Raw genomic sequence first — 72,089 nt, 5'->3', positions numbered from 1 at the left:
CAGGTAACTGTTGGTCCAGAGAAAGATCTCAAGATAGAAGCCATTTAATACCTTTATTAAGACCAACCAAAATGTCAAAAGACAGTGAGTGGGAGCTTAAAAATTCGTATTTTGTTTTGTCTTGTCTTGGTATTACATAGTTTTTGTTTTTGCATTTACACAGTTAACTCACATTTTAAATGTAGAACGTGTAATACTTGAACAAAACATAAATACATTGTTGTATCTGATAGCCAATAGAAGCTTTAAAATAATACAAAGTCCATGGTGTGTTATAATAATTTGTGGTACTGAAATAAAAATTAATTTACATTATAAAATATAAGGATTATTAATTCTAAGCTCTCTGTATTTAGTGGAAGTACAATATAATTGTCAATTTCATTGTATCTTACATGCTTATTTTTCTGGTTATTATAGTAATCATAATTTTGGGCTGTGAAACATGTATTAGAAAAATACACTTGAGTTTTAGAAAAGTAATTTTACCTGTCATAAACCATAAGTTACGGATTAAAAAAAAAAGATTAATAAGCAACTTGCAGAAACTTTAGACTCTAGTAATGATTACCAATATTATATCAATGTCTATAAACTAGGAAAGAGCCTGAATATGTATTGTCAATTAATTTAATTCACATTACGTTTTAAAGTTGTCTCTCCTGGTTTTCTCTGGAGGAAAGAATGCTTCGTTCTCTACTGAAATGTGATGTGATGTTGGTGTATGGTTAGTTCCATGCTTCACATTTTGATCCTGCAACGGGTCACATTTCGTTGCAGGAGGAAGTTAACAATCATATCTGGGATCAATTTTTATGGACGTTCACAATTAGATTTAATAGGAAGCTGAATTCACACACAGAAATTACTGATAGGCAGCTGAGAAAGCAATTATAGGGTTTATGGTCCTTCTGTCTAAAAGATCAGAAATTCAGTTGTAAAAATATATCTTACTCAGTCCTCTCATTTATAAACTCCTTTTTAAGGAAAAGAGGGGGAAAGGGATTTGACAGATGCATACCATACACTGCAAGGAATGGCCTTTACAACATTTTAAAAATCCATTCTTGTAAAATGATTACTTTGATTATATAATAATGATCAATTAAGGTCAAACATTGAGCAACTAAAATAATTACATTACCAAAATATTAAAGCAAAATGTAAAACAATCTGGATTTCATGGTGAAACGCATCTGAAAAATGAGTAAGGCAGAAACCTTTCTTAAAAACATCTGATTCATGAATGAAAACAGACCAGACGAATGCAAAATATATAGAAGTCATGTCAAGTAGCAAGTTTTGGCAATGTAGCCTAGTTTTCTATTTTTTCCATGTTCTTTGTATTACTGTTTTTACAGAAATCTACATTTGGAGATAACATACTCTTTAGTATGCTATAATATGGTTGTTGCTTTTTAGCTAAGAGAATAGGTTGATGATCTGTAAAGATTAAGAGGCAAGGAAAAGGATGCTGCTGTTAAACAGATGGCATGCTGTATGAATTATGTCATTTCTATAGTTATAAAATAACTTGAGAAAATGTACTGTAACAGTATGGTCTATGCTAAGATTCATTACCCCCAAAATGCTTTCGGGAGGAAATGGGTGTGGGGAGGATAGGTTGTTTCTTTGCAAGCTTTCCATCATAAAAATATTCAGTTTTCAAGGAGAAAAATCTAGCTTTGTCTGTTATGTGAGTGGTCACTCTTTTTGTATAAGCATTAAATAGCCAAACAGATTTATGCAAATGACTACAGGGTGTTTAATTTGTTCTACTGAAGTAGAGACAACTACAAGAAACAGCGATAAAAGTCACGTTATGAAATAAGAATACTAGGAAACACAAGAATTTTAGTAGAGCCCGTTATTCATTCAATTCCTGGCAGCCTTTATGATTACAAATCACTTGATTGACTAACTAGACATTCTCAAAGTGAATTATGAATCAGATTCATTTTTCCTGGGTGATAGTTGGTACATGTTGTAACTCTTCCTCTTTGTGATATATCAAGTTCTTGTAACAGTAATAAGAGATATAATCAACTCTTTATTTCAGGACAAATAAATTGCCTTTTCAAAAAATGAAATGTGGTTGCTAACATTTTAACAGGGCTGCAATGTAATTCCTGCCTGCTATTCCTAGGTGGAGGCTGATGTGATGGAATAGTTTTTAAGTATTTGACTTTGTTGAAATTATTTGAAGAGTGATATACCTTCAGTCTATACTTGGCACTACCATAGATTTCAGTGAAAATTCTCAACATAGATATGGAGAGATATATGTGGACTTTTTCTTGTTTGAAAACATCAACCTTGAGGCAGTACAATCCAAAATAATCTGTGACTTTTTGTATCTGTGTATGAAAAATATACTTGAGTTGCAATCTGAATTGTGGAAAACATTGGTAGGGCGGGGTGTGTGTGCAACATTTCAAAGCGAACCATCTACCAGTTTATTTACTACATATTTCTCTATCTGTTGGCAGTCCACCATATAGTTTTATCACCTCTTTTAAGATGAACCATATGGTGCCAGAAAATAACTCGTAAGGGTTAATGCATAAGGTATATTTTGAATATGATAAACAACTCTTGCAGCAAATTTCAAGGCTTATCTTACTTTGCCACATGGATGGGTGGGTTGGTCAGCAGCACACACTAAATGCCTACATCAGAAAGCTGGGGGGGGGGCATTTAAGAAGGATCTCCAGCCCAGCCAATTATGTCTTGCACTTCATTTGAAATGAAAGGGCAAGCACAAGAGCAGCCATGGCCAGAACTCCGTAACTGGGTTTCTTGTTTTAAACTTGACATAGAAATGCTCTGAATATTGCATTGTTAATGTGAGATGTGTACGGACCTTGAAACAAACAACAGTTCTGAAGGTGGCTGAAAGTTTTTTGAGAGAGGCTTCACTTTTCAAGGTCCTTTGTGTTTGGACAAGTAGGCTTTTGAAAGTACACAGAAATCTGGAAAAAAGAAACGCGTGTATATACTGTGAACTGTGATCTGTTTCTCAGACTGGCTGAACTTTCAAAATATTCTATCATCTATATGCAATCTCACTTTAGAATGGCCATAAAAACAGCTAGAGTTGCTATTAACCACTTTTTATGAGATTAAAAAAGTACACAATGGATAACCTAGGTTTATATCAATCGCATCCTAGGCCAACAGCACTCTTCTTCATCAGAAGCTTTCATTAAAAATGTGATTAATTTATATATTTATATTTCTACACAATTCAAGGTGTTTTGGGATATCTCTGCACTATTGGGGTAAACGTGATAGAATTGGTATAAAACAGATTATAAAAAGAATGCCAGAGCCTTCAGTTTCATTTTTGTCACCTCTGTATCTAGTTTCTGGTCTTTTATTAACTCAAGTAAACTATTAAGCAGTTAAATTATTAATCATATCTGAAGGGATTTTATATTTCCTAATTATACTGATTCTAGATTATCATGCACAATTTTAAATTCAGAGAAAAATGATATTTAGAATTAAGAGTAATAGTATTATCTGTATAAATGTTTTACAAACATTTTCAGTGAGTTTAATTTTAATTTTAACTGGAGTCTTGTGATAGTTTATGGACATATTAATTGAAGTATAGTGGTTAAAGTGTTGGGCTAGGCTCTGTGAGACTGAGTTCAAATTCCCACTCTGCCACAGAAGCTTGGGCCAGTCACACTCTCTTGGCCTAACCTACCTCACAGGGTTGTTGTGAAGATGAAATGGAGAAGAAAACAACGTAAGCCACTTTGGTTCTCCATTGAGGAGAAAGATGAGGTATAAATGAAGTAATTAATTAACTAAACTTTAAATTTATGCTTCAGTAATATCTGTTAGTCTTGCAAAGTGTCACAAACTACTCTTTGTTTTTACTACAACTGACTCACACCTATATTTTAATTCAGGGAACTAGCTATGAAAATAAATGACATCACACAGGCCATTTTTTCCCCTCAAGGCTGTTGGCAACTTTGGTTCACATATGCAGGGGAATGAGGAGACAGAATGCTGAGATGGCAGAACGGACTTCAGAATGGAGGCAGAGGATTATGAATGGTCATATTTTGGAATGCTCCCTTATGTTTAACAGCCTTCTGCAAGTAGAAAAGCAGCACAGGAAGCAAAGAAGGGATGAAGAATCTTCCTCCCTGCTATGTATTAGGTTTTTTATTTGTGTGGAGATTTTATATGCAAAAAAATAAAAAATAAAAGCTGGACTCCATTTCCTGCAGTCTGAAATAGTGCAGAGTAGTTACCACTTCATTGCTACTTTATTCTCCTGTGGGGGGTGATCCAGGCCTTAGTTGTAAAATGAAACTGATTGTGAGGCTGGTCAGAATAACATAAGAGACAGATGAAAGTTCAGGAAGAAGATTTGTGTGGGTTTTATTGGCTTGGAACTTATGGTGGCATGAACAGAAAGAGTGTGTGGAGACAGATCTCCCCACGCTTTCCTTAGCAACTGGCTGCCAGTTCAGTCCTAAGAAGAGTTACTTCAGTCTAAGCCCAATGAAATCCATCTTCATAGGAGAGCGCCATGCATATCCTGAGAAATCTTATGCTGAGGGTTGGGAGGGGATAAAATCTCCTTTTCTTTGGGTTTAGTAAGCTTTTGGGTTTGCAGAATGTTGGGGAAGATTCACCTCTGTGAGATCTTATGTTAGATAGCTTGGGTCCACTGAAGTTTTTCCACAGATAGAAGGATTTTCACCTGTGGAGGGTGACTTTCTTGTCTCTCCATTCCTACTACAGCCCTCAAAGCACTGCAGAATGTTGTTCCTGGGGGGGAGGGGCAAGGTGCAGTGGGAAGGGAGAGACAAGAAAGCCACACTCTGCAGGCAGAGATCCTTCCATTTGTGGAAACACTCTGGTGGCTCCAAGCGATTATGTCTTGGCTACTTGACTGTATGGCGAGAAAGTCCGTATACAGTGCAAAAACAATATCTGGGTGAACATAAAGTGAAACTGTAAAGCCTCTTTGAAATTTAATAAGAGCAAGTTTCACATTTGGTCCTAAAGAGACCTTTGAAGTCCAAAGTCAGATAACTCAAGAAGAAATTGGTTATCTTACGGATAAGTGTATGGCAATACAAAGTCAGATGCGTCTGTTACTCATCTTGCTATAGATGAAATATAGTCCTCTAAAGGCCAAGAGAAGGAGCATAATGTGGGCGACTTCAAATCTGAAGGAGGAACTTGGCTGTTATTGACCTCCAAATCTCTATCAATGGAACAAACTGACGGCCAAATAGCCTCACAGAGTATGTTCTGCTGATTGTGTGACAATGAAGGTTGCCAACTTCCAGATGGGGTGATTTTATGTGAATTAGGGTTGCCAACCTCCAGGTGTGTGTGTGTGTGTGTGATTGCATGAGATTTAGGGTTGCCAACTTCCAGGTGGGGCCTGGAGGTCTCCTGGAGTTACAACTAATCTCTTGATGACGTAAATCAGTTCCCCTAGAGAAAATGGCAACTTTGGAGGGCGGACTACAACATTGCATCCCTGCTGTGGTTCCTCCCCTCCCAAATCCTGTCCTCCCTAGGCTCTATTCCCAAATCTTCAGAATTTCTCAGTCAGGAGTTGGCAACCCTAGTGAGAATGTACAGGGAAAACAATGTGTCTCAGAATCAAGAAATTAGCCCTTGGGGAATGGATCGCTTTCCTTCCTGGCAACTTTCTGTTTCTTTCTATGGACTATAGCATAACAGATACAATAGCTCTGGTTAGCAGCTATAAAAAGACTGGCATGAGAATGAACAGATCTACACATATCATTATTGCTGTATCAAATCCCATCTCTTTTTGTTATATGATAAGTTTGCAGCAATCAATATTCCGTATTTCCTCTATTATTTTGGTGTCTTTTGTCTATGGGCATGGCTTCAACTACACACCAGTGTGTTAACTCTTGTTGCGTTGAGTGGGACAGCAGCTATATACATTTATTATGCCTATTACTTCCACATGTTTCTTTGGGAATTCATTTAGTGCAATGGCTTTTGTGGAGAAACTCTGGTCCTCAGATAGTTTCCTATTCTGGCATTCTATAGAGCTTTGTATATTTTGTGCTGCTGGCTTATGATGCTTGTGCAAACAAAGCAATGATAATAAACACTTGCATAAAATGTTAGCAACATGTAGTTCTCAGCAAATAAGAGGCCCAGAGTAGGTGAGTTTTATCTCTGAAATTGGCTAGTGGGAGGATGCCTGAAGCTTTTGTGCTTCAGGAAAATCTTCAGGCAATATCTATGTTGGTGGGTTGCGGTGTCTTTTTCTAAGGAGAAAAACAGATGTGGCGAAGTGGGATCTTTCAGAGGAAAAAAAAAAAGGTTGTTTGATAAAATTCCATACTTTGGAATTTCATGCTATGTTTCATTTTATGATACTTAAGTGGAACCAGAGATGAGCTTCTACCCATCCTGACACTTAATTTATCTTTTTTTTTCTTTGCCATTTTGTTCATCAAAATTCTTAAAAGAAAAGAAAAAAAGAGGATCTCATACAATTCAAAAGTTTACATCACTTTTGAATGCTCAGTGAAGGTAATCAACCATCTATTCTGCTGAAACCAACACAAGTACCTTGTATTCAGTCCAGGTAACTGTTATTGAATTCCCATTGACATTAGTGGGACACTGAAGCTTTGTTTATTTATTGGGTTTATCCTGCCCTTCCTACCAATAGCTCAGAGCAGCATACATAGTAATTTTCTTCATTTTACTGGGTTACAGGGCAATCCTAAACAGAATTACCCCCTTCTAAAAGCATTAAATTTAATGGGCTTAGAAGGGTATAACTCTGCTTAGGATGACACTGTGAGGCTGAGAGGGACTGGCAGGACAAAGGTCACCCATTGAGCTTCATGGCAGAGAGGCGATTTGAACCCAGATACGTATTTTGGTCATAGGCACATTCTAACTACCACACTGACTGAAATCTGTTCAGCTGTTAAAGTTTGGCTGTATTGTGCTCCTTTATCTTTTTCTGATAAAAATAAGAGGCCCAAGGATACCAAGGATCATACAATGCATTGATTATCATAATTCATATTAATCCCTTCTTGCGTACTTATAAGTTACATACAAAGTGTTTTCTTTGGTCAAGTTCTTATTTCTTTAGCAAATATTCTATGCCAATTCCTGCCCTGAAAGAGATCTTCTATGTCTTTAACAAGTATGTGGTATTTTGAAAATTTCAGCTGCCTGATCTTTAGGCATCATCAAAACTGTGCTGAATGTGTGAATAGGATATACAGGAACAACATCTGATTAGATGGCAAAAAAAATGAACAGATCATTGTAGCTTTGACACTGTACAAAAGAGAACAGAGCACAGGAATCTGTGATACAAATTTGCAAACACCTGCTTTATGTAATGTAGAAAACCTTTATTAGTAATATTCACTGACTGGATTTCAACATGCTTGTAGAGTGGGTGTCAAGTAGAGGCAGGTACGAACCGAAATACGAACCAAAGTTCATCATGAACCAGGCTGGTTTGTGGTTCTCAAACTGGCGGTTCATGGGAGATCATTTCTCATGAACCATGATCAACTTTAGCCCGGTTCATTTGGTTTGTATTCTGGTTTGTCACTGCAGACAGCCTGACACCGATCAATCAGTTTCCTAGGCAATGGGAGGGGGATGGGCTCTCTGCAGACCTGCTGACCTGGAAGTGACGTTTTCATGAACTGAACAAACCAGTTCACGAACTGGGGAAAGTTCATGAAAGTTTGTGATTCATGGTTTGTGAAATGCGATGAACCACGAACCGCATGGTTCGGAATTTTCCCAGTTCATGCCCATCTCTATATTGTGATGTAGTTGAGTGGAGACTGGAGTCATGCTTTTTGGCACCATTCTTGATCTATATTAAGGATGTTAGGTTGTCACTGGACAAATATGGAATGGAGATAGCAAAAAATAGGTTATTTGCCTAGGCTGGGTCTTAAGAAGAAATGACATTCAGGGCTCAGGCCACAGAGAAGGGGATAAAGGAAAAGGGTTGCATATTTTTATTTAAAACTAGGATAGACATGCAGTAGAAAGGACACAATAAATCCTAAAGCATCTAAAGCTACTAGATATCATGTCTAATCCTCTCTGTACCTCTTTAAATGGCTTGATCGGAATAATCACTTTTACTTAGCCAGTATGATACAGTAGCTAGAGTGTTGGACAAGGATTTGGGAGATCCAGGTTTGAAACCTCACTCTGCCATGGAAGCTTGCTGAATGACCTTGGACCAATTACACACTCTTAGCCTATGCTACTTCACAGGGTTTTTGTGAAGATAAAATAGAGGAGAGGAGAACAATGTAAACTGCTTTGGTCCCCCCTGGGGAGAAAGTAGGGTATAAAGGAAGTAAAAAAAAAATTTAGAAGTCTTATTTTCCGTATTATAAAACCATGGCTATAATTCAGACTTGTGATACATCAACGGTACTTAAATATGCTTGCTTTGGCTTAATCACGCTGATTGTTTCTTTTTGATCTAAGGATTGTCGCATAATCAATCCTTATAAATGTCCCCAAAAGTCTCAAAGTTCCCGAACCCACAAAAACAGTATGGGAGAAAGCCATTGGCTGAATGAATTTTATGAACCATTTGTGTAAGGTAGTATTGAGCAGATTTCACCCTCCGTATTTCTATAAAGACCTTTTAAATAGCATCAGTAGAAATTCATATGTGTGACTATGAGCAAAAGGAATTTATAGATCAGATGTAATTCACACAAGCAGATTGTTAACTCTACTAAGCTTGCCTAGCCAAATGTTTTTTAGACACAACACGATTAAAAATAAAAAATGATACTTTTCTATAACTGTTGTGTGTCTGACAGATGAACTTTGCCAGGCGTGGCTTATCTCAGAGATAAGAATTCCATTCAGAGATGTTAACTATGGTTTCTGAACAAAGTTTCTAAACAGCTATAAACAGCACAAAGCTCTAACCACACCAAAATTTGGTTAGTATCGAGAAAAAAAATGTGCAACTTCATCATGACAACACTTGGATCTAATGGGAAATGTATATACAGATGCTTATTTATTTTCCAGGACAGGAAAGATAAGTCAGGTTCTTGTGAAGTAATGTGTTTAATTATTGTGATTACCTCCACAGTTGCAGCCCATATTGTATTTGAAATTAATCAGTAGCTCAGCAAGCATACTATTAAGGTAGTGTACAGTGCAATCCTAAGCAGACTTACATGCTTCTAAGTCCATTGAAGATAATTGGTTTAGTAGTGCTGCCAACAGGTCTGGAGAATAATGCCCTGTCCCTTTAACAGAGGTTTAATGTGTGAAAATGGGCAGGTGAAATTTTTCATTGCATGGAGGTAAACAACAACAACAACAACAACAACAACAACAACAACATTCGATTTATATACTGCTCTTCAGGATGACTTAACACCCACTCAGGGTGATTTACAAAGTATGCCCACATTATTATCCCCACAGCAAAACATCCTGCGAGGTGGTGGGGATGAGAGAGCTAGGAGCTGTGACTGACCCAAGGTCACCCAGCCGGCTTCAAGTGGAGGAGGGAGGAATCAAACCTGGTTCTTCAGATGAGAGTCTCGCGTTCTTAACCACTACACCAAACATTACCTGGTAAATAACATCCCATTAAGCCCCTGTTAAAAAGACAGGACATTCTTTCTCTAGGCAGTTGGCAATCCTACTGTTTAGGATTGCACTGGTAGTGTTGCAGTTACAAGACTGACAGTGCAGTCCTAACCAGGTCTACCCAATGGGGTTTACTTCTTGGAAAGTGTTCTTAGGATTGCACTGGTGAGTTGTGAACCAGGAAGTCCTTGGCTCAAATTTTGTTTCACTGATGAAAACTATTGAGTAGCCTTAGGCCAAGCTATTCTCTATCTCTGCCTTAGTCTCTGCATCTGCAATATGGGGGTAATAATGAAATGCTGTCATTAGGATTATAAGGCAACATATACAAAGATGTCTGAATACCTAGAAGGCAGTATATAATGTTACTTATTATTTTAAACCAGATGTGTCAGTCAAGACCTCTGCTTCACAGGCAAACTGTTAAGTGGGGAGAAGAAACGAAGGATGCCATACAAATAAGAAATAGTGACAGGCATCAAAAGCATGGGATGCTTGTTGGAGAATCAAAGATCTATGCCTGTGGATTTCCAGATACATATCCGAGATGTCCTGGCAATTATCCTTCCAGTGCCCATGAGGCAATCAACCACTAGGAAAATTGCCAGGACATCTTGGCTATACCTTGGTTACAAATCTGGAATGAAATAAACAGGTCAGTATGTAGATGGCTTGCTTGGTAGTTTTGTTTTTTCCTGAGCTTGAGCAGAAGCCAACAAAAACATGTTGAGGGTAGAACAGTGGTACATGAGGATGTCTCAGAATCTCTCCAGAATAAATCCTAAAGCAGAAATCTGGAAATCCAGCAAAAGGAGCAAAACCCCAACAACATAAGTGCCAATGAAACAATGACCTCTCACTGGGAAAAAAAATGCAAGGAGGAAAGTTCATGTTCTGTAGTGTTTGTTGGGATGGACTGGCAATTTGCAACTTAGGCCAACAGAGGTAAAAAAGAGGCACTAAGGAAGAAGTCTGAACCTTCCTTGGCTTACGTCTCCCCAGAGAAGTCTGCCTTATGCTTTGAGCAGCTTTGTGTTCTATTATTCAATATTTTCCATCAAGACAAGGGGTCACTTACAGAAGTTTGATCATTGTTTAACATACACGATGATCTGTATTCATTTTCACCATTTCATAGCTTCCACTTGGCAGCTTTCCTGATGACATTCCTCTTTTACTAGCTCTTTGAACTGTCACTTGCATTGCTTTGAGTTTCCTGAACTCACCTTCAGCAAACAGTTTTCAAGTTACCTTTTCCAAACTACTGATGTTATACTTTTCTGCATAGATTTTTCTTCACAGAGCTCAGTATCCATTAGGTATTATAGTTTATTTATTTAATCACATTTCTAGACCGCCCTCCCCGTCAGACGGGCTCAGGGCGGTTTAACAACAGTTTAAAACAGTAAAAATATTATAAAAACATTAAAACATATCAAAACAATTAAAATTGGCGGGTATAAAATATTAAAATACAGCATTTTCCTGCATGGGTGGTGGAAGGTTTAATAAAATGCAGGATCTAAAACCACATGTAGAGATGTATTTAAAACTGACCAAAAACATTTCATAGGTAATGACTAATATTAAAAGCAGGAATGTGCTTTTCTCAATAAGATTTGCTTTGTGATGTTGGGGATCTTTGGATCATGCAAATCAGTGTCTTTCCAAGCGCTTCCTTTGCTGTAGGATGATGCTTCATCTAGTAGATTCTTTGATCAAGGTCCACAGAGCAACTGATATTGTTTCATCCTAGAGAAGTAGGCACATGGCAACAAAAACAACAGTGGCATCTCAAAACTAACAAGCGTTCCTTCATCTCCACCCTTGACTTAAAAAAAAAATTAAATTAAGAATTGATTATTATCATTCGTACATATAGGGTTGCCAGGTCCCCTCAAATTCCGGTGGGAGGTTGGAGGCCTAGCACTTACCTAGTGTGATCCTCTTTGCGTGCGCGTGCAGTGTGTGTGCACTCCTGGCCTGCATGATGATGTCACTTCTGGGAAGTGTTGTCATTGCACAGGCCACTCTGGAGTGCTGGAACGCCCCCGTGCTCTGCAGTGGTCCAATTCAGGCTGGATTTGCCCCAAATCCAGCCAGATTTGCCCCCAAATCGGCCTGAATCTGGCAACTGCAGAGTGAGGAAGTGCTCCTGCACTCTGCAGCGGTCCAATTCAGACTGAATTGAGACCACTGGGAAGCACGGGGGCGCTCCCACTCTCTGCTCTCTGTAATGGCCCGATTCAGCCCCAAATGGGCCTGAACCAGGCTGATGCCTAGCATGAGAGTGTGCCGTGCGGTCTGGGAGCATGCCTGGGGAGTGTGTTCCCTTCACCGGCCAGGTAAGCAGGGGTAGGGGGGTGGGGAGATGGGGGACTGGCAACCCTACTTACATATAAGAATCTGTCGTCTTCCTCAAGGCCAAACTAGATATCATGGCATCTCTGAATTTGAGATGTGAATGCTGCTGCTATTTAAAACCTAATAAGATGATTTAAGAATGCTGATTGGGCCCACACAATGACAGGATGAGGCACTTTCTCCCCCCACCCCTGTTCTTTTTTAAATGCTGAAACAGCTGCACCTCCTGCGTGGCTGCATTGGCCCTTGAAAAGGCATGGGAGGAGCACCTCATCCTCCTGGGCAGCATTTTAAAATCACCTAATTAGGCCTTATAATGGCAGTGGCAATCAAGGGTTGGATCTGTGGACATAATCACACTTAGTCTAGTCCTCAGTTGCAAAAGACGAAGAGGGAGTGGGGAATCAAACTGGGTTCTCCAGAGTCCTTCCACTCTTAACCACTACACCAAACTGGCTCTCTAGTCTAGTTCCATGTTAATTATTGTTAAGGGATTTTATACCCTTTTAGTTCAAGGTAAGGAAACATTCAACTTCAACTGCTTATTGTCCAATAATTGATGAAGGAGAATAGGTACGATTTTTATGCAGCATAAGGAAATAGTTCATAGCATTGTAAGGGGGAGCCAAGCAGTCTTACTATTTATTCCCACATTTTAAGCCATCTCACATACACTGGAACACTCTTCTAGTCATATAGCATCTCATTTCCCATTTATGTACATTTCTCATATACATTGATTGGTTAGAATTAATAAGAATTTCAAACATTTACTGTTTAGAACAATTGATTCCCAAGTATTGACGAAGTCATGTAGATCTAGTATTAACTATGAATTTAATATACACAAGAAACTAGTAGCCATATGCATTATTTATACTCATATGAATCTCTATGTGGATAAATGCAACCATAATCACATGGAGGCATTGCCTTTGTTCTACAGCACTGGCCTGTAGGACTGGAGGGGATTATTGTGTAGTGCTGTGGCTGTAGTCAGTGCATTGGGCCTGTATGTGCAATGTGAGGTAGGGTGAGATGGAGAATTCAATGCTCCTTTTACTTTCTTCGATAGCTGACTGGCATTGCCAAAGCTGATAGCACTGGCCATGTGTAGGCATGTACATAAATACTGTCCATTGCTGTGTGTATCTTTAAGTTGGAGACTGAAGGAGAAGATGGCATTGTTAGCACCACCCTGAGAAGAGTTACACCTTTCTAGGACCATTGATTTAAAAGGATTGAGAACAATGAAACACTGCTTTGGAAGGCACTGTGAAATACCTATTTAATAGGTATGCAATTCAAGGGCATGAAATTCTGCATTCAATCTTTTCATTGATTTTCACCTTGTACAACCCCAGCGAAGTCAGTCTGTGTTATATATGTAGGTCAGTACTGAAAACAGCTTTGTAGAATATTGAATTTGAAAGAAATCGTAGGAGTTCACTGTTGACCTGGAACTGAACTGAATGGTTAAATCAGATCAACACATGGTCCCCAATAATGATTTTCTTGCTATTCCAGCCCCCACTTACAATCTCTGTAACAGAAACATGAAATGGCCTCTTTGCAGCTGACCTTCTTCACTACTGATGAGAATGAGCAACACAGGGCATTAATTTAAAGGAAAGTTAGCAGAAAACAAAAAAACGGTTAGCCTAGGAAAAGAATGTGTGAGAAGTTGTTGGGAAAATTGCATTCCTTAGAAAATTGGGAACATGGAACTACTGTCATCTGTGATGCTTTAATAAGCAGAACCCCATATTTCTTTACATTGTGTTGATGAATTCATGCCTCCTCCTATTTGTGGATTTCTTGTAAGACTTCTATGCTGCATGGCAATAATGTTCAGGCAGTTCCAAATTAGCTGCATGCATTGTTGCAACACAGCAACCAAACCAAACTCTCACATGTGACTGTTTGGTTTCATTACAGGACTCTTTTGAAACTTATGACCCAAATATGTCCTTCCAAGCTGTTTCTGAAGAGTAAATAGACTGTTTGTAAACAAGATAATTAAATATTCTCTCTGCTTATTCCAAATTCAGCAGGAAGATGAAATGTCAGAGATCAAAAGTGAGGACCTATTTTGTTTTTCTGTAGATCCTCTTCAGATGCCCTTCAGACTGATGCTATGGAAAGAGTTCATGGATAGGATTCCTGCCAAGGGATTTATTACTGTGAGTGTTTGGTGTAAATAAGATTTAATTATAAAAAAGTCTTGATTCTTTTTATGTGTTACAAACTTTTCTCCTCTATCCCTCTTGGTGAAACTTATAAATCCATATTTCCATGGATAATGCATTTAAAATGTTTTAATTATTAAAGACAGAGGCTAAAATTATGAATTTATTAGGAGAAGTATTCCCTACAAATGATACTGGAAAATTAGCTAGGAAAACATAATATTCAAATTACTGAAAAGAGTTTAAAACATTAACAATTATCTGAAAGCTACCATAAATACTGTAAGAGGTAGTGCATGTCTGTCCTATTGAAATTACCATAGGCAGCATTTTTAATTTGAATAATAATTATTGGATTCCATGTGTGATGTATTTCTGTTGACACACAAAGCTAGATGTACATCGTGAGAGGAAGTCCATCCACAATTTTTAAAATATTGCATACCAGGTTGCTGATTACTTTCCACCAATAACATGAGCTGTATGTGCTGCACCGCTTTAAGCTGCATTGCAAGAGGGAATCACAGTTTTGAAGGCTTCCGTGTGACATAACAACAGCAAAACAGCACATCAGGAAAGAGCTGGGCTTGAGTCCTTATCCTAGAAGTGCTAGTTTTTCTATCTGTATCATTAAAACAGCGACGAGCACTCTAAAGTGGTACACAGTCCATCTTGCCACCTCATTCCTACCTCATTCTAATCTGCATCTAAATATAGTCCTGAATAAATCCTGTTAAGCAATGAGGCTTAAGTTAACTGTGGCCAACTTTCTTTATTGGCTTACGTGGACCCATGGGGTAGGGCTGTGACTAAGGAGTAGAGCAATTGCTTTGCATGCCTGAATTTCCAGGTTTAACCCCCAACAAATCCAGTTTAAAAGAATCTGGTAGCAGGTGATGTGAAAGACTCATACATGATACCCTGCCAGCTAGAATATACAGTGATAAACCAACAGTTTAACTCGATAATAGACAGGTTTATGTGTTTGACTTAGTAATAACTAACCATTTGGCTTGATGTCACTAAATTTTGGAATTGGCTATGAAAAGAAGTTTCCAAAATGGTTCGGAAAAGCAGAGTTACCTTTCAGGACTTTGGAGAGCCAAAGTGAGTTGCTCCCTGTTCATATTCCCTGTTCATGCAAGTGCTGACTTTACATCTATGTTAACTGATGGTTACATCGCCACTTAAGGCAGTGTGAACCAAGATAATATTACCCCTTCTATAAGGCAGTCTTTCATATTAGCTTTAATTTGCAAAGAGTGATGATGTCTCCCATCACAAAGAAATGGCTGAAGACAAAACGCAAGTGACTAGTACTCTCTTTTGAAAACCTGATTCTACTGTAATATTGGGAAGACAGATTCACACACGTCTGCGCAGTCATTTGCTCTGGCTCTTTTGCCATTCCTTTGTAATTTAAAGCAACTCTAATGGAGACTGTATTTCATGAAGGAAAGTATGAGGCTATAATACTGAGAAGTCTAATCACAGTAGTAGTAATGCTATAATGCATGGCCATTGCACCTCTTTTAAGAATATGGCAACTTATTGAGTATGTCTGGGTGATATTTTAATTTATTTTATTAAAACATTTTTATCCTACTTTTCAGTATAAAAATCCCCCCAAAGCAGCTTATATCACTACAAAATCTCAATTATAATACATAATGAAAACTGATTACCATTCTGCAATAGCCAACAAAACTGCAATTGGAGGACAAAACCAAAGCAAAACCATGAAGAACTCACACCACAACCCAATATTAATCTCACCCAACAGCCAGAAAGCAATTAACTAATCCTAAAGCCTGTTATTTAAAAAAGAAAGTCAAAAAGGAGTGTGTGTGAAAGAAATATAGTTCCTTTGTATGTGTACTACAGGGAGAATTGAATCTGAACATGGGAGAAGACCCTGAAAATTCTCATCAGCCTTGAAGCATATTGGGTGGCCTTGGGCAAGTTACTGCCTTTCAGTCTATGTTACTCCATGAGGATATAGTAAAGCACTTTCTACCCTGAACAGTTCTGGAAAAATGATACATATTAATAAGTTCCATTGTGAGGCAGATCATTTCAAAAATGAGAAGATGCTTGGCTCAGCTATGTAAACTATAAATTATGAAAAGCCCTTTTATTTTCTTTACTGAACAATGGACCTTCATTTTGATTTTCAGGCAGAGTGTTGCCAATTTCCTGTTCACTGTGGTTATTTTCAGGGAACTCATGAAAAGGTCTAACACGAAGTCACCTATATCCTCTTCTTTGTTTCCCTGGAACCAATGTGCAATATTCATACAGGTAAAGCTATTCATTAGTTATCTGACTGTGATTCATTGAGTAAGTTACAAACTCTCCTGATATTGTTTAAGTCATATAATTCATGCTCCACCCTCCCACTTATTCAGGGAAAAAAAATCACACCCCTATTAATGCTTTGATCAGACATAAAAATGATAAACAACCTATTCAGGTAATAGTTGTTTGCTCCAACAAAACTACAATCTTTTCTTTGCAAAGTTCAGCTGTGCTGGGTGTACAAAAGCTTGCTGTGTTTGTAGAGAAAAGAAGACTGTGTTCACATCCCATAGAGGCTGGGGTGGTGCCAGGGTTTCTGGCACCTGTGGGTGCCCCTATGCGCGCGTGCCCCTGGACTCCATGATGATGTCACTATGTGTGATGTCATCACACAGCAAGCCAGCCCCATTGGCCGGCAGGCGGCTGTGACGGCACACGGAGGCTGCCCACGCTCCCAGTCGGGCATGGCAGGTGGCTGTGGAGGTTCCACACACCGCCCCAGATGCGTGCTGTGTGGCTGCTGTGCCTGGCCAGGGGCGTGTGTTGGTGGCAACAGTGGTGGCAGCAGCATGGGGCTGGCAGGCTGCAGCAGCTGTGGGCCAGGTACGCCAGCTCCGTGGCATGCACCCCCGCTCCCGGTGCCCCCTTGGCACCTCAGCGCTCGAGGTGGGGGCCGAACCTGCCTCAATGGGCACGCCGGCCCTGCATAGAGGTCCCCATGTAGCAACCTCTGTACAGCTAGGTATAATGTTTCTTAATAAAACTTAACATTTATATAGCAATTTCAATCCTTGAAGCATGCCACACACATTATCTTGCAACAGCCCTACAAGGAAGTAGTATTATCATCTCCATATTGCACTATGAGGCTGACTGGCTTGTCTAAGGCTAGCTAGAGAGCTTGTGTCACATGAAGGGCTGCCAAGTCTCCCAGATTAGTGGGAAACCTCCCGCTGCCAGCCTTATTCCTTTGCTTGTGCTCAGTGGGCAATATATCTTTAATGGCTTTGCTATTTTTTTTCATGATTACTTGAACCAAATATGCCCCTTCTGTCATTAATGACAATGGCAAAATTACTTGTTTTGAGGAGGGTGATACAGGGATAACAAGGGCAAAATCCAGACAGCTTCTTTCATGAGTGGAAGGGACTTGCGGCCCCACATTCCATGGCACTCTAATCCCTGACCTTTAGGAATGTTTTTTTGGGGACCCGGGGGATTATAGTGGCAGACGAAGGCAAGAAAGCTCTTTTCTGCAGGCCAGGCACAACTTATGCTTTTTTGGGGTCTAATCTATTCATTTTCCTCATGTTCGATTGCTGAAAGATACAAAGTGACCTCATTTCCCTCCCACCTTCCTTCTATACCAGTCTTGTGTTACAAAAAGAGAATGAAAGCTACTGGTGGCCCATGAGCCATTCTGCCACTTAAACAGTATGACCTAAACTGGCATTAACCCATTAGAGTGAAAAAGTATAAGTGAGCAATTTAGTAGCTTCCTTAATCTCTTTAAAAACATATATCCAATATGCCTCAAGTTGTTCCTTCTGACCACAAATGTATGGAGACCTCCAAGAATATATTCTAATTATAGAAATTATTTTTTGATTTGATAACTAATATAATGTGCTTTGAAGTAATGTGGTCTCACGCTGTAATCTGCCAGCAAACACCTAAACTAATAGAAAAGGTAGAATCATCACAATGGAGATTGTGGAAACGGAAGTGTGTAATCAGATAAATGAATAGAAAGTTTTGAGAAGGATTGCAGAAGAGTAACAGGAGATATTACTGGTGTGTTTCTTACTTCATTGTTGTTTTTCTTTCAGTGAAAGTTCTATCAGCTGGGGAGAGTTGTTCTCTTCTTTGAAGCTAGCTCTTGTTTCTCTGAAGTCAGATTCCTTATTCCCAGGACTCCACTCTGCAATGCCAGCACAAACATACATCAGCAGCTGTACAGCACTTTTAACAGTTAGCAAGAAGCTATCAAGCAATTACTTATTCCATTTTAGATCCATGCCTGTGACTTTTACATAGCACATCTGAAGTTTCAGGAATGAGAAAATCAAAGACAATAAAGCCAACAATTGCAAAAAGCAAATGTGGGTGAGCTAAGCAGTGAAGTGTAGCTGCATTTAACAGGAAAGACAATATTCCAAAAGGTGAGCGATGCCCACTGCATAACTTCAGTGATAAAGCCACATTGAATATTTTGGATTAGGCATTCTCTGTGAATTTTGGAACAATAATCTAATGCTAGGCTAGTATTGCTTTTAATTGGATGATCAAATGCAGGATGTGTCATCACAGATACAGGCCAGTTGATATGATTTCTAGGGTGGAAATTATATACATATGCCTTCACTAAACCATTGCAGGAATTCTGTATATATAGTGGAAGGTAGGCAACTGTGCACAGCACTGATTTATCAGGTGGAAAGGCTAGCTTCTCGTCCTGCTGTGCTTCTGATGCTGCCTCCTAGTGCTAGTGGTATGGCTTGAAACCCCACCCCCTCCATAATAATGACGTTCCACCATGTGGAATACTGCACTGGCTACAATTGAGTGAAGGACTGCACACCTGCCTGTCCTAATGCTTGTCCAATTCACATGTTATAACATAATTGAAGTGGCAGGTAGATACATTGGTTTTTACCACAGCAACAGTATTACTTATTACAAGACCCTTAGGTTTTGACATCCATCCATCCATCCATCCATCCATCCATCCATCCATCCATCCATCCATCCATCCATCCATCCATCCATCCATCCATCCATCCATCCATCCATCCATCCATCCATCCATCCATCCATCCATCCATCCATCCATCCATCCATCCATCCATCTGGTCTTTCCTTGTGGTTCAAGGCAGCTTACGCATCACAGTTTAAAATACCACCATTTATAACATGCAAATAAACCTTCAGATAATCCCCTTCCCCCCCAAAGATGCCTGCAGTCTATACTCCATTAAAAGCCCTGACAAATAAAATGACCTTGCAGCATCTCCTGAAAATTTCTAAAGATGTCCCCATGTAAATCAGCTCTAAAATGCAGCCATGGGGGCCTTGTTTATGGAGCAAAGTCAAGTGTCAAGGGAAAATCCCTTACCCAGCTGCTTAAGCTTTGGTAGGCAGAACACACAGGCATATTTTTCTCTCTGCTAGGGCTTAAAGAAACCTCTGAAGTCATTTTCATTTGGGAAATCACATGTGCACATGCATATTGGGGGAAGAATTAAATATCCTCCCTTTCATTTTTCTTTGGACCATGTTTTTAGGGCCAAATTATGTGTCTAGAGCTCCAGTTATAGAACTCTTGAGTTACATGGAGTGTGGCTGTTATACTAAGTACACAGATTATTGCTTGTGGCACTAGAGACTAGGCATTTTCATTAAAAAACACCTTTCAGCCTCTTTCTCATTCCTTGCACAAGTTTGTGAAAGCTGTTAATGTGGGCAGGAAAGCAGAAAAGAGTGTTTTAAAAAGCAAATGTGCCTTTGGGTCAAGGTAGACTTTGCATCTGGATTACAGATAACTAACTGAATATGTCCTTAAGAGAGAGCAATATAACAGCGATATGAACTAAGTATCAGTTTGAATAGAGAAAAGGACCTTGACAAGACACAAGATTCTTACCTGTGGATGATCCTTCTGACATGTCTGCTGCCATTTTCTGCCTGTCTTGTGACATGGTCTTAAAAAGCTTAAGTAGGGAAATGTGACTTCAGGCATGCCCAGAACAGTTTGATTAATAACAGCAGTTAATCGTGGTTAGTGTATGTAGAACATTAAATCAGTAATAGAAAACATACAAAATGTGGCGTAATCTCTCTGTGTCATATAATTCAAAAGGGTTGGGTTGCAGGAGTCATTCTGTTGCCTTTGGGACTGTCACAGTTGAATAGTATTCAACTATTGGGTCACTTTGGTCACATGGTGACCCAAGTGTAACTTGGACAGACAGCAGGAACTGGTGGCAGTCAAAATACCCATTATTTCTTGCCTTCCTAAGTAAGGACTATTGATTCAGGATAAAAATAACGTGAATCCATAATTTCTGAAACAATCCTGGGTATTCCTAATGGTGCAAAGCAGCTCTGAATTTCTGCTTTGCTTAGATTACATTCATTCTTGACTAAGCTGCTTTGCTCTCATAAGATGGCCTCCATGTTGCTCCTTTGGTGCTCTTCTAAAGATTCTCAATCTTGTAACTGCACAAAAATATGCATATTCACAAAAATATGCATATTCAGCAAGTACCCGACTTTTCAGCTCCATAGTAATTGCTCATTCTTGTGCAGTCCGAAGAAACACACAGTGAAGTCTATGTTAAAAAACTCCCAAAGATTTTTCACTACTTAGTGGAACATTTCATTCCGTTTCTTTCCAAACCTGCATACCAGCTAAATGACTGACAGCTCGACAAAGAGAAAGAACACCTTCCTCTTTGTTGTGGGCAGGCAATGTTTTAATCACAGTTGCCCTGATGAAAGTGCTGGGAAGAGGGGAATCACCTTTCACACGCGGGCTTAAACAAACACAATCTTGCTTCTGAACTGCAATCCCAGCCATTTCCGGCTTCAGCATTCCTGCCATACTTGCTGCACACTTTTCGGTTTGAAAGCATCACTTGTGCTGGTTTCCAAGTGGTTGTGTCATTTTACAGCACGGAGCCTTAAAACACACTCATTTAGAACGGCATGACAATGCTCCCTATAATCACGGATGAGGCATTTTCATACCAGCAAATTGTAAGCATTCTTTACCTGGAGGAAAGAACAGGGGAAGGGGAAAAAGAGTGCAATGAATTTTTTAAAGTCCACTTATTCAATTGTTGCCATAGATCAAGGTCAGGCTGCTATATTCCAGAAGACTGGAAAGACACAGCACAGTGTAATTTTTCCTTTTAGATATTTATTCTCTGAAAATTGGCCCCATTTATTGCATATTCTCTCTCACACACACTGAAAAGTATGTGTGCAATATGATATATCAGTATCTCTTTCTGTACTGCCATTAGGCTAGAAAACATTTTAGAAGGTATGTGAGAATCCTGCATAAATTGTACTTTTTCTTTTTACCTTTCAGACTCTCAAAGGTAAAATTACATTACATTTCAAAATTGAAATATATATTACTCAGATAAAGCACCAAATCTCAAATTGTGCAGCCTTTGCTTCCATTTATGAGCAATTACTTATACCAGTGCTTTGCCAATCTCACCAGTTTCACCAGAGTAAGACAAGACCTTGCTTTACAATATGGGCTGCTTTATGCGACCAGTTATGCGACCATTCATATGATAGTAATGGATCCCATGGAAGCTTTTTCCCCACTGAAAGCTACAAACCTGCTCATGATGAAAAGGCCATAATGTGGTGCTGATTTACACATATATGTAGCCTTTCAATTCCCCTGCCAGGTCTGTGCCCCCCATCACTACTCAGCTGTCCCCAAGGGGTTTTCTGGGTGATGTGACATTGTTTGTGACATCATGGCATTACTGATGGTATGCCCTGAAGTGATTGTGGTGGGAAGCCCCAATATTTGGGCAAAAAACAGAGGTTTTGCCCAAATAGCAGAATTGTTCTACTATAATGGCATCACTACTGAAAGTGACATCATCACATCAGCAGAGCAAGCACACACTGATGCACACAAAGGGAGGAATTCCCCCTCACTCCCTGCCATCTACCCCGCTGGTTGCCAGGGGTGACCTAGCAACCCTATATATATGTACAAAATCTGATGTCATCATGGCATGTGAGAACTTAATAAGGTTATATATATTGCTCACATTGACAAGTACTATGGCTGAGATGATTAAGAATGCATGATTTGTGGCATCCATTTCCCATGTGAAAGTCATTCCTTAGTGTATAATCAAGTTATTTGTTCATTTGAACATCTGTCTAGTTCTCCTAATTCTAAAGGTTTGGAAAGAGTAACTTGTATTGCATTTGTGATGGTGAAGCTTCTAACTGAATGAGCTGAGCTGGGAGATGGCATGGAATGTTAACAAACATTTTAATTGATCAAAGCTGTCAGAAGATTTGCTATTGGTCCAGTCTATGTGATGGAAGGGTGGATTTTCTTTTTTGCTAGGATTAATTTTATGAGACAGGATGACAATTGAAAAGAGGCAACAGAATGAAGGAGGTATAGGTTGTTTTTAAAAAAACCTTTAAGAATTTCTCTATGTCACAACTGACCAGGGTTCCAGGCCCCTTATGCCTGGGTTTGCTGAGAGTCCAGTGGGAATGGCTGTTTTTTCAAAAACATCTTTTTACTTGCTAGGGAGTCCCTTATCCTGATAGAAGCTGCCACACTCAAGAACATTCTTTGTCCTTGGTATGCTTTCCCCTAGCTCTCTTGAATCCCAAGGGACAGGGACTGGGTTGCGTGGGCATGTAGGCGAGAGGAGACCTGTGGCCTATTTTCCTCCACTCCTTCTTTCCCTCTTCATTTGTATCCCTCTGAACTGTCTTTATTCAGTACTGAGGCACTTGGTCAGCACGAAGCAGAGCAGCTGGCTAATGTGAGCAGGCAGTTCACAAGCAAAGATTATGAATAAACAGTACATTTGATAACTACATATAAAACCTCGGAAGTGCAGAGTATTGGGAAGAATCCATAGGCAGAGGGTTACAGGCAGAAGTCCTAAGAAAAGAATTAAAAGGTACATTGCTAGCTAAACTCACATTTACATTAGAGCCTCAGCATTCCTATATAAGCAATAGGTTCAGGATTCTGGCACAGCCTGGCAGAGCTTACCTTAGATATCAGTGTCTTGACATCATACTCCAAGCCAGGCTAAATTATATAGATTCTACTGCAGCTGAGAGATCTTCTTTTCCAACCCAATCAAAACTAGGGGTGCAGGGATAAAGTTTTCACACCGAGCCTGCTTTTGACCAGTCACTTCAGAAGTTTAGATAAGGAGGTTAAGGCACCAAACAGGGATATTAAAACGGATCCATTTTGGCTCTTCTGACAGCTCGACCAAATGGCAAATTGAAGCTGGGATTCAGTTTCCCTTTGCTTAGCCCATAGATCACCATAGGCTTGCTGCTCCTTTCCTGGGATGAAATTTTAGAATTGTATTCCTCATCCACAGACCATTGTTCTCCTCTCCTCCATTTTATCCTCACAGCTACTACCCTTTGAGATAGGTAGGCTGCAGGGTTGCCTGTCCCCAGTGGGGGAGGGGGAACCTGCTGCTCCAGAATCTGTCACCTGTCACCACTCACCCGGCTGGTGGGAAGAAAAGGCCCTGGGCAATAAACCTCCTGGGCCAGTACGCAGTGAGTGCACTCCCCATGGGCATTATGACATCACTTCCAGGAGTGATGTCATTGTGCCTACCAGTGGGCATACTCATGTCTTTCACAGGGGCCAAAATTGCTCCCTGTGAAGGGTGAGAGTATGCCCATCAGGTGTTATGATGTCACTCCCAGCAGTGATGTCATTGTGCTGCATCAGGAATGCACATGAGCTTTGTGTGTGCAATGGAGCTGCAAAGATGAGTGCCAGATCCCCCCCTCCCATGGGGAGGAGGGTAAGAGGATCTGGCAAACCTAGTAGGCTGAGATTATGTGGCTGACCCAAGGTCACCCAGCAAGTGTCCACAGCAGAGTGAGGATTCGAACCTAGGTTTCCCAGATCCTAGTCTAACACTGTTACTACTATACCACAATGGCTGTCTACCACAAGTTCTCTTGTAATTAATTATTGAAACCTGATGCCAGGCTGATTGGGCATTCATTCTGCTCCTGTACCCCTTACCAGGGCACCACCTACTCCTGAGTAGGGATCCTGTTCACTCTCACCCTCCATCCCCTGCCTCCACTTACCTGGCCAGCAGGAGGGGGAAGACAAGGGAATGGGCCTCCTGGGAACATTCCCGCGCTTTGCAGTAGGCTGATTTTGGCCCATTTGAGGCCAAAACCAGCCTGCTGCGAAGTGCCCATGCACCCCCCGCCCTGTGCCTGTACAATGGCATCACTTATGGAAGTGATGTCATCACAGGGGTGTGGGGGCATGTGTGTGCTTTGCATGCATCATGGGCCTGCCACGGAGGTAAGAGCCAGGTCACTTGTCTCCTGCTGGGAGGCTAAGGGGACCTGGTAACCCTACTGCTGAGGCAAAAAGAGGTGGCAGCCTCATCAGCAAAAAACTTGCTCCATTTATTGACCACCACTGTGGACATTAAAGAGAACAGAAGAAACAACCAAGAACCAAGAAGAGGCCCAAGGGAGACAGAAGATAATGGATGCTGTCAGGAAAGGGTTAATTGACTCCGCTCAAGTCACCTTGCAGCTCTCCCTCTCCCATGGCAGTTGCTTTATTTTCTTTCTTCATCCTGATACAACCATAGATAATAAAAGGAGTTTTGCTTTCTTTTCTCAGGCAATGAAGGGAGCAAATTGAATGAAGTTTCACGTTCGTCATAACTACCACAATAATTAAAAATTGATGCCACGACATACATTGGAATGTGAAAAACAAACAGAGGTCAAAATCCGATGACCCAAGGTATGAAATATTCAATTAAAAAACAAACAAAACAGGGGGGAGCATGGGCCTGGTGTATACAGGAAGGCTGCCTGAGGCCAAGAATTCTGGATAGCAAAGCCAATAAGATATTAAAACCACCTCCTATTACTTTGTTTTCTATCTCCTGAACAAATAAATGTTGGAAACGTGTTTATCTGTTCTGTTTTACCAGTGAAAACAATTTCCAGAATGTATATATTAAGAGAGGATGTATAGTTATTTCCCAGCACTCAAGGCGAGGCAAATGTGACTCGGTGGAGTGGGGGTGGGGAGAGGAGAGATGTGGGACAGACACTTGAGCAGAAACAGGCTTTTACTAACAGGGGGTCTCGCCTGGGCCATGATGTACCATGTCCCACATGCTGATTACTTGAACAGACCTGCTGCCAAGATAAATTTTCCTTGGATTCAAGAGTTTATAGGATGTGCTTGGCTCGCCTTGCCAACACAGCAGTTTCTTCCCCACACAAACAATTCTGCTTTTGCTAGTCAGGATATAAACAGAAAGAATGCTTGGTTAATTATTTGTATAATGGCAAAGATAGCTGAAATCTGGAAGTTGCAGATGGGATGCAAGGCTCTTTTCGGGCACATCTGTATGATCAGTCATGTGTGGCTTAGGTTCTTTCAGCACTATCCAAGGCCTACAAGCCACACAATGTCCTCAACCAGTTGCCAAAAAAGTGATTAAAACCAGAACAAAGTGCCAGATATCCAGGGCCTTGCAAACCCACATATGGAACCTGAGGGAAAATCCTAAATCTTGCATTACTGTGAGATGGCCAGTAAGTCAGAAAGCAAGGCAGAGTCACCACCTTAAAACATGAAGAAATCCCTTAAGCAGCTCTCTGTAAAGAACAAAGCCAGTTAGCCAAAGCACTTTTAAGTTTGGTAAACTGCCTCAGTGAAGATAATTGCTGTTAGCACAGTTGTATCATTGTTTTTCATGTTCCCACATAGTGGGAGTGTGAACAATTACTGCCCTTAGAAGAAGGAGCAATGTCATATGGGAGAATCCTGTGCTGGCATTCCTTCTGCAATTGTGCCAACTGTGTTTACTCTGGAATATTGTCATCTGGAACATGCTTGGTACATGACACAATAAAAATACACTCTGATTTCCAAATATTGACTTTAAAGAATAAGTATCTGTAAGGTCCTGGTAATTGAGTGACCTAATAAAAATCGTAAGCACATGGTCACTTTGATGCAGCCAGTTCAGTGTTAAAGCAGATATGTTCCTAAGTACTGAAAAGCAAATATTAGGGTTTTGACAGATACACTGAAATTGCTAGTGGAAAGTGCCACCAAGTCATGACTTATAGCAACCCCTGTTGGGGTTTTCAAGGCAAGAGACTACCTGAGATAGTTTGATATTACTGCCTCTGCACAGCAACCCTGGTCTTCCTTGGAGTTCTCCCATCCAGTTACTAACAAAGGCCAACCCTGCTTAGCAGCTAAGATCTGACAAGATCAGGCTTGCCTGGGCTATCCATGTCAGGGTACACTAATATTACTGATTTATTAATAACTGAATTTGAATGAAAACAAGTTGTCCTGGTAGTAAACAGGGGGTAGCAGGAATAGAAGCTCTTTTACTAGAGTTTAAAGACACACACAAGTAGAAAAGGTGGTGCGCAAAGCAGTAAGATGACACCTGTTTGGGGGCACCTGAAGAACATACAAATGTCTGATTGTCTGATGCCGGCCTCCATACAGGACAATAGCTTTAGGAGCAATAGATGTGGCTGAATGATTTCACTTGTATTATTATATAGGAGCTTTTTTTGTAATTCCGATTTGGGTTTGCATCATCTGTACTTTGAAGGTAAAACAGGAATGACCACAATCTGTGGCTTCTAAGACATTATTTTCTGTGTTTATACCTCAGCTTTGGAGGTTGTATAAACAAATGGGTTTCTTAAGAGGTTTGTTTTAAGATAGGTAATTAGCTAATAAAGAATTGCGATTTGGAATTTCTATATGGAAGCAGACCTACCCTTGGGCAAGAGTTAAAATAGTATCAAGGCAAGCGCTACATATTTTGTTACCCATTCTATTTTCTAGATATTTGCTGGAGGGTTGTTTTCCCCACATTTTGGCTATAAAATGGGAAAGGAGTGCTGAAATATCTTCAGAAGTTTAGTCTCTTAAATGTCAGGCCTGATCAATGTGCCAGTGCTTGGCATAATCTTCATTTTTGTAGCACATGCTTGCTGTTCTTAAAGGCCAGCCTTGCTAACCCTTTGACTTTGAATAACTGACCCTCCCCTTGCTACATCACAAAATGCTTTTGAATCATGGCAGTCGGACATGTGGCACACGTCACGTGCACAAGGTTATCACATTTGAAGCCCTCTTAAATACATTTGTGTTATTTGCCATCAAGTTGCCTCTGACCTATGGTGACCCTATGAATGAAAGACCTCCAAAACATCCTATCATTAACAGACTTGCTCAGATCCTGCAGACTGGAGGGTGTGGCTTCTTTTATTGAGTTAATACATAGAACCATCATATTGCATCTATGTAGAATGCACTGTGTATGTTCTGCGAAGGGGCTGTAGTTTAGTGCATGCAGAAGGTTCCAGGTTCAAATTATGGCATCTTCCAGAGGCCTGCTTCCAGTTAGAGTAGACAATTCTGATCTTGGTAGACCGTGTATAAAGGCATCTTCATACGTTCTGATAATGCTTTCTGGTCAAGTTTTACCAGGCAAGCAAACCATTTATTATTTTATTTTACATATTCATATACTGCTTTTCTCCCCAGTGGGTACCGAAAGCTGCTTACCCTTTTCTCCATTTTTTTCTTACAACGCCAGCCAAGTGAGGTAGCTTAGACTGAATGGCAGTGCCTGGCTTAAGAAGATCACCCAGGTTGCATGGCCTACCAGTTCATGCCTATCCCCCAAATCCTCCTGACATCTGTTCCTGAGGTCTAGTCCTCCTCAGTGAGATGTCATTCATTTGCTTTTAAGGCTCCCACATTGTCAAATGGCTTTCTGGGGTGGTTCCTACAGCACCTCTCCTCTTGACCTTCTGCAGAGCCATCAGGTTTTGGTGACATTTAAGGACTAGGATTTGCTAAATGCAATGTATTAAATGTATTTAACATGGTCTTTCTAGATATGTTCATTGCTGTTTTAACACCCTGCATTGCTGTTGTAATATTTCAGAGTTGTCTCTCTTTTTTGAAGAGAAACCAGAGATAAAAAAAGAGACAACTCTGAAATAACTCTTGAAATAGATTGAAAATGTTTAAGAGGTTGGTTACCATATTTTACACCTGGAAATTGTAATAATGTCTATAGGCTACTATATATTGAAACCACATCAGTAGAGCACTGTAGGTATTATAGTTTGTTATTGTTAATATTCTTTGCAAATCAACAGAACTGGTTGTATTAACACTTTGGTAATATAAATTTGAATTAATCTTGTCATTTATAAACAGAGATTCCATTTTTCCACAGACAGGAGAAGGGTTACTTATAGCACTGAATTCAAGGCAGTCTTTTTCCCCCCCATTTTCATCTTTCATATAAAACTTAAAGTAGTTCTTCCTGAAAGTTACCCATTTAGAGACTTTCTGTAAACCAAAGGTTGTGCTTATAAAGAACATTTCCCTTTAACTTTTAGCTGTCCTTATTTTTCAAAAATAGTGGGGGTTACCTTTAATCTCTCTTACATTTAGGATCTGCACAAGTTAAAGAAAAGCTGTTTTTTCCTTGCTCAAGGGCAATATACTCCATCAATGGTGTTCTTGTGAAGAAATAAGACTTCACAACCAAACAGTAGAAGATGTATGTCAGATGGCTCTCCAATAACATTAAGGAAAAAAGCAGCTGATATATGGGATATTGAAGGCAGATTAAGTTGTTAATGTATATTAGTATATTCTTAATTTCCTTTTAATTGAAAAAGACATATTGACTTTAATTAGAACCATTTCACAGGAACTGTCAATTAGCACATGTCAAACTAGTTAATTCAGAACAGAATTCTTTTAATTAGGGTCTGCTTTCCTGTAACGGTGGGGCCAATGAAATCAGCCTTTCCTTATCAAGATTTTAAATGTCTCTAAGACATACAATACAAATGTACTCTCTTATCTATTATTAGAAGCCCATATGGACAACATTAAATGATGATGCTGGCATTGTTCATGAAGCACAAATCAGAGCTTCCATTATGACAGTATGGGGAAAAATAGAAAAAAAAATGAAGAAAGGGAGAAACCTTTCAACAAAGACTACTTTAAACATACTGATTTATCCTATGGAACACGTGATATGTATGCTTCCATTTAAGGTATTATAAAATGTCTTGTCAAGTGCGTCCAGACAAACATTTTTTGTGACATGCAAAGAGCATTATTCGGGCAGCGAAGCATTAGACTGAGCTCAGTTTAAGAAAGGGAAATGTCCCACAACCTATTTTGGAAGGTGCAAAAATAACCTGGTTAACTTAATTTCATGCAGAACTTTAGCAACAAATGCTACTACAATCTTTGAAACACCAATGAAGTGATTCTGCAGCCCCTGGCCCTAGCTGCGCATCCTGATGTTTCACTGGAAGCAGGCTCTTTGTACGCACGTAACAAACAATACTTTTCTTGCGCAAAAGGGTATCGGGTAGATGCTAAGAAGAGGAAAGTTGTCTCTGACACAAGCACACACCTTGCCTGTGTTGTCAGAATTGGCCTCTGTATTCAGTACCATTGATAGGTTCAATTGCCTGTACAGAGTTAGTAGGTGAAGCCCAGTCAAAGCTGATTTTAATGGGAGATTTAGGAGTTTTAAGAATATGTCTCATTGAAATATGTGAATCTTTACTGACTGAATTGCCCCCAGTGCCTGCAGAGTTTAAGGAGTTGGCCAGTTTTTGTTTTTAAAGAGGTACTGTTATGGACTTAAATGTAAACTATGCATGATATGTAGAATGTATGTATTTTATAGGCCTTGCTCCATTAGTTAGCATATGTTAGCCGGAATCAGTTGTGGCTCATTGAATCTGCTTATGACTTCCTGTAACAACTCCAAACAGGCATTTTCATTCTAAGCCACTATATGGCTTTTCTAATTTTCCTGGGAGTGCTTATACCACGACTTAAAAAAAAAAAGCCCGCTTTGCGATTTGCTGTTTCTCCATGCACACTCTTTATTCCATTTTTGGGTGTTCCACCCTCTTCTCCCCCCCTCTCCTATCACCTGCCAACCCACTTCATTGTGATTGGTTACTCTCATCTATCCCTCTCTCCTCCTTTCCATCTCCCCTCTCATCCTCAATTCCCCCCCCTCTTTTTTTTTTTTAAAAAAACCCTAAATGTTAAGTCCAGCACAAGATCTATGAACTGCTGGTTTGAAAACACAGAGGGGGGAGTTCCCTTTTCCTTCTTTTTGCAGCGAGACCATACAACCGCATTTGACTGACCTGTGTCAATTTCACCTCCTACCTAAGTAGAGGAGGCCAGTCAATTTTACTCCATTTCCATCCACACTTGTTGCAAATAGAATTTTTTAAAAAAGCTGACTCCTTGTTGAGGGTGGGCAGGTTGTAATTGTCCATGCCCCCCAGTCCTCAACATGAGACCCAGCTGGAACGGAGCTGCCCAAATATAACAAGAAAAAAAGGGGAGGGAGGGGACACAGACCAAACATGAGAGGTGTGAAGGGCCACATACAAGCCAATTCCGTGCCTTTTGGCTTGACTTCAGGGATAGTGAGGAGTTATGTCCCCAGTGCAGAAGGGGCTATGAACATGGATCTGGATTCAGTGGGGGTACTTTTCCTGCATATGCTGTTGGAAGAGTCAGAGCTTTATTTCATTAGATTTAATTTAGGTAGACTAAAGATATTATGTATTCTCATGTATTCATAATAGCCTTTACATATGCCAGTGTGATTATTATATCTTATCTTGTCATATGTAATTAGATTAGTTTTTAACTTAAGTTTAACTAAAGTTTTTAACTAAAGAAGTGAGTGATAATCAGCTAGGAAAACAAAGTTTTCACATTGATGAAATAAATAAATTGAATAAATAAATAAACTTCTGATTTTCCATTATAGTCAGAAGCCTGAACACTGTAATCAGTGAATGCCAGTGGAAGCATTCACATTCCACACAGGTTTTTGTGTTGCTAAAATTCAATCAAAGAGATGTCTTATATTTCCATGTGGTTGTTTTTGTTGTAATACTCCCTTACAAGTGGGTGTCTTGGACTTCAACAACACATCCTATTTTGGGCGCGATTCATATTTCTTCAGCACCAACACACACAGGTACAGCTAGCTCTGCACTCTTACAGTCATGGTATGCTGTACTTCTTTCTTTTTTTTGAGAAAACATTTCAGTATTCCCCTCTTACTTAATTAACTGCTAGTCCTTAGTTCAGACTTGAGTTTTTACGCTAGCATGTCATTGTTACAAACAGCCAGAGAGAGAAAAGCTGTTGCCCAGATATTTGTAATCTTTGAAAACTCTACTTTTCTTAAAGGAAATGTCAAATTTTTACTTGAGAATGATTTTGTTTTGTCTGGAAGTTCCATAATACAAATACTGGGCAAGCGAGATGGCATTTTCTTAATTTCTAACTTTGTCGCACCAAATTCTAATAGTGGACAAAGATGGGGCACAATCCAGCGGATGTTATTGGATTGGGTGTGAACCCATAAATTGATTGATTTCATGGAAGTTTTTCGTGAGCTTCCCTTTGGCCCCTCAATGAGATGCTGCTGAAGGTTGGAGAATCTTCTAGAACAGTATGGCATGGAATGGGATCTACAACAAAATGGGAAACTTAGCAGGAATCACGGGGCACTAAACATGAGGTGGGTTGGGGGAAACTCCAACCCAACTTGCATATAACGTGATCACACTTCAAAATAGCGTGTTTGTGTGTGTGTGAAAATGGGCTCCCGAGTGTGTGAGTGGAGCAGGAGAGTTTCATTGGTTCCTGTGTTCCACCCAGCATACTTTTGCAGATAGAAGTGGGCCATTGGGGGCCTGTTTGTCTTACTGCTGGTGATGCGTCTCTCCTGGGCAGTCATGTGTCTCCAGCAGTTAGATGAACAGCCTGTCGTCCACAACCCTCTTCTGTCTGCAAAAGTGTGCTGGGTGAAAAACAGGGACCTGCTTGGCATGTGTGCTTGGGAGACCATCCCCCCCCACCATTTTGAAGGTGAATGTGGTCACATGTTAAATGCAGGTTGGTTGGGCGTTTCTTCTAACCCACTTTGTGTTTAGTGACTCTTGTAATCAGACCCTTGAGTTAAACTGAAGTTCATCAAGAGGAAGATCATGCAAGAGTGAGAAGGGGCAATTACTGCTGAGTTCCCTTCTTGTTGCAGCCCATGTACTATGTGGTATACTGTTCTTGAGATGTACTGTTCCTTCCCCCAGTTCTCAGCAACATCTTTTGTGTGTGTGTGTGTGTGGGGGGGGGTAGTGAGATACGGGGAAAAAGGAAAAGTGATGTGTCCTGGTACAGTTTTTAAAGTTTTAAACATACCAATATCATTTACCAAGGTGCAATTCATAATAAACATGCAGTCTTGTTTAAATACGTAACGTAATATGCTATGAGCTATCTTTTAACTTGATCAAGTTGCTAGGCATGATACATTTTTATTGGTGATCAAACATTATGTCATATAGGTTATGTGAAGCAAAAGAACTGATTTGCTCAAACAGTATGGGTGAGGTTTTGAACATCATAAAAGGGTTTCTGCTGAAATAAGGCAATTCTAGAGACCACTTAGTTGTCTTTATGTAATGGTTTCCTATTCTGTATGAGGCTTGTCATGAATATAATTTACAACAAAGTTTAAATGGAAGTAAACCTTCTTTTGATTGTAACAGGCCATTTACAGAGAAAAGCATTTAGCCTCGCCATGAGAAAAGCCTTCCAATATCTGGGGACATTTGATCAATGAAAATATGAAGAAGGGGTAAGAAGGGATATGACATCCCTCCCCATTGTACTCTCTGAGTCCTGCCAAGAGGGCTTATACATCATCTCAGTAATCCTTACAAAAACTTTGTAAGGTAGGTCTGGATCTTTACTTCCATATTACAGATGTAAAACTGTAGATTGAGAAAATAGTCTAAGGCCTCTCAAAGTAACCATGGAACAAGTGAGGTAAGAACCATAGAGAGCACAGTTCATTCTCCACTATATTAGATGCCATCTTGCCTTATATTCCCTGAATTCTCAAAGTCAACTCAAGCTATTTCCATATGTATGCATATAAATACACATATATTTATAACTGAGGAGACTACATGATCCATTATGATTCATATAGCAGCTGCTGTTTATCCCATTGATCAACTGATCACATGCATTCTGAATATAAGTTCCAGAATGTATTTTTCTCACCGATTTTAAATATTCATACACTAAGCAGCCACTGTGTACAGCCCTAATGACTTTGCAATGAGCTCTGATTACAGTAAAAATCTGACATGCACTAAAATCTCCAAGTCATTATAGAATTCCAACTGCATTCGGAGCAGGATTTTTACTATTATCTGTGTGATATCTTCCAGCTCTTTTTGGCTCCTTGATCTTCTGTACCAAAGCTAACTTTTCTGCTGACTTTGGTTCATGAAAAGTTGACCCTTGAGGCATAACCATTTAAAAAAAATGGTGTTGAAATGCTACAAGATACAATAGATTTCAGCCAATATGATATATGTTTTTTGAAGAGGTTCTTAATAAAAATTGCATTTTTGCTAAGTGATTGGTCACATGAATCTTCTACTGTTCATGAATCAAATCGTGGGTCATTTAAAAATGACTAGGCATCAGGAAAACCTAACAGCTTTTAAACAGATTATTTAAATGACAGAAGAAATGATTTCCAACCATTTTTATCCAAACAGTAGACCAGCAGAATTCTCACTGAAAAGAAAGCAATTTTCTGAATACGTTCTTTGATGTTCATTTCGGCAGCATGTATACTAAAATTTGAACTATAAATTCTTTGGTACTGGCTTTAAGGTTTTACAGGAAAAAAAGGAAATTCTCACATATATTCATATTTTGGCACTTGGATCTTAATACAGTAATAGTTTGACCCAACCCAGATGAAATAAATGGTTGCTTGAGGGATTCAGTTTACATTGTGAAGCATAGTCACTAAAGCAGAGAAGTATTTTCTGAATCAGTTCTTCATACTGATTGGTCAGTACAGAAATAAGTTTTTAATGTGTCTGTGGCCTAACAAAGTGATACATTGTCATGAATTTTGAGAGTGGTTTGACAATATTTCAGCAATATATGTAGCTTTAATGGGAATTCCTTCATGCTAACCAGTAACTCTTCTAACACTGTGATTTATAATATGTTGGTAATACAGATGTTATATTACAAAATGCTACCTACACCCATGTTCAGCTCCCTTCATATTCCTAGCATTTCCAGTCCAAATTTCATAACAACTCCTTGGGTTCTAACCACACTGTTAATGTTCAGTAGTTCAGAAAAGAAACATAGTAGGATTGCGACCAACATTTAATTTTGATGGGAAAATGTACAGTTTTCAAAAGCAGTAATGTGCTGGAATGACATTATATGATCAAAATGATCAACTGATTGGAAAAGATGAGAGGAAACAATTTTGACCATTTCCACTATATTTTCTGCTATCCTCTATTAACTCCCAGATCAACTGAAGAAATCAAAATGATAGTATATGCCTATTTATCTATTCCAGCTATAATGGTGAAAAAACCTTGTGCAACTGCAGAAAAAATTATGTCAGGCAAGCTGGATAGGGTGATTATTTTTGCTTTTTGCCATTATCCTCTCATTCCACAAGGAAAGCATTGGTCTGAAAGTTGCATAGGATTTAATTCAGTCCCTGTGACACACAAGTCTGTGAGTTTGTAGCACTGAGATGCCATTGGTGGGTCTTCCTGTCATCTTTCCACTCCCAGCAGTTTTCCCAGCTTGGGCTGCATCATTGAGTCATATTAGAGAACAGGAGCACTATCTGTTGTTCCCGTGGCAGTGATGATACTAGAGCCACATCTGACCACAGTAGAATACCATAAAGCTATGTAATTGTGCCAAGTGACAGGACAGGAACCCAGTTAGGAATGAACTAGTACCAGAGTACTGGATACATGATCAAGCCATATTTTAAATTTAAACTTTGTGTTTCTGTTTTCACCATCTGCACCTAATGTATGAGTGACATATCAGAAAGAGTTAACTGGAGTCTGAAGAAAGTTAGCATAACAGAACAAAGACTTTTGGGCCATATGATTGGCTTAATATAATTAATACTCAAGAATCTGTCTGTCTGTCTGTCTGTCTGTCTGTCTGTCTGTCTGACCGACCCAAGGTCACCAAGCAAGTTTGAAAGCAAACTGGAAATGTGACCTCAGCTCTCCTAGATCCTAGGCCATCACTCTAACCACTACACCACAACAGCACAATATAGTACTTGTTCTCAAACAATCACCTCAAAGTATATTTATAGCACTAGAGTTATATATAATACATACATTTTAAGAAGGCTACCAATCTGCACATTGTATTTTGTAGCAAAGTCATAAAAATAACATGATAGCATCTAATGAGGGAAATGTTGCCTGCAGATGTCTTTTCCTATTATCCTATAAACTGATTGTGTATTTTTATTTTTACGAACAATTTCAGATATAAATATTTTCCCCCAAACATTCATTTTGTAAAAAGTATAAACACAATATGAATGTGCTATATAAATCTGATTTTAATGTCTGCATAGTAGTTTTAAAATAACTAGCAGTGAATACTTCTGCTTTCAGTTGCTGTAGCTCCTGATAAGGTGAACGATATTCTGTAATCGGAATTGCATATCATTATAAGATACAAAAGAGCAAGGTTTTATTTGCCTTGTCTGTCTGGACACATCAGCTGCTCAGTTTATTTCTGCTATGCAAAGGATCACATCACGTGTTCTTAAATAAATATTGAGGGTACAGGAAAGGAAAGAGGAAATCTAATATTTGTTGTTGCTGTTGTCATTGAGATTTCCATGGTGTCTATGCACATTTGGGCACCATTTCATTTTTATTGCTCTGCACTGATATCAGTGTCACATAACATTACGTTAATACCAAGGAAGTGAAAAAGAAGCAGCAAAGCAAAACAAATTCCCCCCTCCCGTATTATTACAGTAGTTGGGCATTAGTGCACTTTATATACATAACCTTTATGGGGAGGAATGCTTGATATTGCAACATATGATTTAAGGAATCTATGTTGGTTCATGGCAGTTGTCTCAATAAGCACTATTGCACTTCCCAGACAGGTACAAGTTACAATGGATAACAATAAGGTTGGAACAGGCCAGTTTGTATACAGATCTGTCATAGGGCCAATTGCCATACTGTCTTTGCTTGGTGGAACTGGAAGCTTCTCAACCTTTTTCCAGATATATGGGGATGCAAAGGTTTTCTGGAAATAACAGTAGCAAAGTAATATGACTTTGTAAGTAGACTTCGTTGCTGGCTTTCAATGCTCTGAGTATTGAGAGCACAAAAGTTATTTCAGACTCTGAAATGACAATATGGAATATCTATGATAGAGAATGCATGCAAAGATGGTCCTAGATAATCTGTGGAAATGTCTCTCAGATTAACGTACTCTAAAATCTACACAACTATTTTCAGATGGAGCAATTTACATCCACCTCACCAAAAGCCAAACCAAGCCGAACTGATAAGCAAGCAAGATGTTAAACCATAATAAGCGTTAATATATAAACTTCATATATTCTCCCAAATGCCTCCTGCTTTTGAAGATACAACTTTTATGAGCTTAGCGTTCAGAGCAACTTCCACTGAAGCACAATCAATACTTGATTAAAGGACAGAGAGCCTCTAAATTCAACCTGGGTTTCTGTTGTGCAGTGTTCTTAGCATAATGATAAGTTTAGCCCTAGTATCATTAGAAGCTATACAATTATAAGAATTCAGTTGTCTATAATAGAGATGTAAAATTCACAGAAATTTTGAAGCCACAGGGGGAAAATACTGTTTTTAATGGGGAAAAACCCACAATTTTTTTGAAAAAGTGAAATACAGTACTTTCTTATAGTTTTTAAACTTGTTTTACTGATTTAGGACCATAAAACACATTATTTATAACTTAGGAGAAAAACAGTACAATCCTAAACAGAGTTACTCCAGTCTAAGCCCATTGAAATCTACAGGCTTAGACTGAAGTAACTCTGTTTAGGATTACTCTGTAGGATTACTCTGAAAATGTCCTATTAGGCATATTTATGGAATTTCAAGGTATACTTTTCTAAAAACAAATAGCATGTATACTTAATACATGGAATTATATCTAACATCTAATACAGCTATAAACTACTGTGCCCTACGCTGCCTTAACACATGTATCTTAATTTTTGTCATCTGAAATGTAGTTAAAAATGAACATTGTAGGCAGAAAACAAATTCTGTAGTACACAAAGTTCATTATTTGGACAGAAACATTCTCATGCAGGACTATTAGCACACCTGAATATCAAGTTAAACGTTTAAAAATATTATAACATATTAATTATTGCTATAATTATTTACACTTAAATAAAAACTTATTCTTGAGAAAATATGTTGTAAGTATCTACACTATAAAAAAGAATTATTATCTAATGTAGATTGTCTAAGAGTGGCAGGACTCTAATCTGGAGAACGAGGTTTGATTCCTCACTCTTCTGCTTGAAGCCAGCTGAGAGACCTTACGTCAGTCACAGCGTCTAGGAGCTCTCTCAGTCCCACCCACCTCACAGGGTGGTTGGCGTGAGGATGATAATAACACACTTTGTAAACTGCTCTGAGCAGGCATTAAGTTGTTCTTAAGGGTGGTATATAAACCAAATGTTGTTGTTATTATTATTACATGAAAATTGTCATACTATACATTTGAGTAAAAACCTTGTTTCCTCTTTCCAAAAGAAAAAAAACATGTTTCATAGGAAGCCCCCCCGCCCTGCCCCCAAGTGTGTCTTGGACTGAGGAGCAGGTGGGCAGATGGGCTGATAGGAGCTTGAAATTTTATTGTGATAAAGTAGCCGGCTGGAGTCACACAGGCTGGGAACAAACCCATGGGCGATTTTACAACCCAGTGGGGAAACACATCATCTCTTTGATTTGCAAACAGCTCAAGATTGGGCAACCTGGCTTTGGTGAATCTCAAGCTCAGATTTGAAAAAGTCTCTTGGGCATACATGGGGAAATCCAGAAATGGAGTTGCCTCTTTGTATATGGGTGTGTGTGTGAATGTGCGAAGATGTGTGTGTAGAATCTCACACCCTCCTGTCAGCCCTAGTGGAGGGGGGCAAGAGTACTGAAACTGTTGGTCTCCATTTAGCTTAGCAATCATTTTTCATGCCTTTTATTTCTTAGCCTGTATCCTAGTTCTGTACTGTTTACTCTAGAAATGTACCTTGTAGTAATGAAGTTGCTTTAGTTAAGAAGCATTGCATTGATTCCTACACAAAATGCTCCTAACTAGAGTGGGCATGAACCAGCAAAATTCCAAACCATGCGATTCGAGGTTTGTTGTGTTTCACGAACCACGAACTTTCACAAATTTGCCCCAGTTCACGAACCAGTTCATTTGGTTCATGGTTCATCAATTTCAGGGGCCCTAGGATGGCCCCCTTCACAGTCAGAGATGCCAAATTCGCAGGGAGTTTTCAGCAGGCTCTCCTCCAGTCACCCCCAAAGTTTGGCAAAGATTGGCTTTCAGATGTCCGAGTAATAGACCTCCAAAGCAGGTGCCTCAAGGAGAGTTCCATTAGATATAATGAGAACCACAAATGGCAATGGGCTTGCATTAGTTCCATTGGAATACATTGCAGGCAGCACCAAAAAGTTGCAGGATGGAGTTAGAATCTTCCTCTGAGAATGGAACAACAGCCCCCAAGACACATGAGGATGGCCGCCCCCTTCTTGTGGGCCTGGGAGGCGGTCAATATACTGGTCCACTTCCCTTCTGTCCTCTGGGGGCCATGGGATCTGGGCAGAGGCATAGTGTGTGGGGGGCCAGGGGGCGGCTGCCCCAGGTGCAAAATTTTGAGGGGGCGCCTGGTCCATGGCCCCCTCAGGAGCACCCTCACTGCCACCTGCCTTGGAGCCCAGCGAGCTGGGCACTCTGATGGTGCCACAGGCAGGGAGGGAAGCAGGGAGGCAAGTGGCGAGGTGGGCTGCCTCCCTGCTCGCCTCCCTGTCCCTTCACCAGAGCCACCGGGGCCCCCGCCAGTGCAGCAGGAAGCTGGGAAGCGGGCTGCCTCCTCGCTCACCTTCCCGTCCCTTTGCCGGCACTGCTGGGCAGGCCCTGGCAGTATGGCAGGCGGGGAAGCAGGGAGGCAAGCGGGGAAGTGGGCTTCCTTGCTGCCCGCCTTCCCGTCCCTTTGCCAGCACTGCTGGGCATGCCAGCATCCCGGCAGGTGGTGGGGAGGTGAGCAGGAAGGCAGGCCTGGGTGAGAGGGGTGCCCCTGTGTGATGATGTCACTGAAGTGATGTCATCAAGCAGGGCTAGAGCGCGCACACACTTTGCGTGCACACAGGGGGAAGGAAAACCACCTCCTGCCCCCCGGTGGAGGTAACTATGCTACGCCACTGGCTCTGGGGATGAGAGGTGACCTGCAACACTCCCTTTGTGCCTGGGGGATGGCCACCACATCGAAGAGGTGGGATTTGTCAGTGGTTGCCCCCTCCTTGCAGGCCTGGGAGGCGGGCAATGTACCAGACCACCTCCCTTCCGCCCCCCTGGGGCCATGGGCTCCTGTTGTGGGGGGTGGGTGCAGCCACCTGAGTGAGGTGTCTTTTGTTGGTGGCTGCTGCCTCCTCACAGGGCCAGGAGGCAGTCAGGGGTCCACTGCCCTTCCTTCTCCCTGGGGCGATGGGCTCCAGTAGTGGGGGATGGGGGCGCCTACCTGGGTGAGGTGTTTTTTGTTGGTGGCCGCCCCCTTCTTGTGGGCCTGGGAAGTGGTCAAGGGCCTGACTCCCTTCCTCCCCCAGGGGCCATGGGCTCCTGAGGGTGGGGGCAGCCACCTGGGTGACAATGGGTTCTTCTGACGATGGCCACCTCCTGAGGCTGTGTTGTTTGGAACCTGGGGGTGGCACACCCTTCAGGTTGGCCAGGACAGTGGCTAGGGCTCAAGGAAAGCCTCGGATATAGAGGGAGGAGGAGGTTGGGGACACTCTGGATCCCCCTCTCCTTCCATTAGGATGGCCAGAGTCACTCCTTCTCTCTCTGACCTTGTCATGCTCTCTAGTCTCTCCAACTCACTCACTCCCAGCTACTTATCACCAGCTCCTTGTCCCTGTCCACCTTTATAGGCCCCGCTTGGCACCCTCCCCTAGTCAAGGAGATGTTTTTGGGGACACAGGAATATTCTTTTAAGGAGAGGAGGACAAAGAAAATCTATGAGAGGAGGTTAATCTTGGGGAGAGGGAGCAGATGTTCTTTGAGGAGAGAGGATATTCCTGGACTGGAAAGGACAGAGGTGATTTGTCAGGAAAGGTTAATCCTGGGGAGAAGGAAACCTTCGGGGAACAGCATTGCATTCCATAATGAGGACGGAGCCCCTGAGCCTGGCAGTGGCTGACGCTGGGGAGAAGAGCTTCCCCCTGATCCAGTTCTTTGACCAGTGCCTGGTCCAGCCTATGGATCAGGAGGATGGGTTGCCCCAGGCTGGCCGTGTAGGAGCAGAGGAGGTTGAGGAGGGCGCGCTCTAGCCCTGCTTGGTTTCCTGAAACGGCTTCTGGACATGGACCATTTGAGAGAGGGATAGCCAGTCTGTGGAGCTAATGCTGAGCTCCTCTCTCTCCTGCAAAATGGGCACAGAGGTCATGATATCCTGCACAGCATTTCTTTGCTCCATCAGACGAGCCATCATGATGTAGGTGGAGTTCCAGTGGGTGAGCATGTCTTCAAAGAGCTGGTGCTCAGGATGCCCCTCCTCCCACTGCTTCTCATGCAGCTGGCAGGAAGAATGAATGCTGAGGGAAAAGTGAGCAGCCAGACGCCAGCAGCTGTCCAACAAGGCACACATGTCCAGTGTTCCCTGGTCCAAGCTAGCCTTGGTTGTCCTACCCAGCCCAAAGCATCCCTCATGACCAAGTGCAGCTTGCACACCAGGCAGAAAATGCCCCCAAGGGTCATGTCATTTAGGGCTGCCATCATGTTTCTACCAGTGTTCGTGACCATGTAGCCATGGACAACATCACCCATGGGCGCCCATTCCCTCAGTCCAGCCTTGATTGCGTCAGCAATCTTCCTTTCTGTGTGGTCCTCATCCATCCCCAGTGCCTCCTCCTCCATCCCCACAAGTGGATCTTGAAAAAGAGGCTCTTTACTGAACACTGGTGGGCCAGCAGGATGAGCTTGGGACTTCTTCCCCCCATGACCACCCTTGCCCCTCACTCTAACCCTCATGGAGCTACAAAGAGCTCTCAGCTGAGGAAACCACTAAGCTTGGCCCCAGAGCCTACCAGTAGTCCTGGGACTGGGGTGGTGGAAAAGGCCTACAACCCACCACACAAAACATCTTCCCAGCTGGGAAGGTGCTCTAAGTAAGAATAATTAATAAATAAATTAAAAAGAGTGCTGTGAGCCCTCAGCAGAGGAACCCACTAGGCCCTAGAGCCTAGCAGAAGGCCTGGAACTGGGGTGGGGGAAAAGGCCCCTCACCCACCACACAGACACCTTTCCAGCCGGGAAAGGTCCTCTAAATAAGAAAGAGACTGTTTATCAGTCTCTTTTTTAAGCAGCAAGCCAGCAACTCTACCAAAATGCTTCAAAATCCTCCCCCCACTCTCTCCAACTCCCAACAGCCACTCTTCGCTGTCTCTCTTCCTGTTGGAAAGTGGAACCACGAGGCTGAGAGCTGGTTATTATATACCCATTGCTCTCCATAGAGAAGAATGGGAGCTCTCTGGTTGGCAGGGAGAGCTGCCTATCAAAGTTCTGAGGGCTAAGATTGGTGTTTCCACAGCTGCAGAAGGCCTGCAGACATTCATCCCTTCCGTTGCCTAGGGAATTAATGAATCAGTGCCAGGTTGTCTGGCTTCACAAATCATTTACGAACTGATGAACAGGCCTAAAAAGTCATGGCAGTTTGTGAAAAAAGGGGTCCCACAAACCACTGATTTGCAAATGTCGAACCAGCCCAGTTCATGCCAAACTTTGGTTCATAATTAGGTTTGTGCCCGCCTCTACTCCTAATGGCTAGCGAACACTGCTGACTGTTTCTTCAGGTTCACAGAAAATGTAGCTCCCAGACTTTGGAACAAAAACTATGATGGGCACGTGGGCTAGATAAATGGTAGGTTAAGACATTCAATCAGTATTGGTTAGAAAAATACATTGAAGATTTCAACTTGTACGGATATTAAAGAGAATGTATATAAAATGATGTATAGGTGGTATTTAACACCAAAGAAAATTGTGCTAGGAAATACTAATATGTCAGATAGATGCTGGAAATGTAAAAAGCATGAAGGATCATTATACCACATGTGGTGGACTTGTGAGGTAGCTAAACAATACTGGGGAGATATAATTGAAGTAATTAATGAGGTTTTGCAAACCCAAATAAATAAGAACCCAGAATTGCTGCTACTGAACTTGGGAATGGAAGATGTTCCAATGCAGTACAGAACATTGTTATTTTACATGATTACAGCAGCAAGACTTTTGTATGCACAGAAATGGAAAGTACAAGAAATACCAACTACAGAAGATTGGATTTACAGATTGCTGTACATGGCTGAGATGGACAAAATGACAAGAAAACTCAAAGATCTTGATCCAGGAGAATATATTGCAGATTGGGGGAAACTGAAACAATATTTAGAAAAAAAATGGGATGTGAAAGGAGGACTGTGGCAATTTGAGAACTATTAATTTGTGATGTTTTAAATAGAAGAGAGAAGTAACTTTACCATTAATGGGAAAATTTAGCTATTAATTAACCTAAGCTAGTATTACTATTAAGGAGACTTTATCAAAAATATACAGTTTAAATAGTGATGTAGAGAATGGATATATCAGTGGATTTGATATAGTATATATAAGAGAATTTGAATATGCTTAGAGTAAGAGATATAATACATATATGATTTAGAAGAATATAATCGAAAATAGTTAAGTAATAAAATAGGTTAAGGGCTGGAAAGCTGTTGGAAGTCTACAAGGAGGGGGGAGGGAAAGGGTGGGGGTTGAAATAAATTAGGTATGCTGGAGAGTGTATGTATTAACTATGTACTCACCAATAACATTTTTTTTAAAAAAATCAGTATTGGTTATCTCTTTTTAATCAAACTTCATGTGTTTTTCAGGATAGTGAGTGTGATGAAGTCATGAGACAGGTAAGTCTTCCTAAATCTTACAGAGAGTGGGGGTAATTTAACATGTCAGTGATGTCTTTGGCCGCAAGTCTGTGCTGAAAGTCATATTAAGTTATGCCGTTATGATGCTAACAGATGTAGCCTGTGTGTGTTTGTGTGTGTGCATGCCTGAACATGTGGAGAGAGAGAGAAAGAGTGTGTGAAGGAGGATGGGGAATAAGATGAAAACGCTTTCTTCTTCCTTTACACATTTATCTCTCTTCCTCCCTTTTTTTCTTTAAAAGGTGTAATAGTTGCTCTTTATTGAACAAAAACCCCCACAAATAAATGCTAGAAGTATGCATTCAAAAACAACTAAATGAAATATAATTGATCACACTGGATATTAACTAATCCTAATTCTCCATATTTTAGCTTAGTACCTACTAAACCAAATTTGGCCATATTTTTGGTGGTGCAAGGTGTTTACTCCACGTTTGTGCTGCACAAGATCATCCCTGATTGGAATCCTGCGTACAGTATTTCCTGCAATCACATTGCTGCCTCACTGGTTTGGGGATTGCTCTCTTTCTATATAACCTGGGGCTCTTTTTCCTGGAGCCATTCTATATATTTATTTATTAAAACAAGTTATCAAAAATAATAGCAGGAGCAAGCAATGATTTGTTTAAATAGCGGTAACATGCTGATTCTTGTGGGACCCCACTACTCATTTCCCTCAATTGCCAGAACCATTTATTCCTACTCTCTGTTTCTTATCATTTAACCAACCCATCCTCTTTCCCCATTACTGCTAAGCTTACTCAGAAATCTTTGGTCTTCTTCTTTTGAATCACAACACATGGGAAGAAGGGACTTAAGCCTTCTTCTATGCCAAACAGTGCCAAAGAGTTGCTATTTGCCCCACTGGAGAAACTGGATGAGTACATCCCTATTAAATAAATATATCTGATCATGCTGATCCTTAACTAAACATCATATTATGCAAGTTATTATAGGACATATGGCATTTTAGATAATAAACAAAATGTAATTTAGCTCACATTTATGTTTTATGTAGATTGTTTTAGGAGCCTGGAAAACCTAGTTTTTCTACTCAGTACCATAGGTTAGCTACTTGTGTAAAAGAGCAACCTCAGATGTTAAAAAAAATGGTTCTATCCACTCCTAAGCACCAAATCATCTTACCAAATTATACTGCAATCCTAAACAGAGATACTTTCTAAATCCATTGATTCAATGGATTTAGAAAAGTGTACTCTTAGGACTGCGCTGCTAGAGGACTACACCCTAAACTGATGTTAATCTTGTCCCCTTGTCTTTTTGCAAAAAGCCTAGTCCACATGTGGGTGCTATTTTTAGAAGAATCAGTTAATCTTGTGAATTTAAGTAGAACTGATGCTGACTCACTGCTGACTCTTCTTTCGTAGGAAGCGTTTTAGAGTGATGATCACAAAAGAGCTTTGCTGGAAGAGAACAGGTGCCTATCCAGTTTGAATCTTGTTTCCAACCATGACCAGCCATGCTTCCAGGAAGCCCACAAGCATAGTAGCTAAAAGAATAGTCTGCTATCTAGTTGAATCTTGTCCTGGATATGAAGTCCGTAGGTGGCTTTAAGCAAGCTAGTCATACTCAACCCCCATTCTGCAATATGGGGCAGTGCAGAAGGTTCTGGTGTCCCTTGCAGCATGGTTATATTTACAACAAAGTAATGTCTGTGAAGTCCTTGGAACACAGGCAGCACAATCCTGAGGGCTGCCACAGTGGAGGTGGCTGGCTGCTGTGTGTTACACACACAGGCACAACCTATCACCAGTCTCTGATTTGACCACTGTCCCTCAACACCCACCCCTACCCCTCCATGGAGAGCCAGCAGTCACAGAGGAAAGACCCATGCAACTTCTAGAATAATTCTACAAAAACAGATGAAATGACAATGAATAGTTATAAAAGTGGTGTTGTATTCCAATTATTTGCTTCTGAGCTTGACAGTTGCACATTATTGTTCCTATATGTGGAACACTGTATTTCTGTCCCAGGGTGCCTTTGAATCTTTACTTCTTTATTTAAAATCAATGCAAAAAGCTCTGTTTATGTATCTGAGCATATTTATTTTATTTATTATATTTTTTATTTATTTATGTTATTTAAATTCCGCCTTTCTCACTGAGACTCAAGGTGGATTACATAGTGTGAGATTAGTACAATTAGTGTGAGATTAGTACAATTAGTACAATTAGTGTGAGATTAGTACAAGGGCAGGCATTTCCATACAGTGTCAAGAACATTTCCATAAACAATGTCATAGGGTAAATGAATACAGTTTCAAGAACATTTCCATAAACAATGTCATGGGGTAAAAGAATATAAGTTTACAAAGATATAGTATTAGCAAGGATCTAGTATGGGGTTGAGGAATTGCTGAAACAGAACATAATCAATTCTAGGACTTACATTGAACAACATAAAGCACAGGTAGGATATAGGAGTACATATTTAAAGCAACAGATAATATGTAAGGCAACATAATGGTGAAATCTATGGTTTCTAACTTGGCTTGTGTTCTAATATGGCTTGTGTTAGGGGCAATAATGTTTAGCATCGCTGCGTAAACCTGCTTAAATCCAAATACTTGAGGTTAACTAGGTTGTAGTTTGGAAAGTACTTCAGTGCTACAGATGTGTAAAAACATGATGGAGTAGAGGCACATGCCAATCTGATCCACACTAATGTGACATTGTAGCTATATGTTAATGCATTAATTATAATGTTCTGTCTAATAATACAGGATGTGTAATATTTATTATGTTTCTTTTCAAGTTCAGTTGATAGTATATTTTATTGTACAATTAGCCAAACAGTGATGTGACAAGGGACAGAAATGCTGTGACGTATCAGTATCAGTAAAGGAACTGCTTTCAGTCTTTTTAAAGAATAGGATCATTTTTGGAATAAAAGCTCCAACATGTTTTAAGAAACTAGACACAACAACATGAGTTGAAGACAGCATGTCATCTTGGCTTTCTGACCTTCCTTTGGGTTTCTTCTTTTGTGAGTTTTAGTCTTATTGATGTTACTTTTCCAGAGATTTCTCTTTTTTCAGATGGCTTTCATTAATGATATCATTATTCCCCTTGCAAAGTCTAGAGGAGAAAAATCTAGCAATTGAATATCATATCTATTGAACAAAATAAACTGTTTTTAAAGGTGATTCATATTGGATTCCTTTTATTTTGTAGTAGTTTTAAACTTAATGTTTATTCATATAGCTACTCCCTATTTCCCCTCTCCAGAATGTGCTAATAGGAGACAAGGCTTTTGAATACTATTCGCTCTGTGAATGGGATTTCTGGACTTACTTTAATAATGAAAATAATTCTCAGTTACAATCATTTTATACTTTAGCTGCTGAAGTTGATGTAGTCTCACCTCCCCCTACTCCAAAGTAAACTCTATTACATCTTACTCCATTAGGGTTAAACCTAGTAGAGACCTCTGCTACATTAGGATTAGCTGCATCACGTACTTTATGGTAAAGATATATGGTTACTTCTAGCAATGGGGTTCTGTGGATAAATATTTCTGCCTGAGTATTTCCTCTAACTGCAGCCATAAAAATCAGGACACACTTTGCAACTAGCAGAAATGGTACATGTGTGTGCCCTATAGACCATCACTGTCAGATCAGACAGTCCTGACCATGTTTTCAGAGGGAGAAGATGTAGGAAACATTGAGTACCACTGTGGGCAAACAATTCTGTGCTGAGCTGAAGCATCTATACTCCTAATGTAGCAGGAAAGCAATGGTAGATGATCTTAAATAAGTTAATAGCAATTATTCAGGGAACAAAGGCTGTTTTTGAAAGCTGTCAGGTTGCTGACAGGGGTGTACCTAGTTAGGTAATATTACAAAGCAAATTTGGTAAAATTTGGCCATTTTTTCTTATGGGAAACTCAATTTGGATTTTTTCAGTGGCCTGGCTGGGGTTCGGTGTGTGTGTCATTTTTGACCGAATTTCACCAAATTTGCAGGGAACCTACTCCTCACTGTCCTGGAATGACCTCACCAAGTTTGGGGGATTTGGATAGGTCCAAATTGCAGTATGCACTTGTAACTGAATCAACTGTCTTTCTCCTGCTGGTTTTCTACTTAACTTTTAAGTCTTGAGAAGAGCATTTCCCTCCACCTCACACTCCCAGAGGATACAGGCCACAAGGTGGGCTCACCTCATTCACTCTGGAAGTCCAAAGTTGGGAAATTGAAGAGCGGCATGTTGACTTTCAGGAAGACCAGCTGCTCAACTCTCCAGGGGAGCAGGTGAGTGTGATGCAAACTGACAACGTTGCCCACATGGAAAAAGATACACTCATTCTGCACACTTATCGTAGGTGCGGTGAGACCTCCTCTTTCTTGGCACAGTAGCTCAGCGGATTGGTGGAAAGCAACTCGCAAGGCACTGAAAAGTAGTCCCTGACTATTGCCTTCATTAAATGCTGGCTCATGCACCTTACATTTCCAGAGGGCCAAAGACATCCAGGCATATCTCCATCTCCATAGACACCCATGTGAGGCACATGAGCCAGGACTCCATGGACACCACTGGGCTGCTGGGCTGCTCCCCTGTCCCCTCTGCTGGCAGGAGGCCCTCTTTGCCTGCTAATGCTGTGCCTGCAAAGAAAGGGCATCTCTCACTCCAGTGATGTGCTTGGCCTACTCGGTGAAGGTGCCCTTGATGCACAGGTCACACATGGTTACCATACATATTACTCCTTACTCCTTAGTGAGAGGCTGCAGCTGGGACATGATGCCCTGTTGCAGCCTTCTTATGAGAACTCACACTCCTGGAACAAAGTTTGCACATTATGGTCTGGGTCCAGGAAGGAGGCCATAGCACTCTGAAGCGTATGCACCAGAGGAATGATCAGACCCAGGGTTGCCATGTCAGATGAGACCACGAGAATGAATTCCTTGAAGGGCCTCAGGACCTCCACTGTCTGGGATATGGTGAGCCACTCCTCTGGCTGAACTCCCCCCACCCCGCAGTCTCAGTCTCTAAGAGCCACATGGCCTGCTGATCCATCCAACGCTCAAGCATGGCAAGGGTGGAGTTTCAGCAATTTACAACATCAGAGATCAGGTGATACTCTGGCATACCTGTCGTGGCCTGCTTCTGGCATAGTTGGTGAGTTGCTATCACACTGCATGAGAAGTGACTCATCAATAGCTGGCATTTCTGGAGGAGACACTGGAACTCATGATTTGCAGGGTCCTCTGCAGGTTGGTTTTCTTGGAGGAAACCAGACCAAGCGCATCCTTCAGCAGGAGGTGACACTGCCCTCACCAATCCAGTCCAGTAATTCCTTCTTGATGGTGGCAGCAATGTTCTCTGCTATGTGCACCTCATTGAGAACCTTGGCGTGGAGAAAAGCCTTGCAGTCGCTAGCCCAGTGGTCTCCCATCTGGTCCTGCCTGATGCTGGTCATCCCATCTCCAGGCTGAAGGTCATTGGCTTGCCACCAGTGTGCAGAGAGGTATATATGCTGTGACTGAAAGCATGTCAAGATGTCTGATGTGAACTGCAGAATTCTCCCAGCAGCATGAGACAACTGTGCCTTCATGTGCTCCTTGGCAGCCCTGTAAAATGAGGATACCACAGTCCTGCTCGATGTGGTGTGAGCAGGGGCATATACCAAGAACAGACTAGCTGGAGCTGTGCTTGGAAGCCAAAGTCCTCTAGTCCTCTAGGCTGCCCATCTACGGTGATCATCTTTGCGATCATCTGAGTGACAAGTCTAGATGCCCTCTGGATCCTTCCTCTTAGCACACTACTGCAACACACACCAAACATTTCCAGCAGTGATGCTTGGCTTCCCTTCCCTACAGGAAACCTGGAGGGGAGTGCCAGAGGTGGTTGCAGGATGACCCCCCCGCTGGCTTGCTGGCAGCTGTGTAGTGCCAGTCTCTCTTTGTCCCCAAAGAAGGACTGCCTGGTGCAGCTTCTTCATGTAGTTCCTGAGGCTGGTCATTGAGAGATGATTCACAGACTTTCCTCGACTGACCCAGGCTCTACAGTGCTGGCACTGTGCATACTGGTGGTCCTTTGTCTTTTGGAAATGCTTCTAGACATTGGAAGACATGGGGGGGGGGCTATGCACCCTGCTGCTGTGGACACCCAAGAAGATGCCTCTTGTGAAGTCCTCCAACATTCTCCAGGTCCCTGGGGTAAGCATGAGGGGCAGAAAACTCAAGTCTGCCAAGCCCACCCCAGCAGACTCCTCATGCTACTCCTTCTCCTGTTGCTGGGTCTCAACAGCTGGAAGAGGGGGAACCTCAGCAGCAGTCCCCTGCCCAGTGCCAGCTCCTGCTTCAGGCACCTGTGGTGGAGGTGGTGCTCCTGTAGCTGCCTCAGGAAAGAGGGCCTTGTGAACCCTCTTCCTGTTACCATAAGCCAGCCTGATGAATGGCAGCTGCGCAGTTGGTGGGAGAGCTGCAGCCTTCCTCCTCCCCTCCATCCCTCTAGTTTTATCCCTTGCATGTCCCCCAGTGCCCCACTCTTGTCTCCTGTCACTCATTTTTTTGCCCCCCTGTAACTTACACTAATTAATAACTAACTATATTAAACAATTAAATTACCAACCTACCCAAAGCATCTACCCCAAAATGAGAGTTTCTTTTAAAACCTACTTATCCTGAAAGCTTGCTTTTTGTGGGTCTAAACCTAGAAATTGACACACACAGATCTCTTTTTACAAGGCCCTATTTAGGTTTGTGGTAGTACTACACTAGCTAGCAGCTTAATTCCTCTTCAGGAATCAAGCTTCACCTGAACCCCAAGCTTCAGGTAAGCCTATGACAAAAAGCCTACTTCTAATATGTCTGGCCTGGCTCCAAGGGAGCCAGAAGTGGGCAGGGGAAACCTAGTTAAATGTCACTAATGGGCAGCCTATAAAATTTGAGTAGAACCCGAACTCTTCTTAATTCCTACACAAGTGAATTAAAAGGGAAAAACACTCTTTGGTCCCTAAAAACTACCAATTAAGTTTTGCTTTACAAGACTTACAGCTAGCCTATTTTAAAAATACATTTTAAAAATTCATACAACCCTCTCTGAACACCCAAAGTACACTCAAACACCACTAGGTAAAAGTGAACAAGCACCCCTACAAACAACCTCTCTCAGAAGAACAATAACCAACCAACAAAAATCTACAGTGAATACACCAAGCCAAACTTCTATTAAGAAAGAGCCGTCTGAACAACAGGTGAAAACAGCCCCTCCCAGGAATCGCAAAAATGTACAGCAAAAAAACACCCACAACAAAGGAAAACAGCACCCCCCGCAAAGAACAAGTGAATAAGCAGGAATTATAAAACAGCAAAGTATCCCCAAAACAGGATGAAACAAGAACCTCCCACCAGAAGAACAGCAAAATGAACTCAAACTATAATAAGTAAAAGCCAAACCAAAGCACCTCCACACAAAAGCCAAACCAAATTGCACACCCCAGCAACCCCCTAGCTTTTAAAATGCAAACTGAAAAAAATCCCTCCCCCCACCCCTATCCTTCCCATATACCAGGACAACCCCCTCCCCTGAAAGACAGAAAAAACCCAATGAGTCCATGACTCAAACCAAGCAGCAGCAATGGTCCTCTAGGTGCAGGCCCCAGTGGGCAGCAGCAGGAATCCACTCAAAGGGCAGCTGGATCCAGTCGCAGTCCACATCGAGTCCAAAGCCGGCCAGGTCCAGGCCAGATCACAGAGAAGGAGTCCACAGGCAGCAGCAGGTGGGGTCTCAGATCTCTCTAGGCAGCCAGAGCACACACCACACAAAATGGAGGCTTCTCTCAGGCAAGCCTGCATATTTAACTTCTTGAAGGGCAGTTTAAAATAGGCAGTCTCCTAGAGAATCCCTTTGGCCAGAGCAGGAGAGCTGTTGCAAGGATTGGCCATTCCACTCTCCCTCCCTCCCCGGTTTAAAAATGGCAGGGAACCATGTTTCTTTGCTGTTCCTTAGCAAAGAAACAGTCCAGCTGTTATTACTGAAGGTTATTGAATTAATTTGAATTAATTTGGTAAGCTTAAGTTTGGGAATACTGAATCTGATTCGGTATTCCCTTTTGAGTTTGGTAATACCGAATTTTATCAAATCAGGTAAAATTTAATATTTTTAAAGGAATATCAAACCTGAATTGCAAATCCCTACTGACAGTTATGACGAGCATTGACTTCTGTCTTATAAAACATATTAATCGAATCTCCTAATGAAGCACACATACAGATATATATATATATATATATATATATATATATATATATATATATACTACTTTCCACGGTACCGGCTCCTCTTTTTGCTTCTTAGCTCGGGCCCTCAAGATGGAGCACATTATGAATAAAGGCACCTTTTTTGGGGCGGGGGGGGGGAGACTGAATATGTATACTTTTTACATGTCTCAAGGAAGCCTGAAGCAGCATCTGTAGATATCTGTTTACTTTGAAAAAGTCCTGAGAACTGTGCATTGAACCTCGACAAACAGTTGAAAATATGGCCTGTCTTTGCAAACTTCAATGTACGACAAGGAGAGCTGGCAGGCTGCCTGGTTTCTACTTAAAGGATTGTCATTCAGGGGAAAATAAATTTCTCTAACTAGACAAAAGTCAATGTTTTCATGTTTTACTGCAATCAGACTGATACAGCTGATAATTTAAAGTCTCAACTCTAATAATATCTGTGAATAATCAGTTTCTTCAATCCATCATAACTACAAAATCCCTTTTATTTTTTTCTGTGTCTGTATAAATATGACTAAGATATTTAACAGCCCAGATATTCCCTCCCATCTTCACAAATATTTTATGACATATATTGAGCAATTGAGAGCTTGTGCATGTATTAGCAGATCCATTTGGAAGTGGCTTTTTACCAAATTACAACAAGCCTGTATGTAATCAGAACTGCAAACCTTTTCTTATAACATTCCATTCTATTTTAATTTTATGTATATCTTCTAGTCTGTTCGCCTGTCAAGGAGATGTGGAAATGTGCTGGCATTCCAGCTGAAGACATCATTATGAGTGAGAAAATGCTCAAGGCCTTTTTTCAAAGTGGATGCTGAAAAAGATACTTCCCTTCTTTAACTCCAGGGGATGCTGGTAGCTGACCCTGCAGACAGGTATTGCGGGGTGGGGGTCAGAGGCTAGCATTGCCTTGTGTGTGCATGCACCCTCAGAATTTTCTGGGAGATGGATAAGCAAGTAATCATTCCAAATCTTAATAAGGAGGCACTGCATGAAAAGAACTTGACAACAAAAGAAAAGCAACCCGTGAGGAACGAATTCCGGGCAACACAACACTTGGCAGCCACAATTTTAATAATCTGACAGGTTGAGTTGCCTAATCTTTGTTATTGATATTGACAGGAAGCTTCATAAGGTTTTAGAGATTTGTATCTATTAAGACATGCCACGGTGTTCCTACAACATGGGAACAAGTTTGTTGGAGATCACTGTTCTTCTATTCTCTGTGATAAAAATTGATATGAACTGTTTTAAACTGCTAGAAGATAATTACTCTGAACACTCAATAAGGAAAGCTATATCTTTAGAGTCTTCCTTTATCTAACCCCCCCACTTTCCCCCCTCTTTTGTTTCTTTGATTACTTGAGGCCTTGTAATCAAACTAAGCTTAGTTTCAGGACCCTTGGGGCAGTATCTCTTAGTTCCCTGTCAAGCTGCGTTGCAAAACAATCAATCTTGCTCTTGCACTCTCTTGGCGGAAGTGCCACGACACCAAGACTGCAATGCTTTGCTCTTGCCATGAAGCTTCAATGACAAAAGTTTTTATAAGAAGCTGACTGTATTTAGGGTTATGAATATGCAATGACTCTCATTAGTATTGAAGCACAGGAGCAGGGGCTGACATCCCCCCGCCACTTTGAGCTGCTGCAGAATTGTCTAATGAATTGTCTTGCTCTTTCACTTGCACAGGCTTTTACTGTTGTGGCTCCCTGTTCCAAGGGGAGTTGCCCAGTTTGAGGAATACTATTGACTGCAAAAATTAATTGCCAAGAACTGCTCTTGATTTTGTTAAACAATCTTGAGACAGTGTTTAAATTGTCAAAACAGAAAACCATTCAACTTTACATAAGATAAAACCAACAGAAGGGAGGGGAACTATCTGTCAACGTCATTTGGACACACACTTTGTTTATACATCTACATGTACAGTGCAGGATTTTTCATTTATATTACACATATATGTCAATGCATATATGTACATCCCCTCTCCCCAAATCCTGTAAGTTCAACACAGGGAAACCAAGTCATAGATATCTGACATTCTTTTGGTCTGGCATTTTCCTTGTCAATAGAACAAAGAGGGAGGACAGAAGGATCTCAAAATGAAAGCTATTCATAGAGCACAAAGCTATTTGGTGAACCCTTTAGGACTCTTTCTCACACTTTCTCCCCCTTTTCCATCTGGGATCCTGCCAAACATTTTGTGGTTCACACATACACAATCTTACATGAATACGAGACTGATAATAATGTTTGCAGGAACTGATTAAGATATCTGCTGTGATGTGGAGTATATGAGAAGTGGCAAAACATGCTCAGCTACATGGCTCAGCTGGATAAATGAAATGCTTCTTTTCTTCTTGTACCTGCTTCCCTCAATTTTTTTTAATATAAGGAGACTCTGGTGTTCCTTACAGGTTGTGAAGACAGCAATGGATTGAAATTAATAAGCTCTTCTAAGGAGGTAAGAAGCAGGCTGAAAGATTTGCAAATAGAATTACGCATATGCTCTTTGCAGCAAAAGGGATAGCCTGACATCCTCTTTAATTCATTTTCTTTGTAACAGAAATAGTCACAATGGAAGAAGGAAGAACTATTCCTTTTTGATACATTTTTTTGGTAGAATGGGAATGTTTCTTAGTCCTTGACCTATCTACTTCAGTATCCAGATTCATATTTCCATCTTAAGTGGGACCTCATATATATCTATATGCACAGTTAAAAAAATACAGTTCTGACAAAAGTGGAGCAAGTCTCATACATCAAACACTTGTTACCTTTCTTGGCCTTAGTGACTGCACATGACTAAAAACAAGTCAGTGATAAAATCTGAAGAAAGATGAAACCAATCTGAGCCTTTTTAAAGACCATCAATCATTCTCTGCAACCATGATATTATTAGTTAAAGTAAGAGCCTTGTTCTCTCATTTAATGGACATCATAACCCCCTCCCCAATCCTATTTCTATCTCGAGACCAATGCCACCCTGGGAAATCATTTTATGGGCAATGTCTTAGTAGGGAACCAATCAGATCTAATCATATAACAAGCTACTGAATTATTAAAAATCTCCCTAAATTTTGCATTTTAGCTGTTCTTTATTATAAGCTCACAATTCTACAAGAATGTAGATTTTTTAAAAAAATCCACAATGTATATATTAAGAAGACAATGGCACATGTTTTTTTTTTCATAATATGTGAGTTTCCCACATATCATTGGTTTCCACTTGATGTTTACCACATGCGAATCACTACACAAGAATATTTGGTTCCTGTGTTTTTTTTAATTATACTGCCACTAAATCCTAACCACTCCCAGCTGTAAAAACAGCAGGCACAAGGACAGCAAAAGTGAAGCAATTGTTTTGAAACATAAAATGTTCAGATCTTCTAAGCAAATAATAAGCGGCATGTCTCATGGATGTTGTTATGAACCCCAGAATTGTATTGTATGAAAATATTTCAGTTTTAATTGCAAATCTGGGCAGAGATGATTTGGGGTCTGTAATTAGCACATAAATTCCAGACTTTGTGACTGCTGTAAAAATACACAGTATTTATGGAACGATTATCTAAATATAGTTCAATGTTTCCTGCTCTCAGTGAATACTGTAAAATCTGATTTAATAAAGAAACAAATGGTTAATTCATGGATTTCTACTATGCAACATCAAAATTCAGTCTTGTTCAGTACAACTGCTGCAGACTTCACTCAGGGTGATTTTAAATGTACTGCCTTTGTAATATTTTTTGCCAGCATGAGCAACAGAAATTTACTTCCATGAAAGATGGGCATTCCTGCTAGAAATAAACAAACAAACAACTGAGGGGACATGTTTTTCTCCATTCAATCAGTGACACTGATCCATCAGCATTGGCATTTTTCTCAGGGATTAATAAATTTTACTGTGTTCTTATTGAATTCAGAGCTTGAGGCTTTATTTATTTAATTTATAATACGCCTTTCTCACTGAGATTCAAGGTAGATTACACAGTGCAAGTCAATATAATCACCAGCCGGGCTATTCAATAAACTGTACAATAGGATATGCATTGCAGAAATCTGTAAAGAAGAATGAATTCAAAGACAGGAATACAAAAGCATAAATTTGAATAGAGGAATACAGGGATGAAACAGTGTTGAAAACAGTAATTTGAACATGATATATTAAACAATGGCCGTTTTCACACTGCTTATCGGCCACGGAACATTGCGCCGAGCTCCCAGAATGACAGCGTCTTCCTGGAGCGATTTCACACAAGAATGGCAGTTCCCGCGCGAAATCGCATCAGGAAGACGCTTTCATTCTGGGAGCCCAGCATGATGTTTCGTGGCTGGTAAGCAGTGTGAAAATGACCATTGTGGGAACCACCCAGTAAGAGCATATCTATATCAACAGACAGTATGTAGTAGTATAGTCTATTGTCTATCCCTTTACCAAAGCCTTTCTCTGAACCATTTTCTTACAGCACAGTATTTTAATGTGTAGGAAGATCAGTCATATGTAGGAATCAAGGAGAACAATTAGGAACAGGCAGCAGCAAATTTAAGAAGCAGACCTTCCCATCCGAATATGGGAAGGAGTGTAGCCAGTTGGTCGCCCTCTCTCAATTACATATTTGCATTGATGTGGGAGTCTTACAGGCTTTATGCATCTCACATGGCTTTTAAGGAACTGGTTGCATGTGCTTCTTAGAACAATAATAAGGTATTACATGGGAGGTTCTTGGCAGCATTCAGCTCAGATATGGGTGCATACCTGCTCAGTTGTTTTAAGGCATTCAGGGGTGGGTTATTCAGGAGGACCTAATTTTGGGGTGACACACTTACTTCATTCTCTCATAACCTATTCTCTGTGAACACTTAGACACTGAAATAAGGGTACACATGGGCCTGAGAGAAAGATGCTCGTTTCAGGCATATGCCCAATGGGTAAAATCTGTTGCTATGTAAAGAGGTTGGATATTGTATAGCTTATATTGAGCAGGTAATCAAAGTATATATTTACCAAAGCATAACTTTTCCTTCTGTGAAATTCAACGTATGCAACCATATTGTTAGGCCTTTCCCACACGCTCGACTTAGTCCTCATTTTCTTAGCCGTTGATCTCCAAGCATTGGAATCGGTTGGGTATGGTTCTTTCACGTTTGCCCTCCCTTTGCATTTTTACAGTTGTGGAGTTGGTTTATTTTTGGGGGGGGATTTACTTTTTGGAAAGGATGATCACAGTCTGTATGAATAATGCAAGTAGAAAATAAGCATACCCTGACAGACCTCTTTTCTGTATGCAGGTTTTTTAAAAAATGGTAACATGTTCAGACATGTATATTCAAACATCCTGCCTGTAACCTGAAGTAATATTACCCAGAAAAGATTTAGCTTTTGATGCCACTGACTGTATAACCACTGACTTTCAAAGGCCTTTTTTTTCCAGGACCACTTCTGACTTTATTTATTTTCATTTATTTTTTGCCTTTTTACTGGGATGTTATGTGGTGGCAATCCCATTTTTGCCTCTATATGTACAAATGGGGTTGTATCCTGACAAAATGTGGAACAGAATATTCCTAATTCTCCCCATAATATTCAGCCCACTGATCTTCATGAAATGCTGCTCCTGGGGGGATAAGAGACCCTGAGGAAGGCATGGAATCTGCAGTGGAAAGAAGGAATAGGTTGAAATTTCCAATTTACTTTGGATCTAGTCCATGGCAGGGAGCTACAGCTTTTAGCTGCGTGGTTACACATTTGCATTACATTTATTTATTTATATCCTGCTTTCCCCCACTTTGGGAACTCAAAGCGGCTTAGAACATTGTCCTCTCCTTCTATATTCTCCCACAACAGTGACCCTGTGAAGTAGGCCAGGCTGAGACTTCGTGGTGCACTCAAGGTCAATCAGTGAGCTTCCATTGTAGAAGTGCGGATTCAAACTCTGGTTTCCCAGTCCTACATTCTACTCACTATACCATGCCAGCTATGTGATACCCATGACCAGAAACCACTATTTGCTGCATGAAGACATTACAATTTTATGTGTATAAAAAGTGACAAGTACTTCTCTGAGCAACTAGTTTAATTTGAGGTTTTCCTGCAAGGACAGACTCTACCCTTTCAGTGTTTTGTCCGCAAAAGCTGCCATTCAGGCTTAACTAGCTCCGATCAAAGCTTGTGTGAATTTTGCTCTCAAATGAATGAGTCTGCAGGGGACTGAGCTTGATGCCAACATAGTAGGCAAAAGGTAGTCTCAGTTCCCGGAGTCCCAGTTTGGGTTATCTGCCAGAGCTCAGATTGTCAAGAAACAGGTGGTCACAGCTCTGCAAATGACATCCTTCCTTTTTGTCCTCTGATGTTCAGTGATAGGGCAATGCAGAGTTCATGCTAGGGGACGCCTCCCAGCCCTACAGTCAATTTTGAATGCAGATGTGAATTGGAATATCAATGTCATGGTGAGCATGCTTTGAAAAAAATAGTTATGAAGAATACTAGAGAGATTCAGTGGGAAGCCACTGAAAGCTGTAATTTAAGGTTCCAGAAACCCCAGTATTATGATTACCATTAAAATTTACAGTGACAGAAGCCCAAGTACATATGGTTATTTTCTTTTCGTAAATCAAACCACATCTTTGCTGTACATGAAAGATTCATTTCCTCCTCCCAATCACTGTCACGGGAACCTATCTTTGTAGCTGCTGGTGTCAGAAGAGATGGGTTAGCCTTATCCCTGTGACAATGAAAGGATCAATGGGGGTAGAAAAGCTGGGAGCCTCTTTGGAGCTAGCCAAGAAGACTGATTTGCATGATAATCAGCAGTGGATCCGCTCAGTGCAAGCCTCTCCACTTAGCAAAGTGCAGCTCAACTTTAATAGCAGCAGCGAAACAGAAACTAAGTGGAAGCTTCAACACTAACTCCAGGAAAGCTGGCAGGTAAAGCTAAAGAATTGAGGGAAACTGCTTCTGGAACAGTTATAATGGCCATCTGGGGTAAAAGAGGCTCAAGTGCACAGTGACAGCGCTGTCAGCTCTTGCATATTTGTTTATTCAATTAAAATCTGTTCATTAACCCCAACTGAATGATCAGTGAACGGATGAAAATCATTTTTACAACATATAATGTCTACCTTTATCTTGGTCTCAATCTCTTCTGGCCACTAGATGAGAATGGTATTTTTTTATCACCTTAATCTGTAAATTCAAGGATTGAGCCATTTGTTGATTATATATTTTGTTTCTTACAATTGAATCCCATCCGTCTTCCAAGGAGTGCAAGGCAGCATACTCAGTGTGCATCCCATTCCCCCTTTACCATCACACCAGCTTGGGGAATAAGTTACTGTAGGTTGAAAGACAGTGGGGTGGATCCTACCACAACCTAATACTCTACCAAGCAAAGTTTGAAGCCTTCCTCCAGCCAAAGGAGCCTTCCTTCAACTGAACTGGCCCTTTCTCAAACAGAAGAGTCGCTTAAGTTGGAGGAAGTTTCCTTAGGCCAAGGTGGGACTGGCCTTAGATTTCTCAGTGAGCTTCACACTTGAGCAGGTATTGGAAGCTAGCGTGTCTTGAAGTAAAACACTAATACTATTTCTCTCCCCTTTGATTTTTCCGTAGGGGATGCAAATCTAATCAAAACAATGCATGATTCAGTTCATGCACCTACCATGCTGAGTTTACAAATTCTGTACAAATCTACAGCATACCTAAAAGTTACAGGCAAGAGGGAGTATTGATTGAGGTCAAAAGCCTTAGGAGCAAAAACAATTCCAAATGCCATTTGATGACTATGTAAAATCTACAGTGTTTCAGAAAACTTTATCGTGGAAGGGCTGTATCGTCCAGATAGCAGCGCTATAAATAAAAGAACTGAAAAGGACCTGGAAAGAAACAGCATTTACAAAGTGCTTTTGAATTCATGGTCAGATGCTATCAATCTTAGAAAGCAGTGAGTAGTTAATCCAGTGCTTAACTAACCTTACTTCCATTCTGTCTGTCTTTCCTTGTTCTAGTTTAGTCAGCAGGCACTAAACAATAAAGACTACTATAATGTTCTGAGCAATGACTATAACCTGTCTTCCCCATAATGACAGGTTTGTGGGGTTTGTCAAAACTCATCATCTGAGCAGACCCAACTGAATTATTTCAACTAGAGAGGGACTGAAGGCACTCAAGTCTGGAAATAAATGCTCAATGGTTGCTTTCCAGTAGGAGAATTTGAAGACTCATGGAAATATTCACTCAGGTTGTTTTCCTGGAAGCAAGAAGAATGTCATTCAGTGAAAAACAGGAGCAGTTGCAGAGGTCAAGCAACGCTTCCTCCAGCATTAAAGGTATTAACGTTCCATATGAAGACCAGAAGACTTTTTAGAAAGCTGGAACTACTCTTGATTACTTGGGGACCAAATAATGAGCCATCTTGAGAGAGGACCAGAAGATCTTTTCTTCTCTCACTCCCTTCTGTTCAGAACTGCAACAGGCTTCAGCTTATCATGGTGCCTGCTGATCCACATAGCTGATGGTGTGGACTGTGCAATCCTCATGGATGGCTTCCTACAGTCCGCAGGGAGAATTTAGGGAAAGAATGAATTTAGCTTTCCCTGGAGTGTTCCCAGTGATCCCAGCTGTATGTAAGCAGGATAAGCTGGAAAATAAAATGGTGGTGGTGATGCCTATAAGATGGCAAACTCTGTATATAAGTCCGAGTTCCTTCTGGGTACTGCTACTAAAATAATCAGCAAATATACAGATCAGCGATTATAGTACAAACTATGTTATTGTCATCAGGTTATGGACTTAATAACTGAGAGACATAAACAAAGACTGTTCTAATTGCCAAGAGATCTTTATCATATCTCCAAAATGATAAAACACATGGCAGATCAAAGCAAAACAAAAGAACTGACCCATTTCACCTGATTAGTGTCTGTTTTATTTGGTGGTGAGAAAATGAAGCCACAAAAAGTGATGTGATCTTTCATTGCTGACACTGTTGACCACATCACTTCATATATGTAAGATGTTGCAGGCATTTATCCAAAGTATATTTAAAATCCTGAACAGATTAGAATGGTGATGATATTTATTGTCACTGCACTATTAAATTATTAGATTACTAACAGGTTTTTGGTGCATCACTGTAGGTTGATCTTCAGTTTCAATAAACCTTACATGAAACTGTTAGGTGGAGAATAAACTCAAACATTTCACAGCTGGAGATGATATACAACACAGTGATGCACTTATAGGCAAAGAGAAGTGCAACAATTCACACCCTTGGATATTTGGGCTGGAAATGTTGATGTTTTTATTGATCTTTTCTCTATCAATGTACAAACTGCTTTACAAGGACTACCTCATTCATCTTCAGAATACTCAGGAAACAATCAATGAGGCTGACAATTGCGTTACATGTCATAGTAAAAAGTGTACTCTATGTGATGTATACAACTGATTGTGCACAGAAATTTTACTCATGTTATTTTGTTATTACATATTTTGAGGTCCTCTAAACATTTGCATAGGCAAGGGCAGCTAACCCCCTCTTCACTTAATCTCATCACACTAAGCAAATTTCATCATTTTTCTCCTGTTATCAGAGCCCCAATGAGAGAAATTTCAGCCTCTCTCTTGTGTAGATGGTTGAGCCATTCTGCTTTCATCGCTGATCTCTCTCATGTTATCTGGTTTGTATTTGTGCTGATGTGGAAAGCAGGTGTGTGTCTGTTGCAGGAGGGGCAAAGTTTTAGCTTCTTTTTATCTCCCAGTCTTTGCAGCCTTGCCTTTCAGTTCAAGCTAACTTTGGTTGCTCCTGCCAGGGGTTGCCTATTGTGTATACTGGGAAGATGGGCTGTGTTTCTGCTTCTATCCCCCAATGAGTAAAATGTTTTGCCTCTCTACCAACCAGCACAGCTCTGTGTGTGTGTGTGTGTTGTAAGGATGTCGGTAAACACTTCAGGTTGGACAAAAACCCTGTCAGGTATATATGTGGTGAATCACTCCCTCCCCTCTCTGCATCATACTCTGGAACTGAAACAAATAAGGCGAGTATTTAAAGAGGATTCATGAACATATTTTATTAATTTGAAATGTTATTAATCTTCTTGTACAGAATAATTATAACAATTATATTAATTAACAGGATCTATCTGAGTTGAATTTTGAATTTGTCTGTATGCATACACCAAATAGGCAGAAATGTTTGAACACGCATCTATTTCATCACAAGTACATGCCAGGAAGCCTAAGCTAATTGCAGTTTCCGAGTTCCTACTGCATTTATATATAGCAGAACAGACATACATAGCAACTTAAAATGTGATAGCATGTATTGCATATACACTAAGCTGCAATATCTGAGCAACAGTACCTCACTGAACATCACCCAGTAGACTTTATGGTTGAGCATAGATCTGAATATGTATCTCCCACATGCAAACTTTATATTCCTTGTGTAATACTGCATGGGAAGCATGGAGCTGATGGTATTTTCACTCCCTTGATTTTTGAATGTATTTTCCTGGCTACTGAAGGCAAAAGAAAACAAGGTCCCAAAGTTGTTCAGATCCTCAGAGGAGCTGGTAGGTTCCTGCTGCTTTTGTTGCAGACAAACTTGATGACTGACAGCAGCTGTAACAGAGATAGAGTGCTTTGCACTTCCTTTCTCACCACATCACTATCTCATTCAAAATACAGATTTCACCTGTCCCAGGAGACACATTCCCCACACTGGGGAATTTGCACATCTCCTGAAATGGGAGATATCAAGGTTCTGCTTTGGTTGAGATGGAGAATTGCAGCAACCACATGCACTTCCCATTACTGATATCGTATCTGAAGCCATTTGAATGGTATTGCTTATTTTAGTGTTTGATTTTATTAAATATACTTGATTAAATGTTGTCAATTAAATACATTATTTTAATCAAGTCATTGTCTGGCTTTTAAGTGATCATTGAAAAAGTTTTTGAGGGTCCTGAAGGAAGATAAAGTATATTTTGTAAGAAAACCAGAAGGGAACAATCAATTTTACTTCCCCCCCCCCATCAATTTAGGCACCAGGAGGAAGAAGTTAGCACATTTATGTTGCTTAGACATTGATAGATTCATCAGTGACCTGAATCCTTGGATATCCACTTATCGCATCCCTACTGATTAACTTGAGTGTAACTAATTTTAAACTTTAATCAAATGTTTAATTGATTTATTGCACCGCACCAATTGATTAATACTTGTATCTCAAATAGACATGCCTCAGCAGTACAGTTATGCAGGTCATACAAAGAAACATGGATGGAGGGAGGGGGAGACCAGAAGGCAAAGGAAAAAAAATGCAATTTCCTTTCCCTTACCCGACAAACTCATCATAACTTGAAGTCAAGCAAGTCAGCATTTTATACCAGCCACCACTTTGACATGACAGGCATGGTATTTTCATACCAACAGAATTGCTGAGGAAATTCTCTCTAGCAAAAGTTTTTCATGAGGAGGATTGTGTAGAGTAGCAGATGGGTAGGCAAAGCCCCAAATGAATACATTTGAAACAAAGACCCAAATCTATGGCAACTATGGACTGGCCCTCCCTAACATTGATAGTTCAAAAACTAGATTGATAGGGGTTCCTCTCTACTACTGATGACCGAGTTTTGATCCATAAAGGTTGGCAGCTTTGTGAGCAACGGGAATGAGGAATTTTTACTTTAACTCTAGCCATTGAATCTGAAGAGTAATTGCCACCCTGGAAAGGTAATTACATATGCTATTGTTTATACACATAATAGGCCTGGAATGCATGTTCTGCAGATAGGAGGAAAAAAGAGAAGAAAATCCTGCTTTCACATTGGGGCGGTACACAATGTATAGTGACAGAATGCCACAAATAGCATTCATACTCTTGCATGTTAATGGGCAATTTCTCTTGGTGTGTGTATTTAAGGAAGGGGGAAGGGATTTGGAGCAAAGGGGTGGGGGGAGGCAATGAAGGCTTTAAAAACAGAACCATGTAAATACAAGTGATTTCTGTCTTTCTCTCTTAGAAAAAGGAATCATGAGAAATGTTTTTGAAGTTTCAAAGGGACTGCACTGGTTTCTTACCCCATGGGAATATTAATTAGTCCCAAACTTCTATAATTCATTGAACAATACCATATGTGTTAGCAAAAGGAATTACAGGCAAGGCTTTGCTAAAGGGGAACTTGACTTGAATTGCCCTGAAATTGGACCAAGCAGTTTGACAGAATATTGGATAGCACTCTGAAGCATCCCACTGTGCCAGGAGTTTAACACACACCCACACACAGCACACACATACCCACACCCATACGAAAGTGAGTGACCAAAGTCTCTTTTAACTCTTGTACCTATTTCTCTCTTCATGATTTCCAAAGTGTGTTAGAAATAAACAACCACAGTGATTCAGGGACCATGATATTCTTTCTGGCAGGTTGTGTGCAAAGAATATTTCAAAATATTGCAAGGCTCAGGAGGACATGAAGCCAAAGAATACTTCTGTATTCTAATATGAACTGAGCATTGTCAGGGGCTGAAGCAATTCTTCGTTTTTTATTCTCTGTTTCGGTGTCCAGCAAATTGCACGACCAGCTTGTTAGGCTTGACAACAGTGCTTTACCTAACAAAGGCCTCAACCGCTCAGAGCAGCAGTGGAATGTCAAAATGAGCACATTTCACACACAGATGTGTGACCATAATGGGTCTAAGAAGATGCATGTGGTGGAGAGGAGAAGGGGGCTGGGGAGGCTAACCGTTAGCAGGAGGGACATGGCCCCACTGACCATTTTTAATCAGTCCTTCTGTAAACAATTCAACATTTTCATTGTTCTCAAAAAACTAATAAAGAGAAACAAGCACTTTTCATTCATCTTGAAGTAATTTTCTGTCAGGTTCAAGCCCCTCGTGGCCTACAGCTTGTGCACTGCTAGCTGTGTGATACAACAACTATTTCAATTTATTTTACAAACTCCGACCATTCAAATGTCAGTTAGTGTTCACCAAGCCGGCATCTGAAATTGTGCAGTTAACGAGTTTTACAACATTTCTATCAAGAGAAACTGTTTAGCATAACTGACTCTTAAGGAGTTATTATACCTCTAAAAATCCATTTTAAGGGGCATTATTTAAATAAAATAGAAAAACGGTTCACTGCCTTTTAAAGGGGCTACAAAAAAAGTCCATCAGATCCAGTGCAGTAATCCTCAGCTTAAAGCACTCTCGAGAGCACTTCTGGGAATTATCAGCATAATGAAATGTTTTGTGAAATGTCCAGATAGATTCCTCTACTCAACAATTTTACGGCACCATATTTATTTTCCACCCATTTTTTTTTAAAAAAGAAGTGAATTACTTTTCGAGGAGATGACTCTACACTCCACAGATTAACTGAACACATTATTACCATGGTTATAGTAGAAGGGAGAACTCAGTTTGCAGCATCGTCAACGTAAGACTGTAGGGAAAAGATCAGCCTTTTATTCTATCCTCCTCTCAAAATGGGTTAAACCACAATGAGGCTTATGCTAATATGCCTTCTCCTTGTACTTCATTTCCCATATTCTTAAACAATTCTGTTACACATTTGTACCTGTAAAATACTCTATTAGAGTCAGTTTAGATTCTCTATAGGTTAATTAAAAGAATAAACAAGAAATAAAAGTTAAAATGAAACGGAACTGATTTAATGGGCAGATACTTCTAGATATTGATATTAAAAAGAAATAGATTTCACAAATTAACCATGATGGCCAATGACCCAAAGCTACTTTAATAGTCATGGTCCATAATGGGGGCAGAGTACATAATAGTAAGTTGATCTTACATATTAAATTACCTAATCGGGGTAAAAACCATACTTGAAGCACAAATGACTTCTTCATAGCGGTATCTAAAATGAATACTAGAAGGACAAAAATGACATGGGTTACATTTCTGAGTATCCCATGATATGGCTTTATACTTCGTAAGCTAAATTAGTTTGTTTGAGTAGTCCAGAACATACTCTTTCCCCCTGTTTTCTCTCTTCATCTTTTCCATTTGTTCTTTAAATCTTTCTGTGTTGTTAGCTACTTTGGCAGAATTATTTTTATTCTACCTTTTGGTACAGTTACTTAATGTTATAAGGGAATATATAAACAATAATACATACATACATACATACATACTCAGCTATGGTAGTTAACAGAAGAAGAAACATGGGTTCATTATTTTTTTAAAAAGTATGTATCATTTGTACAGCATTTTTAATTTGAATGAATGAAAGGCCCATGGCATTCTGCAAGCAGCGGGTGGTGTTCTGTGGTGAAGTGACAATTCCATTCCGTAATGATTTTAAATGTGTGTGTGTTTCTTTAATTGCTTGGAGTGATACAGATGAAGAGTGGGGGTAAAAAAGAGGGGTGAGTGAGTGAGATGATTGGTTGATGACTGAGAGTGTGGGTGGAGTTGAGAAGTGTGACTGGAGTGAAATCTGATTGGACAGTAGCAGTGCTCAAGGGGCGGAATGAATTGCAGTTTTTAGTTACTGAGTGGAGAGAAAAGATTCATTCTGCATTCTGGTTTAGACAGGCAAGTTGTGTGTAGCTTGAGAATGTCTATGTATTTCTGAGAGAGAACATTCATTCTGTCCAGAGCAGGCAAATTGTATGTGTGCCTGAGAGAGAAAGTCTATGTATACTTGAGAGAGAGATTGATCTATCTGAAGCAGGTAAACTGTGTGCGCGGCTGAGAGAGAAAGTTATATATCTCTGTGTGACTGAGCCTATGTAAGGAAACATTATGAACCAATAACTATCTTTGAAACCATCAAGCTTAAGTAATAGTGTGAAACCGATATGCTTCTTGTAAAAATAAAAGTTTATTTTGTTTTTTGTTCATCTCAGAGTACATGTTGTTCCTATATTACATTCCTATTCTCAGGGCCACATAATCCCACAAAGGAGCCTGACATTTGGGCACATTATTAAAGGGGAAATGTAAATTAACTATTTTGGAATATAATTCCTGGTGGCAGCAATCTGCCCAGAGGGTGTAAGAAGAGACAAAGATGAACTGTGCTGAAAAAGCCAACTCCAACCTACAGTTTCAGATCCTGGTTTGATGAACCTGAACAACCACGGCTGGTGGTAGTGGGGGACTGTATTCAGACAATCACACTTAAACATAGTTAAATCAAACCATGGTTTCACAAGACATCTTAAGTGAGCAAGAAAATAATGGATAGAAAATGATGTGTGTCATAAGATTAGCATTTTCTACTGTGTATGTTGTGCATTTCAGTCAGTGGCCAAGTCCCAAAACAAGACAAAACAAATGGCATTTTTATTAACTTTAACAAGAATGGTATTTAATCCTAAATAAATAATCCTAAATAAAGAAAATAATTAACAGGTGGCCAGTCTACCTGAATAAAACTGTTTTCACCCCACTTGCCCCAAACTGGCTCCCTCCCTTTCTCTCTCAGCTATCCTTTTCTTGGACCATGTCTTTCCACAGCTCTCCCAGTTCTGTCTTCTCCCACCAATCCATTACCTGCCTCAAACTCACCATGACCCCCCATACCTCTTACATCACCACCCAAATTTCTGCTCCACTGCACTCGCCACCCTCTGCCCCAACCTGATTGCCCCCTTCTCATCATTTTCACTGTATGATTTCTGCCAATAACAGGTCTCTATCTATGTGTTCCCATGAGGCTTTCTCATATCTAGAGATGGGTATGAACCTGGATACAACCCCCAAACCCCCATGAACTAGCCCGGTTCGTGGTTCGTGAACCAGTGATTCGTAGAAGCTCGTTTCCATGAACTGGTCTACTGGTTCGATTGGTTTGTATTAAAGGGCAATGCCCCTTTCTGTGCCACTGCAAAGTGGCAGGGAAAGGGGCAGTTTAAATGGCCATTTGAGGGGCGAAGGAGGCCCAAAATGGCCTTCCCGCCCCTCAAATGGCTGTAGCAGTAGCCATTTGAGGGGTGGGAAGGTGGTTTTTTGCCTCCTCTGCCTCTCTGTGGGGGCTGGGGCTTGTGGTGCTGGGGCTGGGGTTTGTGGGCCATTTAAAGGGCCCTGCCACTTGCAAGCAGCAGGAAAGATTCCTTTAAACAATTAAATGCCCCTTTCCCTGTTGCTAAGCAGCTGGAAAGGGACATTTGAGCCCCACGAACCATGAACTGGTTCACAAACTTACCCCAGTTTGTAGGAGTTCATGGTTCCTGGAGGTGGAAACCCCACGAACCACATGGTTCGGGTTTTTTTGGTTTGTGCCTATGTCTACTCATATCATCAACAAGAACAAACAAAAATACCTTTTGCAGCTTAGCTCTGATCATTTGAAGCTGCAATATAACCAACTTGTAATTTGGCATGTTTTGCAAACTGACATGTACATAATCGAGGTTAACTGAAACATGTAGGTACCTGCTGACAGCATGTTTTTATTGTACAACTTACCAGAATCTCTTTTTTATATATATATATATATATTTATTTTAATTTCTAACATAGAAAACTACAAAAGACTACAAAAATATAAAGGAAAAAAGGGGACTGGGGAAAAGGGAAGAGCAACATATAAACAGAAAACACACACTACATCTACATGTCTTGTATTCCCTTCATACTGCAATTTTTCTTTAAAGTTAACTTTCTAATATGCTATCAGATTGGTAGATCTTATAAAATACAGACTACATTCAGGATCAGGTCTTCTCCCCCCCCCCCCCCGCGTTTCGTTCTCAGTTCTCTCTGCGCAGCCACAATAGCTGCACTCGTTCCCTCCTCCCCCCCCACTCTCCCCTTCAGACTTTGGACTTTCTTCTTGCTGAAACTCCTGATGGTTAAACAAAAAGTCCCTCAGCTGTACTTCCAATGTTATCTTGTAGGTTTGATCCTTGTATCTGAACCAGATGCCTTCCGGAAACAACCATTTATATTTTACTTCACATTTACTCAGGAAAGCCGCAAGTCTTTTATATTTAAATCTTCTTTTACAAGCCAAAAATGGAACATCCTTCAATATCTTAACCTTATTGCCCAGATAGTCCAAGTCCACATTATACGAATTATATAAGATGGTGTCCCGAGTCTTCTTAGATGAAAAGTCAATAATAATCTCGCGAGGCAGCTGATGCTTCATTGCATATTTTGAAGATGTCCGACAGACTTCCAGAATATCGCTTTTTAACTCTTCTTTAGTTGCCTTTGCGAATGATGCCAAAAGTTCCGACACCAAATGTAATGATTTCAAGAAATGGGTGCATGTGTCTTTAAATGTTTGGTGAGATAGGTGAAGAGCGGGGGGTGAAAGAGAGAGATGAGTGAGTGATATGATTGGTAGATGACAGAGAGTGGGCGGAGTGAAGGCAGTTTTCAGTTATTGAGGGAGAGAAAAGAGGGCAAGAGAGGCGAGCTGTGTGCAGCCTGAGTGTGTTCATGTATTTGTGAGGGAAAGGCAACCTGAGTGGAAGCCTGAACTGAGTGTGTCTGTGAGACTATATATTCATTCTGTTTGAAGCAGGCAAACTGTGTGTGCGCCTGAGAGAGAAGAATTGAGAGTGAAAAGAAAACAGGCTAGCTGTGTGCTGTCTGAGGGGTTCTCTGTGAGAGAAATATAGAGCCTAGAGAAAGAGGCTAACTGTGTGTGAAGCCTTACAAGAGATCTGTGTGAATGAGTTTGGATGATGCAACTAGAAGAACTAAGAACGACTTTTATGTAACCAATACGCTTCTTAAAAAAATAAACTTTGTTTTGTTATATCCCAGAGTTATCTCACATTCCTATCCTCAGGGCCACATAGAACCACGAAGGAGCCTGACGCTCAAACACGTTACAAAAGGGAAAATTTAAATAAAACATTTTGGAATAATATATTCCTGGTGGCAGCAAACTACCCAGAGGGTGTAAGGGGGAGATTTAAAGCAAAATCCACCCTAACGAAAGTACAGGTCATAACACCAAATCCTTTAAATTTTCACTTTGCTCCTCTTTTACATTCTGAAGACGCAGTACCATTTGGGCACGGTCCACTTGTAATCCTATTATTTGATTCTCCAAGAGCTTTACTTCTTTACTTGTTGCTTTCATGAGTACTACGTTTTCGCATGCAGACTGCTCTGCTCCAGACGCTGTTTCTTTAATGGTTTTCACTTCGCTTTCCACTTAATCAACCTTTTGCCCCATTTCATTTAACTTCGCTGCAAAGGGCTGCATAGCTTCAAAGACCGCTCGTCTGACCATCTCTTCCAGGGTTTCCCCCTGCCCCTGTAACATTGCCATCACCGATTTACTCATCGCAGGGCTCTGCTTTTTCGTCGCCATCTTGGGGGGGGGCGCCAGCTAAGTTCCGAAACTCCGTGAAGGGGAAGAAATCCGAGCCTTCTTAGCTTCAATTCCCACCAATCCTTCGCATATGCTTAGAAATCAGAAGGGATTCGCTTACTTACAGGTTTTCACCTTAAATCTGCTTATTGCCGTTCTCCATGGCCCGGCGGCACACGATGTGTTGTGCAAGTCTGCCGGCCTCCGTTGGAGCAAATGGGCAATTTACCCCCTGCATTGCTTTCAGGGGGTTCTTCCCGCCGCGCTCCGGACCATGGCCCCCTCACTGGGAGTCCTGGGGGTTAACCCTCGCAGGTCAACCACCTGGTCAGGCTGCTCGGACGTTTCCTCCCGGACCTGCGGAGAGGAGCGTCCGACATGGCCGGGAAAACGAAACCGAATCCCAACTTACCAGAATCTCCATTAGTTAGAAATCATAGCACCTTTTAACGGTGCCTGAATTCTGCCACTTGAGTTACTTCAGGGAAAAAATACAGGTAAAGCAACACTGTGCCTAAGGTTAAGCTGCCCTATGTTGGTTCATTAAGATCAGCTCCTAACCCTATTCCTTTTTTAACCCATAGTTGCCTTAACCATAATTTTGTTTGGATACTTGTCTTTCATCTTTCTTGCCCACATTGCTTATTTTCATTATCATAGTCACCAGCAAAAAGGTGAAATTAGGCATCTCTCTTCCAAAAACAAACAAACAAACAAACCAAAAGCAACCATATACCTTCATCTGGAAGCCATCTTACAGAGAGATGCATGAATTTCCCTTTCAGATGTTACTTCAGAAGATGAATATCAGATGTCCAATACACTTGCACATCAGCTGCTTACCACTTCCTTTAAAGTATGACACTATTCTATTTGTAGGCACATGGTAAAGATTTAATGAGCACCTTCACGTTTACTTCACTGTACCATCATTACAAAAAAACCCAAAAAACAAAAAACCTAGTGCTAAGTCATGCATCTCCATAACATGCTTTTAGTGAACATGTGCTAAAAATGTATATCTGCCTCACATTTTACAGAGTACATGCAGAGTACATTCATTAATCCACATATACCCACTCAAAATGGAATGCGTCCAGTGGCCCACAGCAATTGTTTCAGTTCAGTAGATGGATGGGAGATCACAGTTCACCGTCAGGCTGTAAAAAGTAAATTGTGTGCAGCTGCAGTTTTATTCAAGGCATGTGGGAAGGGATTTGGGGATTTAACTCTTAAAAGGCCTGTTAGGTTTCACTAATCAATACTGGACTTCCTACACTGTTGTTAGAAGTTTTAAAGGAAAAAAGTTTCCTTTTAAGCCTGTCTTTTCCCCATTAAAATGTTAATAACACAGGAAACCTGGTTTCAACCAGCAAAACTAAGCAGAGCTGGTTACATCTCCTCCCCGTGCAGCCTAGATCCAAATCATGGTTGCACATGTACACAATTTACCTTTCATAGACTGATGGCGATCCATGATCTTCATCACATCTGTTTTGTTCCTCAAGTACATGAAGCTTTTGAGAAATGGGTACACTAACCAAGTCCCTCAGATCAAAAATAGCTTTAAAAATAAAGACAAGTGCTTTGTAAGGAATACCAAGCAGGAGGCCAAGCCTTATTTTTAAAACCTTTCGTCTCTCACTCTTCATCTCTCACAGCTTGTTCCTTGTCTCTTGACTAGAAACCTGGCAATGGTGATCCAGGCAACGGTCATCTCCAAACTCGACTACTGTAACTCACTCTTTGCAGGGCAGCCCTTGAAGTTCATCCAGAAGTTACAGCTGGTCCAGAATGCAGCAGAACATATCCTGTTACCAGAACTGCTCTTTTTGAATGGGGAAATTAGCTCAGCAGTCTGGAACTAAAATTAGCGCGGATCTAACCAACGTTTACGGAGGTCCCGATTCCAGACACTCTAGTGATAAAGAGGCAGACTACAAATAGATTCAATAAACACGTGTCTTTACTAATAGTGTGGCATAAGCCTGAACTTGCACATACATACAAGAAAGCATACAAGAACTAGGAAATGCA

At 40.6% G+C, this 72,089-nt stretch overlaps 1 long non-coding RNA gene across 1 annotated transcript; it reads left to right on the top strand.

Annotated features, from left to right (window-relative positions):
• Window positions 1-24,935: 24,935 nt before the first annotated feature.
• LOC129334899 (uncharacterized) lies at window positions 24,936-46,614 on the top strand. The gene is made up of 3 exons (XR_008597542.1): window positions 24,936-25,044; window positions 43,425-43,454; window positions 44,864-46,614. It is a non-coding gene; the product is annotated as an uncharacterized LOC129334899 (long non-coding RNA).
• The last annotated feature ends 25,475 nt before the right edge of the window (window positions 46,615-72,089 follow it).

This window comes from Eublepharis macularius, chromosome 8 (genome assembly GCF_028583425.1).
Source record: "Eublepharis macularius isolate TG4126 chromosome 8, MPM_Emac_v1.0, whole genome shotgun sequence".
In the NCBI taxonomy this organism is placed as follows: Eukaryota; Metazoa; Chordata; class Lepidosauria; order Squamata; family Eublepharidae; genus Eublepharis; species Eublepharis macularius.
The sequence above is the reverse complement of the archived record's forward strand: the minus strand, read 5'-3'. Positions and strand labels throughout refer to the sequence as shown.